Here is a 59,181-nt window from a genome sequence, read left to right as displayed (position 1 = left end):
ATATCTATCAAGATATTCAAAGTGGCCCCAGGTCAATTTCGATGTTTTCACATCAGTTGCATATTGAAACTGGTAGATATGTCAAAATCGTTGGCCTACATTTACCGAAATAAAGAGAGAGAGACATAGATTGCTGTAGACTGTAACTGTCAGTCTAGACACGGTTCGAGTCGATACCACGATCGTGGATGTGCATTTCATCGTTTTGTTCACTAGGATGGGTCGCAGCGAGCATATACATGAACGATCATGCAGTCAAACGCTGTGACAATTCTCAATGTGTGCTAAAACGCTTAGTTCACGATTAAAGGTCTAAATGATCAGAAAGAACGGTTCTGTATGTATTCCTGCTAGAGAAGTTACAGGGGTTCCCCCAGGAATGTGGAAGTAGTCCGTCAGTGTTTACGTCATTTCAAGAACACGGTCTCGTGAAAAACGTAAGAACGTCAAATTGTGTCGTTCATACAATTATAAATGTCAAATAAGCGGTCATGTGACCGGCCTCTCGTCCAATGGAAAAGCCGTATATCGTGTAAGCTTCACATTTAACACTTATATCAATATGAGCCCGTTGAATAAAATAGTATTGACAGCAGTGAGGAAAGCGAGAAAGATCTATCGAGCGAAGACGATCAATCAGATGTCAACACGGAAAGACTTGGGCACGCAATCTGTATTAAACGCTATCCTGACATTTCTAAATAAAATAGAAGTTTATCAATATAAAAATTATTTCGTGAGATAGTTATTCTTGTGTAAAACGTGCCAAGTGTAGATTGACGCTTACCATTGTCAAAACATAGATCAGTGTGTTGAACAAGTTAGATAGCTCTATGGATATACAACTTCATTCGCGGGCTGGATCTGCCACTGCTTTTTTACAATAATATCCATCTATTAACTTAGAACTTTTTCCCTTGTTCTTCTTAACTTTTAAATGCCACTCAACGAAGTTCATTTTGCTTTATGCCAAACAAATAAATTTGTTTTCTATACAAGTGAATGTTATGCATAAATTGTATTGTCTAATGATGGCTGGTTGAGTTTTAAACCCTGCCCTTTAAACAGTTGTAATGATATGTAATTCATTGATCAACAGAAGGATATTAATTGCTGGCATTTAGCTTACTACATGCACTCTATAAACTTTCCCCAAACAACACCCATCCTTATAACATGGACTACCACATATATACATGAGAGAGAGAGAGAGAGAGAGAGAGAGAGAGAGAGAGAGAGAGAGAGAGAGAGAGAGAGAGAGAGAGAGAGAGAGAGAGAGAGAGAGAGAGAGAGAGAGAGAGTGAAAAACACAGATTTTTTATTTAATAACAGATAATAACATAATAACATAAAACAATATCATTATATTTATAATTTCTCTAACAATGAACACATTCACACTTATCTAACCTATGACATACGATAACTTTTCCAGAGTAAGAAACAGAATATTACTGAAATAATCATCGGTGGTGGATCCAGAGGCGGAATTAAGAACGAACGGGAACCAGTCTAGTGAGGGTTTTAAGTATGCAAGACCATGAACTGAATATTTGAGTTTATGTACAAAACTGATTAATTTACATGGTCCATTGTAATTGTTGTGCGATGGGAGTCAGTCATTGATTTTTTTTAACAATGAATGCAAAATGTATTCTCTTGTGGATCTTTCTCATAGACAGATGCCTCAAAATGCACGAAACACAAAACTTCATGTCCAGTCGGACGTCTCGCCACTATGACGTCACAGCTTCAGCTCGGCAGCGAGCTGTAAATTCCCCATGCATGTGCGCCGAACTATTACATCCTCACTCAACACAATACCACTCGCGTCTTCAATACGCCAAAAGTAGCGGAAACTCACTTTATCGCCATATAGATTAATGCAGTGTAAACAAAACAAAATGGCGGACGTCTCTCCACTATGACGTCACAGCTACAGCTCGGCTTCCAGCTGGGATTTCAATATGCATGTGCGCTGATTGTGTGAAGTTGTTGTTGCTTTTTAGATAACAATGAAATCACATATGACTTGGTTTGGGGTGTAAATATGTACTTTGTATGACTATTTAACATATTTAAAAAAAGTTATTATTCTCCAATAGATCCCCTTTAAGGTGATTGTATCTCTATTATGTACTCTGGGGTCTGTAAGAGAGGCGAGTTTAAACTCTTGCGTGAAATCAACGCACTCGGGTATGGCAATCCAAGGATCATAATCAGTTATCAATCTGAGATCAGCGGATTCCGTTGCGAAAAGGGACGTAACTCTGCACCGCGAATCACATCAGGATACAAGTCCAATTCTCTCCGAGCGGACAGACGATATGACTGACGTCATTATCTGACTTCATTATCTGAGTAACAAATATGAAGTCCTCACGGATAAATACTGATATCTGAAGCCAACAACAGAATGTGCGATTCTTTCAACAGGAAGGCCATACCTTGTCTGCCCTCGGTACTTCTGTTGCTACTTTTGACAGAAATCGTGCTGAGTGCTTCAGGATTGGATTAAATACCCGTAGGAGCAACAACTTCCTCCATCTCCTCACCATCCTAATCCCATCCTCCACATTTTTGGCCTTTATAAACTTTATTTGTCTTGGCTTTAGATCACCGAAGTAGCACGTATTATGCATTGTAGCAACATTTAAACCCAAGATACTAAGAAAGTACAGTAAACACAATTTGTGGTACTGCAATAAATCGAAATTATCTGTATATTGCAGGTATCTTAAATCATCGATGGCGACATTAGCGTCGCGGGTTAAGCAGAAGCCATCTTTGTTTCCAAAATCTGAATCATCCGCTAACAATGTACAACTTTACTTTTTCGAAGTTTTCTGTTTTGTTTTAAATAATTTATTTTCACCTTAAGTACATCTTTCATGGCATTGGTCACAAAACAAGTGTGAAATAGTATGGAATACAATTGGATGTATATTGATGTTCCAATAATGACGATACATGACATTAAGAAAAATATTATACATGTAGATACATATTCATGATGATTCTGAAAGCGTTGTGTTTTTTAATTGAAAGTGAACATAATGGCGACAACAGCTGTGGATGCAGGCGGTGTAGTCCTGTGGTCAGATTGTGTTACAAACATGACTACAGTCAGTGGTACGTTATGTCTTGGCTTCTTTGTTTGTTGTTTAACGCCGCATATTCCAGCTATATGACGGCAGACTGCACATGGCCGAAAACCTGAAAAACCGCTGATTGGTATCTTGAGCAATGACACACGCAGTCGCGGTACGATGACCCGTCATCAAACAAGAAATGAAACCTGATCCATCGAGTCGTCTTTTACTCTAATCCAGAGGTCTCATTTTCCCCCTCGTCCATATTGGATTTCAAAATGGCCGCCATGAACTATTACCATCCAATATTAACGTCATTCTGTTTGAGTTATGCATCGGAATGGTTTAGGTGATGATTCAAGCATTAAAAGAGGTTTGAAATGATTAAAAAACACACTTTTATAGGCCGATAATACAAGTGTGCTTACATTTCTTAGTTTGTTGCAGTTAAGTTTTCACCGAAGTTGCAGATAAATACAACTCTCTGATTATTCCGCTTTCGGGCATAAAAGCCAGCAATCAAGAAGGTTTCAGGTTTTCCTTTTTTCAGATTTCTAAACAGTTGGCGATACGCCTCACTGATTAACTAATAAGCCTGAAGTACAGTAGCTTTCATACAGTGATAATCCCTGACCAATGAATCATAAATTGAATTGTCAGCTTTAGTCGCCTTACCATTAAACTTGCTCTGCGCCAATATATGCCTCATATGTGTAAGCCAGTTAAATCTAAAATCTATGTACTTCTGATTCATCAGAATTAGGAGTGAGTGAGTGAGTGAGTTTTACGCCGCTTTTAGCAATATTCCAGCAATATCACGGCGGGGGACACCAGAAATGGGCTTCACACATTGTACCCATGTCGGGAATCGAACCCGGGTCTTCGGCGTGACGAGCGAACGCTTTAACCACTAGGCTACCCGACCGCCCCATCAGAATTAGGAACCGACATACGGCAGGAGCGGCTGGGATTTTCAAAAAAGCAAATTGTCCCAGGAAATTCTTGAACAAAATAATTATTCTTCAGACTGTTGAAAAAAAAGAAATTGTCTATCCAAAACATTCCATTGTTGCAAGGGTTTTCCTTAAAAAAAGCTGTAGCTGACAAGAATATGTAATCGCCAGACCCCCTTTGATCTTGTCGTTAAAACTGGGATCCAGCTTGGGGAATCACCCAGAGGAAATACAGCGTAAGCCATATATAGGTCAATCGCGGACGTAGGAGTAGAAAACCTCCTATCGGGGAGCCAAGGCTCTTAAGATAAGATTTGCAGCTTAATTAACATGAGTAAAAAGACCATCTCGATACGTTGCAGTGTTTGCACTTTCAGTACATGTGTTATATACAATAAAAGACCAAATGTTTAATATTTAGTTACCCCTAAAAGGTATCTGACTTGCACAGCAGTTGAGGCATCTTGTGTGACATCGGTCGGTATGCTCCAATATTTCGGAATACCTCAGAGTCTCTCCCACAACACCTCTCCTCCTCAGTCCTTGTGAATGGATAGTAGCCAGTGTTTCATGAAGTAAATTCAGTAAGTCGTTCAGTAAGTTGTATGACACATATCTTGTGTTAAAAATCTCTCAGCATGTCCATTGAAATAACGTACGTATACGTCATCATATTTTCATCACGCCTGATATTGGTCTATGCAGAATACAGAATATATTTAAGGTTATTTTGTTCAATACACACTACACAGACATCGTAAAAAAAGAAATTAACGACGACCACGAGCCGTTTATTTCTTATATGAGATATCAACATACGTACAGCCTCTTTAGGATGTCATTAAAAAGTACAAGCTTTAAAAAGGTTATATCCCATTAGTTAGACGTCCCATTAGTTAGACGTCCCAATTGTTAGACAATTTTACCTAGGCAAAGAGGGATTATACCTACAGGTGTAATGGATCAGTCCGTATTAGATTAAAGTACTGAGTAGGGATAGGGGACTCACAGTTTAGGGAGTATATATGTTACAATTTCGTTTAATTAATCTAAAATACCTTACTCTCAGCACAGGTTCAATAGGCATGAGATTAACTATGTAAACTATGGAGTAGCTTAATTGTCTTACTGTATGATCAGTTGAAGGAGTTGAGTTTAGATTATCTATTCATCAAACAAATAAAAATGATCTTGGGGTACGTTTCATTATCAGTATGGATATGGCTTGTTTAAGGAAAGTAGAGTACATCACCTCTCGGCGTGGAAGTAAGCAGTTGATATCAGATGGATATATTTACAACAGAAACCGTGAGAGGCAAACCTGCACACATTGGAGATGTGTCGTCAAGACATGCAATGGGAAATGTACGACTGTCGGTGACTTTCTTCGCAATCAGTCGGAACATAACCATCCACCTGAAGATGAAACCAGAGTGACCTTTGTCAGCAATCGTCGTAAAAGAGCGCGAGAAGAAACCACACAGAGGCAGGCATTGTACGAGGAGCAAGTCACTCAAGTAGATGATTCATTGAAGTCATCCAGAAAGTCGAGTTTAGTGAAAGGACTAAGGTGATGCAATTGAACTTTGGTGCGGCACCATGCTGCCGAAAGAGAATCTACAGAGAGACAGAGAACCGCCTGGTACGCCTCAAAGATCAGCTGCAGCAGGGTGACAAGTCTGCTATTGAGTATTTAGATGCTTGTGGACACTTGCTTCGTTTGGGATAAAACTGTAAAAGTTATTAAATGTAACGTTTACATTATCAAAAACTGTCACAAAGTGTTGTTACAAACTGTATAAAATTTATCAAATGTAAAGTGTCATTAAATGTGAAGTATAATATTAAACTATCTATTTAAAGCTGCTTTGCTTTGTTTGTCAGATCTTATCTGGACTATTCCATTTTAAAGTCTGAGGTAACAAGCATAAGGATTAGTGTGCACTCAACCGTTTAAAGTGTTGTTATAAGCTGTCTAACTATTGGGACGTCTAACTAATGGGAGGACACCTTTAAAAATATTAACCCGTATTTAAGTAATAATGACTCCCTGAATAGAATCCGACCGCGGCAGTGTCGGACAAGTCCAATTTATGAACAGGTGTGTGTGTGTGCGTGCGTGCGTGCGTGCGTGCGTGCGTGCGTGCGTGCGTGCGTGCGTGCGTGTGCATTCCCACAATTTGTACGTGGATTTTCTATCCCTTTTCTCCCCAAACCAACCGATTGTCATATCTCCCTCACTTTTGGGTGCGATCGTTCGGTCATTACGTTCATCTGCGCTGTCTAGCTACATCCCATATAGATGTAATGGCCGGATCCTGGCTCTTTATTCTGGTGACCCGTGAAGATTCCGGGTTAGAATAGGTCTTCAGCAACCCATGCTTGCCATAAATGGCGACTAAGCTTGTCGTAAGAGGCTACTAACGGGATCGGGTAGTCAGGCTCGCTGACTTGGTTGAAGCATGTCATCGGCCCCGAATTCGTGGATCGATGCTCATGATATTAATCACTGGATTGTCTGGGCCAGACTCGATTATTTACAGACCGCCGTCATATAGCTGGAATATTGTTGAGTGCGGCGTTAAATAACAAACCAACCAACAATCACACTGCCACCACCGTGTGGTTCAATTTCCTGCACGAAACAACGTGCCGTCCGTTCCGCTGGCCAACGATAAATACGCATCCTGCCATCTGCTTTGAAGAGTTGGAACCTGCTCTCACCGCTAAACAGTTCTCTGACGACAATATTCACGCGTTAACGCCATGCCCTTGAATGATCGGTAGGCTCTCAGACCACAGTGAAAAAGTATTTCTGCTGATGGGATGGCCAAGAGCATGTCGTCCCAAAGACGTCACTGTGAGGTATCGGCTTCTAAGGTGACGCAGCCGTAAATGGCGCTCTTCTTAAGGCGACGCGGCCGTAAATGGCGGTCTTCCTAAGGGGTGGTAACTCTGGGTCTACCTCTCCTGGGCCTGTCTGCCGTTCCACCTGTCTGCCTGACCGGCTGACTAACCTGGGTATCGTCCTTCTCGAACAACCCATCATCCCATCAACATGGGCCTGAGTTGCCTAATTGCCCTTTCTCTCTGTTCCAATGTTAATAGGGTCATGACGATATGGCTGAAATACTGTCGATGTGACGTTAAATCTTAACTCACTAATAGGGTCATGGCCACTTTTGGCAACTGAATGTGCCAATGCCCGTTTTCGTGCCCGTTTTATACCAGATTTGCATACGGGTATTTATGCAAGGGTTATGCCCTTTTTCCGAGCACTTTGCGCATGTCTGTGATAGCATTGAATATGTTGCGTTAAGGCGATACGTTAAATAAAATATTAAAAGGTATTTTGACATTGGTTTAAAATTTACTGAAAAATATATTTGAGGTGACGTTTCTTATGTCCTTGATTTTATAAACATGGCCCATAGAGTGACAACTACGACATCCATTGGACGTATCCCGTCAAGGATCGCAGTGGTGGTTGTGGATACAGCGAAGCTGATTGTAAACCCCGAGAAGCGGCAGTAAAAATGGAATTAGGTCATTGTTCATAATAAAGTTTCATGTCATTATGTTCTGTCAACTTGTTGGTGTCAATCAAATACTTCGTTGTGTCAGATGACGGATTTAGCCACCATCAAACATGGATGAGTACTTTATTTTGCTCTGAAGTATATAATGGATAGTGTTATCGATGCGATTTATTAATTCGTAAACTTAGTATCACGACCCAATAAATATGCAAATAGGTCACCTAGCCAAATGCTCGAATCCTTTTTCATTTCTAATGTATGACAATTATGATACTGAAACACCTTCGACTAATAATCTCTAAACCATACTCTCACTCACCCAATAGACGTAGACAATTGAACAACAATGGGACACCGGTTTATTAGCACACAGACGGGTGTTAGTGATGACGTCAACATCCGGGCACTTTGTACGGGAAGTCGCAGGCCTGGGTGAGTTCGTTGAACGCCGTGTATGGAGGGCAGTCGAGTACGAAGCCAAGCTGCATGTTGCATTGGTAGTACTTCGAGCAAATGTAGGGGTCACGGTATAGGCCGTTGCCACGGCCTTGACAGAAGTCCCCAATGTTTATCGCAGTAGCTGTAGAAGAGAGGTTAGTATGGGTTAGTAGTGTTAGTTTGTGTTTGATACAAATATGATACGCGACAATATTCAACGCCTCATTTGGTTAGGGTGAGTAATAATAATATAATAAATGATCATCGATAATATGCTCACGGTGCATACACTGTTAGTTAAAAGACAGATTACAAAAGATAAGTGCTCAGTTGTGCTTTGAAAGCAGAATGAGTTGGCACTGTCCTAAGATAGTCTGGAAGATGGTTCTACTTGATGAATGAGTGAGTTAAGATTTAAAGTCACATCGGCAATATTTCAGGCATATCGTGACGAAATTCCATTAGGCAAGGAGAAATTGGGTTTGCCGTGGCATTCAAGATCATTTCACTTATGAAACGACGTGTATGCGTGTGTGTCTGTGTGTCTGTGTGTCTGTGTGGCTGGTTGTACTTGTCCACACTTGTGTCGGTTTTACCAGCGGGATATTATGTCGCAGTTCTAACATGGATACCCCTCTCAGACACAGTATACTGACTCCCAGCAGACATGTTCTCGTTTCAGCCCATTAATATCGGGCGCCATGCAGGATATCACCGAGCACCATCTTTTAACATCTGTTGGTATGACGCGGCCAGGCCATCGAACCATCGGAATTCCGCTGTCAAGGCAGACGCTCTGTCCACTGCACCAAGGAGGCGATCAGGGCATCGACCCATCGACCTTCCATTCTCCGGGCAGACGCTCTGTCCACTGCACCACGGAGGCGATCAGGGCATCGACCCATCGACCTTCCATTCTCCGGGCAGACGCTATGTCCACTGCACGGAGGCGATCAGGGCATCGACCCATCGAACTTCCGCTCTCTGGGCAGACGCTCTGTCCACTGCACCACGGAGGCGATCAGGGCATCGACCCATCGACCTTCCATTCTCCGGGCAGACGCTCTGTCCACTGCACCACGGAGGCGATCAGGGCATCGACACATCGAACTTCCGCTCTCTGGGCAGACGCTCTGTCCACTGCACCACGGCGGCGATCAGGGCATCGACCCATCGAACTTCCGCTCTCTGGGCAGACGCTATGTCCACTGCACCACGGAGGCGATCAGGGCATCGACACATCGACCTTCCATTCTCCGGGCAGACGCTATGTCCACTGCATCACGGAGGCGATCAGGGCATCGACCCATCGACCTTCCATTCTCCGGGCAGACGCTATGTCCACTGCACCACGGAGGCGATCAGGACATCGACCCATCGAACTTCCGCTCTCCGGGCAGACGCTCTGTCCACTGCACCACGGAGGCGATCAGGGCATCGACACATCGACCTTCCATCTCCGGGCAGACGCTCTGTCCACTGCACCACGGAGGCGATCAGGGCATCGACCCATAGACCTTCCGCTCTCTGGGCAGACGCTCTGTCCACTGCACCACGGAGGCGATCAGGGCATCGACCCATCGACCTTCCATTCTCCGGGCAGACGCTCTGTCCACTGCACCACGGAGGCGATCAGGGAATCGACATATCGACCTTCCATTCTCCGGGCAGACGCTATGTCCACTGTACCATGCAGGCGATCTGTCCAATGAGCCGGTTTCGCTATTTGGTGGTGGAATGGGGTTTAATGTCGCGTCCAAGATTATTGAACTTATATAGCGACGTGCAAGCGTGTGTGCGTGTCTGCTTCTACGAGTCCGGACTGATGCCGATTGATAGTGATAGCTCACTGAGATACCATGCCGCAGTTTAACTTGAGTACCCCACTCAGAGACAGTATACTAACCAGTCCTTGCTTTAGCCCCTTAATGCCGAGCGCTAGACAGGGTAACAACAAGTACCATCTTGTAACGTCTTTTTGTATGACGCGGCCTGGGATCGAACCCTTCGCATCTCCGGGCGGGCGCTCTACCACTAGACCACTGAGGTGATTTCGTTATTAGGCTTGAGCAAGGTGATCAAACCTTGCCTGTTGTAATGTAGGCCGAATTTTAATTCTTGTTTTTAGAATTTCTCGACCATAATTGCCAGATACAAGTGAACAAAATAAAGTTGGGTTGAAAAGCGATCAGTTAACCTAAGAACTAATAAAACGCTTTAAAATGGTTTGAAACTAAAAGGGGTAAAATCAGCTGAATAGAATGTTTAAGTGTTGCTGGCTGATGAAGGAAACAAAAAAATTACTTGCGAATGGCAGACCATCTCACCCAAGGACAAAAATATAGTTCCATACAGATGACGACATGTAGTTAGTATATTAATACATGGACACTAGCTTTATAGTACAACGTGGCTGAGGTGACTAAGCTTGTAATAGGCGACTAGCGGGTTCGGATGGTCAGTCTCGCTGACTTGGTAGATGCATATAATCGTATCCCAATTGCGTAGACCGATGCTCATGATGTCAATCACTGGATTGTCTGGTCCAGACTCGATTATTTACATACCAGTGTCATATAGCCGGAATGTTGCTGAGTGCGGAGTGAAACAACAAACAAACACTTAGTGGCTAGATAGAACACTGCGGTTAGATAATACACATTGTGTAGAAAGAACATTGTGACTAGATAGTCGCAAGAAGGTACGCGGTGGCTAGAGTGAGTGAGTGAGTTGGTTTTAACGCCGCTTTTAACGGTATTCCAGTTATATCACGGCGTGGCAGCTTAATGTGGGAGGAAAGCCCGAAGTGATGCAGGTCTCAGACGTTTACCACTTCGGTGAAACCAACGAGCACGGGTATGGTGCTGACAAACCTAGAAACATAATCGTGGCGAACCGGGATTCGAACCCACAAACATACTTAGGTTTCTGGCGTGCCAAATGGACGCAACTCTGCACAGAGAATCGACCACCCGTCACCCGTAGTATACAAGTAGTCGATAACACATGACGGAATTAGTACTCACTGTTCCAAGTGGTTTGTCTGGGTGTGTTTATCGATGTAAAGGAATTTCCTGTAGAGATGTACACATGCTGCACTACGGATACTTTAGTTTGGGTTTAAAGTTTACATTACTGCGAATTTATGAATTTATGAAAAATCAAATATAGTCGATTAAATTGGAAGGAAGTGGAACTCACGGTTTCTCGTGGTTTGTCTGGGTGTGTAAGGCCTCTGTGTGTAAGGCCTCTGTGTGTAAGGCCTCTGTGTTGAAGGCATCTGTGTAGAAGGCCTCTGTGTAGAAGGCCTCTGTGTTGAAGGCTCCTGTGTAGACGGCCTCTGTGTAGAAAAGACTGGTGTATATGGCTTCGGCGTTATCGGATGAACAGTTGACCTCGAAGTGCTGGTAGTCGTTGTGGTGGTTGTACTTATAGTTGGACTCTTGCTGGTGAAGGGTGTGTTGGGGGCAATGTTGCACGGGACGTTGGCCGCACGGTCGCAAAATTTGCCCTTAGGGTTGAAGCGTAACCCCGCGAGACAGGTGAACGGGTGGGCAATTCCATTGACACAGATGAAGTACACCGCACAGCTGTGGGGACTTGGGTAGAAGTCGCTGATTCGACCATAGCAGAAGTCTGTGACGGACGTAGCTGAAACAAAAATGATAGTGTGTACTATCTAAAGGTCATAAAGAGGATTGTCTTTGAGACAAGTTTGGGATCGACTGTTTGAAAAAATATATGCTTATAAAAAATTTACCTTCACCTTGAATATCAAAAGATCGATCCCAAAATAGACCTAAAGACGATTCTCAACTTTTACAAATATCAGTTGTTCGCTGGACATGTCCGATGGATAAAAACAAAATGTGTTCTGAATAAGAAGACCTCGGCTTATTTCTTCACAGAATAGAATTGCATATTTTGAAGCAGTGAACGACAAAATATCCAAAATATCCAAAATGTCTCTAGCAACATTCTCGGGGTCAACCTCCAGAATGTTAAATGGTGTGTCCCTTATGATGGAGTGAGTGGATGAGGCTTCTACTCCTCCGTATCAGCATCACAAGCTGAGAATATCTAAAGATGAGGGATGGGATGGAATGGGAATAGAGGATGTCTCCCGAGTGTCTTTTGATATCAATTATTAACATTCGACCTCGGCGTTTTAAACTTTCATTGCCAAATGTTGATGAATTTGACATAGAAAAACAGAAAAAAATAGGAGAAATTCTATTTATCATCCTGCATAATTCATTTTTCAAACTTTTTCAAGTTTTGTTTGTTTGTTGTTTAACGCCGCACTCGCCGATCCCGTTCGTCGCCTCTTACGACAAGCATAGTCGACTTTCACTGCAAGCATGGGTTGCTGAAAACCTATTCTAACCCGGATCGTCCGGGATCTTAAGTGTATACCAGCTTCACTGCCAGACTTTAAACATTGTATTGACTATGAACGGAGAAATTAGCATCTGGTATAAAACTACATCAAGTGTTGATAATGTACTGCGTGCTGAAATATCCGTTCACGAAGTCACTAGATATGTACAGACACTGAGGGCGAGCTTATCACCAGGCCCTGGCAATACTGATAATCAACATGTGATTTTCGTGGGTGAGCTTCTTGTAAGAAAGTTAGCACTAGTATTTTATGCTATTCTTAGACTTCAGTACACACCTATACACGCGGGGTAATTATATCTATTGATAAGGGAAAAAGAAAATCAAACCCTGTCAAGTACAGAGGTATTTCGCTGACATCTTGCCTTAGAAAGCTTTTTGAGAAAATTCTCCTAGAAAGATTAGAAACGTGGACATCCCGAAATGCCTGTAATTTTCCCGATATGTTGCAGTTTTGCTTTAGGAATGAGCACGCTGCTGTTATGTCGCTATTTACCCTCAGTGGATGTGTACAAAGTTATGTTAACAAGGGATCATGTTTTCACATCATTTCTAGATAACGCGAAAGATTTTGATCGAATATTGCATTTTGGTCTCTTCGTCAAACTCTATCATCTTGGTATTAGAGGTAAAATGTGGTCTCTGTTACATCACTGTTATACTTCCATGTATGCGTGTGTTCAGTATAAGGGCGAGCAATCTGATGTATTTGCTGTTAGACAAGGTATAGGTCAGGGTAGAGTTATCTCAGCTTGGCTTTTCTTAGGTACATAAATGACCTCATAACTGAGCTTCGGCAGTTAGATACAGGAATATGTATATTATAATGTTAGTTTAGCATGAGTGTTACTTGCTGATGATACTACACTTATCAGTTACAGCCCTAAAGGTCTACAAACAACTTTTGATACAGTTGTTAATTACGCATCCAAATGGCATATCATAATGCATAGAAAAGTAAAATTGTTGTGTTCCATAAAAAGAAGCAATTAATGTTTACGCATGCTTATCACTTTTGAGATTATGACATACCTTTGTTTGATAATGTAAGATGTGCAGGTGTTTTATAAAATAATCTTTCTTTTAGATTATATATTGAAGAGAGCTGTACAAAAAGCAAGGCGCACTATTAATTCTCCCCTCTCTGTTGGTTTGAATAGTAGTGATTTACATAAGTATGTAAGTATTAGGATATGGAAAAGAATGATCTTCCGGGATTCGAACCCACACTGTCAGAGTGAGGCACCTAATCGCCAGCACACAAAGTCAGCGATCTAACCCACTCAGCCACCGAGGCTTCCACAAAAAGGAAAATCCGACTACTGGTAGTCTAGATCATGTATTTTGTGTACCCCTCTGACAAGTGTAAACGTTCTCACACTGATGCCACTATTGCTAATCTAGGACTTTAGAGCATGGTTGGCTATGTGAGGTGAAATTGGGTTTAACATCGCGTCCAAGATTATTGCACTTATATAGCGACGTGCATGTACGTGTGTGTATTTGTGTGGCTGCTTGTACTAGTCCGGACTGATGGTGATTTATAGTGCTAGCTCACTGAGATACCATGCCGCAGTTTAACATGAATACCCCACTCAGACACAGTATACCGACTCCGAGCCGACCGGTCCTTGTTTTAGCCCCTTAATGTCGAGCGCCAGACAGGGTAACAACAAGTAACAACGTCTTTTAACGTCTTTTGGTATGACGCGGCCGGGGATCGAACCCCGGACCTTCCGCTCTCGGGGCGGACGCTCCCACTAGACCACGGAGGCGGTGGTTGGCTATGTAGATAAATGTAGACTACAGCTGCTGGGGCGTCTATGCAACAACTCATGTGTCTCAGTTTGTAAAATGTCTAACTTGATTTAGTCACGATATGGCTGAAATATTGCCGATATGACTTTAAATATTCACTCATTCACTCACTCAGTTTGTAAAACGCCACTCTATTATTTTCATAACAATAACTTACACAGTTTATGTGGAGTGTTGCCTCAACAAATGAGAAATATAAGCTACTTCATCATGTATTTCACTACGCTTGCACAGGGGAATTCCCCGCGACGAATAAGTGGAGAAAGACTTATTAAATGAAATAACTACCCACGAGGAAGAAGTATGGAAATATAAATTATCATGTAGAGCTGACCTGTTTCGATATTCTAAAATTCACAAAACGCTTACTCCTCATGTGTTGAGCAGCATTGTAATGTTATATCCAGAATTGAGCGAAGAAATACAGTATGTAATAAGGATTGGATCCAGTAGCAAAATATCTAAGGAATGTACAAAATGTTATACTTTTGCTCATGATTATTATCACCATGTATTTAATTATTAGTATTAGTTTGCAGCATGGATTTTAAGGATTGTAACGAAGAGGTGATACACCTTTAAGATTTTGAGTTGATATGTTTAGGTCATTCACTACACTACCAGTCCCATTGTTTGTGTTCCGGTTGAGTGGCTGACCCTATTTTTCTGCTTAGGTTTATCTTTGCGTGCTCTTTAACCCTCATGGTACCTTGCGCGTTCGGTTTCAAACTCAATGTATCAAGGTTAAATCTACCGGAACCTAGCTCTACATTGAACGCACTGTATGTTTCTCCTAAAATTGATCATCTCTGATTGACTAATGAAAAACAAGTGTTTTCCAAATTCATGGTAGCATGTACATTTAGTATCATTGGCATATTTCCATATTTGTAGGTAACTTGATGCCACTGGATAACTCTGGTCATGTAGCTGCTGAAGTTCAAATGTAATATACGCTAAGTGTGAGTGAGTGAGTTTGTGAATTTATGATTTTACGCCGTTTTTAGCAATATTCCAGGAATATCACGGCGGGGGACACCAGAAATGGGCTTCACACATTGTACCCATTTCGGGAATCGAACCCGGGTCTTCGGCGTGACGAGCGAACGCTTTAACCACTAGGCTACCCGACCGCCCTCATACGCTAAGAGGAATGTTTTGTTTATCATCATATGTAAAGATATAAAATTAGGTTTATCCAGAGACCATATAGTAGATTTATGGCCTCTGGTTTATCTGTTGACTACATTTTGACACTTGTCAGGGGGGTACTCAAAGTACGTGATCTAGACTACCAGTTGTTGGAATTTCATTTTTGTGGAAGCCTCGGTGGCTGAGTGGGTTAGATCGCGAACTTTGTGTGCTGGCGATTAGGTGCCTCACCCTGGTAGGTGTGGGTTCGAATCCCGGACGGGACTCAACCCCAAAAATTACAAGAATCTGTACTTTACTAAGAAAGAGTTATCCCAAATATAACATTTGTTACACGCAGTAAGAAGTGTAAATTTAGCATTTATATGTATATCCTATGTATCTGTAGTTTGTCTCTCTTGATTGCCATCATTTACATCTAATGTAAAGTATTGCCCGTCTTTTATTTACATGCAACAATGAATTAATTACTGATGCATATTTGTATGGTGTTGGTATCAAAGTAATGCTTATCAAACAATTTACCTATATCCTTATGATGGTTATAACTGTTCATATATACAGCTCTAAGTAAGTGTATGTTTGTTTGTTGTTTAACGCCGCACTCAGCAATATTACAGCAATATGACGGCGGTCTGTAAGTAATCGAATCTGGACCAGACAATCCAGTAATTGACAACATGAGCATCGATCCACGCAATTGTAATCGATGACATGCATGAACCAAGTCAGCGAGCCTGACCAACCGCCTCTTACGACAAGCAAAGTCGCCTTTTACGGCAAGCATGGATTGCTGAAGACCTATTCTACCCCGGATCTTCACGGGCCAAGTAAGTGTATGATGTATGTGGAATGCATAATCGGATTTGCATGTCAGATGAATTATTATGCTCTGTTTGTATTTGTTATATATTTTATACTGTGAGGAATGATATTCTCATTGGTTGTTATTATATGTTTCAGGGTTTCATGAATAAACAGAATTCACATCCGTTGCCGTGTTGACCTTTTTCAGCGAAGCATACACCTCTGCTGCAATTGCTACATACTGTAAACAGGGCCGTTGGTGATGGGTGGTGGGCTCGTCACGATGACCTGCGGGGGAGTGTTGGGTTTCCGAGTGGTGATCGCTGGACGCTGAGTGGTGGCGGGACCATGGTGAAAATCTATGTGCCTAGGGGTGAGGAAGTGTAACGGCATTAAACATAGCTAACGGAGATAAGGGCAGACGTTTTAGTTTTACTGATTTTAGTACTGGCAAAATGGTCTGTAATGCTTTAGACAGGAATTTAGAAGGGTTTTAAAGTTTAATTGGGACGATAGATTGAGATGAAAAAAAATCTGACCTCACTGGTTCGTTCCGGATACCGGATAACATGAGTTTTAAATTTCTGTCTTGTTTCAAGTTTCAAGAAATGCACTTAAGAGAGTTTGCATTTGAATATCATATCTCATTAAAATCAGATCTTGGTGCTCGCTATCGCTTCACACCGCTTTGACAGAATTAGACTTTAACTCCTTTAAACACATCCTAACAAATCCCCGATCACAGATCAATGACCATAAGCAGGGAGAATGGATTTCGAACCCAACATCATCGTATCCTGGCACGACTACGGGACGCAACCCTGCACAGCGAATTGCACGTGGCAACCCGTGTCCCCACCACCCTTACAATGACAGCAATAGCATCATTGTGAAAGAGAAAAGTCACCGCATTGCTTAAGTCTAAAAACATTCATATTGTTATTGAAGGCCTGTATTGGATATATACCACATGTATTGTTCATCAATACAAATCTAAAATCTTACGGTCCTGGTCCTACACAGTTAGTTCTGTCTGGGGTGGCGAGTTCGTCCACGATGGCGTGGAGTAGGGGATAGGGGCCTTGGCCACAGTCGGCCCCTGAGAAGTCATCCAAGTCCACGGCCCACACCATGACGCCTCCAAAGCCGGACGACTTGATGTAGCACACCTGTAGCAAGAAGAGAACAGGGAGATTAGTTCAGCGACCATAGGGATGTCCTAAGCTATGTCCTTGTACCATGTTTTGTCAGGTGAACAAGAGACTTGCCTTTGCATGACTGTGTTTGTGACGGGTGCCACCAGTGGGGCAGGATTCACTTTCCATTTCACTATTTGATAGTTATTCATAAACACATTCGGAATTTTAATGGACTATGATTCTTGCTTTTGTTTAGCGCCACTTTGAACAGTGTTTTCAGTTATATCATTCCAGTTTCGAACCTGATCGGTAAATGTTAGTCTTTTGAGTACAAGTGTTGCATATCTGAGTAGGTGAGTTTAGTTTATCGTTTCTTTGAACTGTATAACAGTATTCCATGTATATCACAGCGTGTCAGCTTGATGTGGGAGGAATCCCGAACTGATGCACGTCTTACGCGTTTGCCATGTTGGTAAAACCCACGAGCACGGCATGGTGCTGACAAACCTAAAAACATAATCAAGGATTCGAACCCACTACTAAATAGGCGCAACTCTGCACAGCGAATTACGATTCTTTAGACGCTAGGCCCGTGCCATTAACGTTGTTTGTCATTCAGACCCTGATTGCCGTCGTAAATCTGATTCAACATGCGCTTACCTTCACAAGGAGACTCAGTTTGTCGTCGTAGCCCACCTACTTACTACATCAGCTTACCTTCTGCCGGAGACTCAGTTTGTTGTCGTAGCCCACCCACTGGTTGCCTAGAGTCATATAGCGGACGCGCTGTTCGGGAATATCTACAATTTTGCCACCATTGTGCTCCATTTCACAAATCTGAAACCAGAACAATTCATATTCATGTCAGTCAGGGCTCGAGTCTTATGTGAAAAAAGATTGAATGGGATAAGCAAACAAAACAACATCAGTGCCATCACGACTTTCCACGGCACAAAAACGTCCCTATAATCTTCAGTGGAAGTACGAAATGACTTATTTTTGTGTAAAATTGTATTGTAAAATAATTTATATCCAAAGTGGTTATGGGACCATCATCACATTTCATTACACAATCGCCATGGCATCAAAAGGCATTTCTTTCTTTCTTAAATATTATCAAATAAAAGCACTTTCTAAAACATAACAATTATCTAAGAGTTTTGAAGGGAAGTCGCTATCCAATTTATGTACGCTTCACTCACCTCCTGGTAAGACAGGAAGCCCGCCTCACGTGTGTACGTTCCGTTTGCGCCGGGGCCACTGGCGGGTGCACCTAGGGTGTTGTCAGCAGTTGACAGGGTGAACGTGCGACCATATAGAGCCACGCCTATGTTTAGTTTCTCTCTAGGAGCGCCCATCTTCACCCAGTATTCAGCTGCCCAATGCTAAAACAAAATAAATTTAATATATTCAATTCGCAACTTCAAAAGTGAATAATTTACTGTGCCTTATTTAACGTGGGTACAAGCTTATATATTTTCCTGTTAAAAATATATTTTACAAAAAAAGGCAATGGTGGGGAAACAAGATTAAATTGCCCATTGCCTTATTAACTTAAGTCGATAACCACCTATGGTCAAGTGGACAGAGCGTCTGCCCGGAGAGCGAAAAGTCGGTGGCTCGATCACCGTTTGCGTCATACCTTAAAAAGATGGTACTTGTTGTTAATTTGCATGGCACTCGACATTATAGGAGATACAACAAGGACTGGTCGGCTCGGGGTCAGTATACTGTGTAGCTCACATGTCACAGATTTAGAGCTACAGTTTGAACGTATCAACTAAGCCAGATAGAAGACGGTTTTGAATAACATGAACAGACTGAAATTTGAGAGCTCTTCTTCCCTAACATGATACGTATTTTCAACATTTCGTCTCTTATTTGATTGTAAATTGAACATTCTAAATAGTAAATTGGAATTCATTTTCACATGAAAACAAAAACTAACTGCATAATTAAATTTTAGAACTCCCAAGGCTCAGAAAGTTGATCAATGGTTCCATAAGACGGTTCAGAATTTTGAAAAAGACATTTCATTCATTTTTCGACCGTTATAAAAAGGAACGCATTCGACTCTCCGGAACCATTCAACGTAATCAGCTGAGTTTAAATTGTAGGTATTACTGGCCATGATGCGTTAATGTTTATTTTAAAGAATTGAAAATTGAGTGACTTTCATGAATGTAAACATACCAATGCTTAAAGAGTGTTCAAAGTCTTTTTAAAAAAATGATCCTTCATTGGTCAGTGGGTATGATCCTTCATTGTTCAGTGGGTATGACCCTTCATTGGTCAGTGGGTATGATCCTTCATTGGTCAGTGGGTATGATCTTTCATTGTTCAGTGGGTATGATCATTCATTGGTCAGTGGGTATGATCCTTCATTGGTCAGTGGGTACGATACTCCATTGGTCAGTGGGCATGATCCTTCATTGATCACTTGGGTTGATCCTTCATTGTTCAGTGGGTATGATCCTTCATTGGTCAGTGGGTATGCTCTTTCATTGGTCAGTGGGTATGATCCTTCATTGGTCAGTGGGTATGATCATTCATTGGTCAGTGGGTATGATCCTTCATTGGTCAGTGGGCATGATCCTTCATTGGTCAGTGGGTACGATACTCCATTGGTCAGTGGGCATGATCCTTCATTGATCACTTGGGTTGATCCTTCATTGTTCAGTGGGTATGATCCTTCATTGGTCAGTGGGTATGCTCTTTCATTGGTCAGTGGGTATGATCATTCATTGGTCAGTGGGTATGATCCTTCATTGGTCAGTGGGTACGATACTCCATTGGTCAGTGGGCATGATCCTTCATCGATCACTTGGGTTGATCCTTTATTGTTCAGTGGGTATGATCCTTCATTGGTCAGTGGGTATGCTCTTTCATTGGTCAGTGGGTATGATCCTTCATTGGTCAGTGGGCATGATCCTTCATTGGTCAGTGGGAATGATCCTTCATTGGTCAGTGGGTACGATACTTCATTGGTCAGTGGGCATGATCCTTCATTGGTCAGTGGGGTTAATCCTTCAGTGTTCAGCGGATATGATCCTTCATTGTTCAGTGAGACTGATCCTTCATTGTTCAGTGAGACTGATCCTTCATTGTACAGTGGTTCTGATCCTTAATTGTTCAGTGGGTATGATCCTTCATTGGTCAGTGGGTATGATCCTTCATTGGTCAGTGGGTATGATCTTTCATTGTTCAGTGGGTATGATCATTCATTGGTCAGTGGGTATGATCCTTCATTGGTCAGTGGGTACGATACTCCATTGGTCAGTGGGCATGATCCTTCATTGATCACTTGGGTTGATCCTTCATTGTTCAGTGGGTATGATCCTTCATTGGTCAGTGGGTATGCTCTTTCATTGGTCAGTGGGTATGATCCTTCATTGGTCAGTGGGTATGATCATTCATTGGTCAGTGGGTATGATCCTTCATTGGTCAGTGGGCATGATCCTTCATTGGTCAGTGGGTACGATACTCCATTGGTCAGTGGGCATGATCCTTCATTGATCACTTGGGTTGATCCTTCATTGTTCAGTGGGTATGATCCTTCATTGGTCAGTGGGTATGCTCTTTCATTGGTCAGTGGGTATGATCATTCATTGGTCAGTGGGTATGATCCTTCATTGGTCAGTGGGTACGATACTCCATTGGTCAGTGGGCATGATCCTTCATCGATCACTTGGGTTGATCCTTTATTGTTCAGTGGGTATGATCCTTCATTGGTCAGTGGGTATGCTCTTTCATTGGTCAGTGGGTATGATCCTTCATTGGTCAGTGGGCATGATCCTTCATTGGTCAGTGGGCATGATCCTTCATTGGTCAGTGGGTACGATACTTCATTGGTCAGTGGGCATGATCCTTCATTGGTCAGTGGGGTTAATCCTTCAGTGTTCAGCAGATATGATCCTTCATTGTTCAGTGAGACTGATCCTTCATTGTTCAGTGAGACTGATCCTTCATTGTACAGTGGTTCTGATCCTTAATTGTTCAGTGGGTATGATCCTTCATTGGTCAGTGGGTTGATCCTTCATTGGTCAGTGGGTATGATCCTTGATTGTTCAGTGGGGTTGACCCTTCATTGTTCAGGGGGTATGATCCTTCATTGGTCAGTGGGTATGATCCTTCATTGTTCAGTGGGTATGACCCTTCATTGGTCAGTGGGTATGATCCTTCATTGCTCAGTGGGTATGATCTTTCATTGTTCAGTGGGTATGATCATTCATTGGTCAGTGGGTATGATCCTTCATTGGTCAGTGGGTACGATACTCCATTGGTCAGTGGGCATGATCCTTCATTGATCACTTGGGTTGATCCTTCATTGTTCAGTGGGTATGATCCTTCATTGGTCAGTGGGTATGCTCTTTCATTGGTCAGTGGGTATGATCCTTCATTGGTCAGTGGGTATGATCATTCATTGGTCAGTGGGTATGATCCTTCATTGGTCAGTGGGCATGATCCTTCATTGGTCAGTGGGTACGATACTCCATTGGTCAGTGGGCATGATCCTTCATTGATCACTTGGGTTGATCCTTCATTGTTCAGTGGGTATGATCCTTCATTGGTCAGTGGGTATGCTCTTTCATTGGTCAGTGAGTATGATCCTTCATTGGTCAGTGGGTATGATCATTCATTGGTCAGTGGGCATGATCCTTCATTGGTCAGTGGGTACGATACTCCATTGGTCAGTGGGCATGATCCTTCATTGATCACCTGGGTTGATCCTTCATTGTTCAGTGGGTATGATCCTTCATTGGTCAGTGGGTATGCTCTTTCATTGGTCAGTGGGTATGATCCTTCATTGGTCAGTGGGCATGATCCTTCATTGGTCAGTGGGCATGATCCTTCATTGGTCAGTGGGTACGATACTTCATTGGTCAGTGGGCATGATCCTTCATTGGTCAGTGGGGTTAATCCTTCAGTGTTCAGCGGATATGATCCTTCATTGTTCAGTGAGACTGATCCTTCATTGTTCAGTGAGACTGATCTTTCATTGTACAGTGGTTCTGATCCTTCATTGTTCAGTGGGTATGATCCTTCATTGGTCAGTGGGTTGATCCTTCATTGGTCAGTGGGTATGATCCTTGATTGTTCAGTGGGGTTGACCCTTCATTGTTCAGGGGGTATGATCCTTCATTGGTCAGTGGGCATGATCCTTCATTGGTCAGTGGGGTTAATCCTTCAGTGTTCAGCGGGTATGGTCCTTCATTGTTCAGTGAGACTGATCCTACATTGGTTGGTTGGTTGGGGTTGTTCCTTATTGGTCAGTTGGGATGGCCGTTCATTGGTCAGTGGGACTGGTCGTTCATTGGTCATTTGGTATGGACCTTCATTGGCCGGTGCCACTAGTTCTACATTGATGACAATTAGTGTATAATATCTGTTCATTTGAGACATACACAGCTGTCTGACCTGGAAACTCCGCCCACCCCATGTAGGTCTGATCTGATCTATGTTTACGACACGAGTGTCTAAATTCCGGTACAATTCCGAGTTGGAGCGAGGGATATACCGGAATTTAGCACGAGTGTCGTAAACATAGTATGGCATGAACACTCATGTGATGTTCTTTTTATTATCGAAGAAAATGTCTACATACAGAGACAACTTTTAGTATTTACCTATAAGGATAGCAAGTTGAAAAATAAGCGGAACTACAATTTGTCGAATGACGTCAACAATCTTCAGCTGTGACGTCGTTTCAAGTGTGACGTCACTCCTACCTCATGTCACTATAAGATTCGCATGACGTCAACAATGCCGTCCGGATGACGGAAACAATACACTGTTGTCTCGTGACGTGATATGACCCAAGGGCACATATGATTTTGATGAACCCCGATAAGTTTGTCCTCGTAGGTAATAAACAGGCTAATTTCCATTTCAACCTTATTAAAAAAGTAATTTCGACCTTTGGCCATTCATTTAGTCAGATAATTTGATCTCCCTTTGTTATCTGGACAGGATTTAATATGTTTCAACTGTAACAGCAAGCTTTCCTGGTAATTAGGTGGCTAACCGACTGTATGTTTCTTCCTTTCTCAGAATTCAGCGAGATCCAGATGAGCTTTAAAGCACAATGTACTTATCCACAGACCGTAATTCCTCTAACAGACGCCCTGTCGTGTATTTTGTCGGACATAGTAATCCCACAGGATTGATTCTTGATTTCTGGTGTGTGTTTAACCTTTATTGGAGAAAATACGGTATTTCTATTAAAATCTTCACACAATCTGAGAGATTGCATTAACATCTCGCGAGTTGACCTCGATTGCAAAGGCTTCTTGCATGCAAACATGACCAAGGCATGTGTCACACATGTTTAAATACATGCACATGTTCTGTGTGATGTTTTCTCCACTGGGACCATGATTTTGTAGCCTCACATCTCTCGTGGAAAGACTCTCACAAATCTCGAGCCAAGCAGATATATTTTCAATGGATAACATTGTGACATTATAATAAATCATACTGCACGAAGTCTTCATCCATTTGAACACAGAACACTTAACTGACAAAGATGTTGTTGTTTTTTTAAAAAAAGGTTCTCGTATAATATTTGCGACAGACATAGACAGATAGCTGGTTCACCAAGTAACGGAGACGAGGAAAAGAATTTTATTACTACTGTGTCAATGCCATTCAGTAAACAGAGAAATGTATAACTGTGACAGGTTTGGAGTGCGCCCCTCTACAAGCTATATAACTGTGATGCACTTCAGTATATAATGCAGTCACCTACATAATTATGTATAACTGTTAAACAGAACAGGGTAAGAGTGTACCCATCTACAAGGTGTAAATCGGCGATACATTACTGGGTAACAGTGTACCCCACTACCAGGTTTATAATTGTGATACAGTTCAGGGTAACAGTGCACCCATCTACCGGGTGTATAACTGTGATGCAGTACAGGGTTACAGTGCTCCCATCTACCAGGTGTATAACTGTGATGCAGTTCAGGGTGACAGTGCTCCCATCTACCAGGTGTATAACTGTGATGCAGTACAGGGTTACAGTGCTCCCATCTACCAGGTGTATAACTGTGATGCAGTACTGGGTTACAGTGTGCCCATCTACCAGGTGTATAACTGTGATGCAGTACAGGGTTACAGTGTGCCCATCTACCAGGTGTATAACTGTGATACAGTACTTGGTTACAGTGTACCGATCTACCAGGTGTATAACTGTGATGCAGTACAGGGTTACAGTGTACCCATCTACCGGGTGTAAAAATGTGATACAGTACTGGGTTACAGTGTACCGATCTACCAGGTGTATAACTGTGATGCAGTACAGGGTTTCAGTGTACCCATCTACCAGGTGTATTACTGTGATGCAGTTCAGGGTAACAGTGCACCCATCTACCAGGTGTATAAATGTGATGCAGTACAGGGTTACAGTGCTCCCATCTACCAGGTGTATAAATGTGATGCAGTACAGGGTTACAGTGCTCCCATCTACCAGGTGTATAACTGTGATACAGTACTGGGTTACAGTGTACCCATCTACCTGGTGTATAACTGTGATGCAGTACTGGGTTACAGTGTACCCATCTACCAGGTGTAAAAATGTCATACAGTACTGGGTTACAGTGTACCGATCTACCAGGTGTATAACTGTGATGCAGTACAGGGTTACAGTGTACCCATCTACCAGGTGTATAACTGTGATGCAGTACAGGGTTACAGTGCACCCATCTACCAGGTGTATAACTGTGATGCAGTACAGGGTAAAAGTGTACCCATCTACCTGGTGTAAATCGGCGATACATTACTTGGTTACAGTGTACCCATCTACCAGGTGTAAAAATGTGATACAGTACTGGGTTTCAGTGTACCGATCTACCAGGTGTATAACTGTGATGCAGTACAGGGTTACAGTGCTCCCATGTACCAGGTGTATAACTGTGATACAGTACTGGGTTACAGTGTACCCATCTACCAGGTGTTTAACTGTGAAACAGTTCAGGGTTACAAGTGCGCCCATCTACCAGGTGTAAATTGGCGATACATTACTTGGTTACAGTGTACCCATTTACCAGGTTTATAACTGTGATACAGTACTGGGGTACAGTGTACCCATCTACCAGGTGTATAAGTGTCGTACAGTACTGGGGTACAGTGTACCCATCTACCAGGTGTATAACTGTGATACAGTACTGGTTTACAATGTACCCATCTACCAGGTTTATAACTGTGATGCAGTACAAGGTTACAGTGTACCCATCTAACAGGTTTATAACTGTGATACAGTACTGGGTTACAGTGTACCCATCTAACAGGTTTATAACTGTGATACAGTACTGGGGTACAGTGTACCAATCTACCGGGTGTATAACTGTGATACAGTACAGGGTTACAGTGCATCCATCTACCAGGTTTTATAACTGTGATGCAGTGCAGGGTTACAGTGTACCCATCTACCAGGTGTATAACTGTGATACAGTACAGGGTTACAGTGTATCCAGCTTCGAGGTTTATAACTGTGATACAGTACAGGGTTACAGTGTACCCATCTACCAGGTTTATAACTGGGATACTGTACTGGGTTACAGTGTACTAATCTACCCGGTGTATAACTATGATACAGTACAGGGTTACAGTGCATCCATCTTCGAGGTTTATAACTGTGATACAGTACAGGGGTACAGTGCATCCATCTACCAGGTTTTATAACTGTGATGCAGTACTGGGGTTCAGTGCATCCATCTTCGAGGTTTATAACTTTGATACAGTACAGGGTTACAGTGTACCCATCTACCAGGTTTATAACTGGTATACTGTACTGGGTTACAGTGTACCAATCTACCAGGTGTATAACTGTGATACAGTACAGGGTTACAGTGCATCCATCTACCAGGTTTTATAACTGTGATGCAGTACAGGGTTACAGTGCATCCATCTTCGAGGTTTATAACTGGGATACTGTACTAGGTTACAGTGTACCAATCTACCAGGTGTATAACTATGATACACTACAGGGTTACAGTGTACCCATCTACCGGGTTTATAACTGTGATACAGTACTGGGGTACAGTGTACCCATCTACCAGGTGTATAACTGTGATACAGTACTGGATTACAGTGTACCCATCTACTAGGTTTATAACTGTGATGCAGTACAAGGTTACAGTGTACCCATCCTCCAGGTGTATAACTGTGATGCAGTACAGGGCTACAGTGCTCCCATCTGCCAGGTGTATAACTGTGATGCAGTACAGGGTTACAGTGTACCCATGTACCGGGTGTATAACTGTGATACAGTACTGGGTAAAAGTGTACCCATCTACCTGGTGTAAATCGGCGATACATTACTTGGTTACAGTGTACCCATCTACCAGGTTTATAACTGTGATACAGTACTGGGGTCCAGTGTACCCATCTACCAGGTGTATAACTGTGATACAGTACTGGGTTACAGTGTACCCATCTACCAGGTTTATAACTGTGATACAGTACTGAGGTACAGTGTACCCATCTACCAGGTGTATAACTGTGATACAGTACAGGGTTACAGTGCATCCATCTACCAGGTTGTATAACTGTGATGCAGTGCAGGGTTACAGTGTACCCATCTACCAGGTGTATAACTGTGATACAGTACAGGGTTACAGTGTATCCATCTTCGAGGTTTATAACTGTGATACAGTACAGGGTTACAGTGTACCCATCTACCAGGTTTATAACTGGGATACTGTACTGGGTTACAGTGTACTAATCTACCCGGTGTTTAACTATGATACAGTACAGGGTTACAGTAAATCCATCTTCGAGGTTTATAACTGTGATACAGTACTGGGGTACAGTGCATCCATCTACCAGGTTTTATAACTGTGATGCAGTACTGGGGTTCAGTGCATCCATCTTCGAGGTTTATAACTTTGATACAGTACAGGGTTACAGTGTACCCATCTACCAGGTTTATAACTGGGATACTGTACTGGGTTACAGTGTACCCATCTACCAGGTGTATAAATGTGATGCAGTACAGGGTTACAGTGTACCACTCCACCAGGTGTATTACTGTGATACAGTACAGGGTTACAGTGTACCCATCTAACAGGTGTATAACTGTGATGCAGTACAGGGTTACTGTGTACCCATCTACCAGGTGTTTAACTGGGATACAGTACTGGGTTACAGTATATCCATCTAACAGGTTTATAACTGTGATACAGTACTGGGGTACAGTGCGCCCATCTACCAGGTGTTTAACTGTGATGCAGTACAGGGTTACAATGCGCCCATCTACCAGGTGTATAACTGTGATGCAGTACAGGGTTACAATGCGCCCATCTGCCAGGTGTACAACTACTGAGTTACAGTGCCCCGATTTACCAGATTGAGGTACTTGTCATCGTTGGTCTCATCAATGCGTGGATACAGAGGGCTGTGAATACCGGTGTGATTCTCCCAACTGCCGTGCAGGTCATAGGTCATCACACTGATGAAGTCCAAGATCCTAGGCAGCATCAAAACACAACATGATGCAGGACCAGAATAAAGTTTGTTTGTTGATCGTATCGCACTCAGCAATATTCCAGCTATATGACGGGAGTCTGTAAATAATCGAGTTGGGACCAGAGAATCCAGTGATTGATATCATGAGCTTATATATCGACGTACGCAATTGGGATACGATGACATGCATCAACCAAGTCAGCGAGCCTTACAACCCAATCCCGTTAGTCGTCTCGTAAGACAAGCATAGTCACCTTTTACGGCAAGCATGGGTTGCTGAAGACCTATTCTAACCCGGTTCTTCACGGGTCACCAGAATATAGAGGAGCATGGATCCGGCGAGTACATCTACTTATAAATACTTGCCACATCTACTTAATATTGTGTTAGTGACAAGTCTGTAGGGTTGTTTGTTTGGTTAGAAACTGAATATTACTCGGGCAATGCCATTTTTTCAGTATATTTTCGAAAACAAATTTACCTGAAAATTAATCCTTTCACCTGATATGATGGTCACTCACTCACTTATAACCTCTTCCCGACCATGTGACTTACATTCCTTACCCTGAAATTTCCGGGATTTCGTATGCAGTGTCAATGTTGGGTTTTCCCGCCGCCACGGCCGCCGTCAACATTAGTCGGGGTCTACCAGATTGCTGCGCTTCCACCACAAAGGCATCGTACAGTGCCTGAAACCACGAACCCACAATCATAGGTTTCTGGCGTGCACAAGGGGTGCAACTCTGCACAGCGAATCGCCCTAGACAACTAGGCCCACCCGTGCCCCCCGTAAATAATCTAGTCTGACAAACCAGTGGTTGATATTGTAAGCACCACCCCACAACGTCTGGTTTTGGTGACAAGCAATCAACCAAATATCCGAGTCCGATCCATTTAGTCGTCGCTTACGACAAGCAATAGAGAGTTCGGGACATATCTGTTGAAATTGATAACGTCACCTACACGAAGACTCGACCCCCTGTCGATCAATGATAGGCGCGAAGACACCGCAAACCAACCAGGATGCGCATATAACTGTAAGTAATTTGGTCAAAGAAGCCTCCTTAATATTCTTTGTTGATAAAGTTTGCGTCAAACAATATACCAAAGTGACAATTATAATTGTTTTACCATATTAAATAACAAGTGGTTGTAAATGGCAACCGTGATATGTTTCGAAAATATCCTAAACTTACAAAACCAAGGTGAATGTGGTACAACAAGAGGGCTTTTTGCATGACCGTTTGCGCGAAGACGGAACAAAGTTGATAAAATGGTCACGCGGGGGGCACGAGTCGTTATTCGGCTTGTCCCGGAATAGCACAAGTAGTCACGCGTGGGATCTCTTCTAACCCGGCTCACGTGTTACCTGAAGCAATTCGGTAAAGTGATGTCTATCCTCTGGTGGACCGCCTCTGTTTGCAGGATACTCCCAGTCAACATCCACGCCATCGAAGTTGTTGTCTCGGACGAATTTGACAACGGAGTCCGCGAACTCCTTCCTCCCGGAGGGAGTGTGGGACATCTCATGGAACGGCATCGACTTAAGATTCCAGCCCCCAACAGCAAGCAGGGTCTTCATGCTAGGATTGATATTCTTCAACGCCATAAAACGCTCGAACCTGCATCGAAAATGTTAATCGAACAGGTAATTACTGCATTACTGTGAGTGAGTGAGTGAGTGAGTGAGTGAGTGAGTGAGTGAGTGAGTTGGGTTTAACACCACTTTTAACCGTATTCTAGTTATATCATGGCGTGTCAGCTTGAGGTGGGAGGAAAGCCCGAAGTGATGCAGGTCTCAGAAGTTTACCACTGTGGTAACACCCACTAGCACGGATATGGTGCCGAAACACGTAGAAACACAATCGCTGACGGGCATTATAGGAAATATAGAACCCTGAACAATAATATGTTCACCTGATTTTTAAAAAGTTTACATCACTTACATAACTTACTGTGGAAGTACATTGGGGCTAACCACCTAACGAGCACGGGTATGACGCTGAGAAACTCAGCTTCATAATCGGGGTGAATCTGGGATTCGAACCCACGATCAAAGTTGGTGGAATGAATATCCTGCTTTGAGCAAAATAAATTTATCATTCTGTAATTAATCGTTTACTGCTGAATGTTCGAGATGGTGGTCGATGTCAGTCATTTTTTGAGACTCAGTTACACTCACATTCCTCTTTTCCAGGCTGTGGACAGGTCATTCCATTCAAAAGCTTTGATCCTGTTGCCTAGCAACGTGGCAAAGGCGTACACGTAGTGTGTGCAGAGGTGAGCGTCAACATTCTCCGGCGTGTATTTCCCTTTATCGGGACGATACTGAGACCAGTTGGTGTAGTAACACACTCTCCTGAGGTCTGAACCTGTAACATGATGGATAACATGTATGACAGTTGATGTAGTAACACATTCTCCTGTGCCCTGAACATATAACATGATGGATGACATGTATGACAGTTGGTGTAGTAACACACTCTTCTGTGCCCTGAACCTGTACCATGATGGATGACATGTATGACAGTTGGTGTAGTAACACACTCTCCTGTGCCCTGAACCTGTACCATGATGGATGACATGTATGACAGTTGGTGTAGTAACACACTCTCCTGTGCCCTGAACCTGTAACATGATGGATGACATGTATGACAGTTGGTGTAGTAACACACTCTCCTGTGCCTTGTCAGAACATTGTTTTCTGCGAGGCTGATTATGGGTGTGTGAAGCTACAGTCACACAGACGATGCGACCGCGATGCAACCTCTTGGCGACTGATTCCTTTGCGACCGACTGGCGATCGCTGAGACCGGTGCAACTACTTCTGCCCCTATTTGGAATGAGGGTATGACCGCCGATCAATCAGCGATAGGCTTTGAAACTTGTCAGTGATCGATCGGCAACTGTTTACCGCAGATACGGCGAAATGTTTGCAACTGGTTGAGAACGATCGGTGACTAGTCAGCGAATGTTCGGTGACTTGTTGCAACTGAACGGGGACTGGTCGGTGACTAGTTGTCGATCGATCACCGATCAAAACATAATGCATATAAAAGGGACCCCGGTTCTTTTCTGAATGAAACAACTTCTTTGTTGTCAAGATGTTAACAGCAGAACAGTTGCAGTTGCCCCGCCTGTAAAGAATAAATCAAAATGCTGCAGTTGCTGCCATGATGATGTACAGAAGAATGAGAAGGACAAGGCGAAGGCAGTATGAGCTGAGACCTTGGATAGCAAGAAAGCCACAGCTAAGAGACTATTGGAATCTGAAGGTAGAGTTGGAGGGAGAAAGTCGTGGTGATTTCGAGGGTTTCCTCAGAATGGAGCCTGTCAACATCGGACATCTCTAGCTCTTACTCCTCATCAGGTATCCGCCTCTTCTTTTGTTGAGATGTTGTTGGGTGTGGCTCCATTGTAGCAGACCTGTGCACCACAGCAGTTGTCTCTATTGTATCTTCTACAATTTCTGGTTCTTTAAGTTTCCTCCCTTTACGGACCATAGTGAAGAATGGAAATAATTGACGTGAACTGTCTGAGTACTTATGACAAAACGATGCTGTAAGGCAAAGTCAGGTCTTTTTATAGATTGTGACATGTTGCAAACCCAACGGCGAATGATCGACGCACGCTTGGGAACCACTTTGCCACCGATCGACAACCAGTCACCGATGAAGCGCAGGTCGATCAACGCCTCATCACTGATCAAGCACCGATAGGTCGTCACTAGGTTGCAAAGTGTCAACACCTTTGTGTAGACGAAACCGATCGCCGCACAGTGGAAACCAATCTGCGATTAAAATAACACCACTTGGGGACCTCTAGGGGACCTTTAGGAGACCAATGAAACCTCAGTGCGACCAAATCGGTCGCAGCCAGTCTTTTGTGCATGTTTAAAAGACTGGTTGCGGCCGAATGGGTTTTGAAACCGCTCTGAAACCTTGTAGCGACCTCAGTGAAACCTTTCAGAGACCCCTGAAACCTCATTGCAATTGTCAAATATTTTGGTCGCCAGGAGGTTGCATCGCGGTCGCATTGTCTGTGTGACTGAGGCTTTAGCGACCGACCATTTGTCTTGAACAAATTATTCAAAAACACTTGCGGCCATGTTTAACTCATTTAAGCCAAATGTCTGTAATGATGACGCCATTTGTCTAAAACCTGCAAGTGATATATTGTGTCAACATAGTGTCAACATGTATGATAGGTTAATAACAACATTATTAAGTTCTCGATAAATAAAGATGTGTCGTTTCGAGTTGGCCCAAAATGGCCGCCATCACACCCCATCCTATATGTACACTGCCAAAGTTCTCTCTGGTGTCGTGTTTATATTATATACACCTGTGTTGTGGCCTCTGCAGTCCATATATTCATATATATCTATCCGAGTTCGAAATTAATTACCGAGTCATTTGTGCAATCTTAATAACGATCGAAAATGATACAATTGTTTCTTTTATCAATGATAAAAATTGGGCAAAATGATGTTTTCTAATAAGCTTGCTGTGATAAAACATGAAAGAATGTGGACATTATGAAAAGATGGTATAATCAAACGGATACACAGGAGTGTTTGTCAAGACACGGTTATCTTACCTTGGACAGCGTGCAGTGCCAGGAAGATGCCTCCCGCCACGGGGAGCAGCAACAGGGATACCCGGGGGATCATCTGGAAGACAAATGGAGATGGAAATATGGAATGATGTAGTGGCGTGGACTATATACCGGACTCAAGATAAAAACTAAACAACCCCAGATAACGTACATGTAGGTCATCGAGTGTTTCCTCACGTGGCCCTGTGCCTAGTGATTGTGTGGCGTAAGTAATGACAAAAACCCAGTCATGATCATAAGAAATCCGTTATACAATACCGACCATATCATGAGCATGTGTTTATGAATCACTATCAAATAGTGATCACACCAGGTTTTCGCGAATATGTAAGCGTATACTGTCCCATCGGTAGCAAACGTCACAAGCACATGCAAAGGCAAATCAATTGTTTACCGGCTAAAACACGGAAACATATGATACAAGATAAAATAGCGAATTGAATCGGACATACGTTTTGTCACTGTTGCGTCAAATTTGGAACTGTCCTCCACTTGACTACCACAAAACGTTTTAAAAGCTTTCCTAAAGACCCTGAATGTTGTAACCATGATGGCGCCTTTTAAAATCTTTGTTGAAAGAGCATGCTCAAACGTTGTGAAATGTTGACATCAAATTCTGAAGCTGTTGGAATAGTGCAAGACATAAAGGGAAGGTTGAATATTGGAAAGTTGAAGTCATCCTTGTCGGTCACCCCTCAGTTGTGAGACGTCTTATTCCGTTATTAGGTAAGAATGTGTGCAATAGTAATTGTTACCTGTCATGCTGTCATATGGATATTATACTGAATCTTTATGCCATGATCTAAATATGAAAAAGATGAGGCGGTTTCCTGGTCTCTTATATTTCTAGCTCAGGTGGGTAAATCAGTGGAAGGGATTTTTTTTGCTATTTGATGGTTAATGAAGGTTTTCAGGTCATCGATATAACTGAAGCTTAAGGTCAACGTTTGGGACAAATTCCCTTGTTTAGATTTTGCCAATCCGCGCAGAAATCCCGATTCATGTGTATAATGACACGGGTCAGCAGGGTGGGTATGCCTACTTCTTGCCTAGATATCCTGTCTCCAGCTTCCTCGCAGATGTTAGCTTTGAGAAAGTCCACCATTTCACGTATTGTTTCCTCAGTAAGCTTCGGATGACATTTGCTTCCATATTTGACAACCTGTCTTGAACCTTTTACGATAGAGATGTAACTATATCTATGGTCACCAAGTTTGTCGAGTGGTACTTCGCTCTAACATTCTTTCAAATCACATAATATTGGCATGCAAAAATATATTTACATATAAAACTTGCAAATGAACTGACTGGTTGATATATTTGAGCAAGAACAGTTCCCACTTCTGTGTAGATATATTTTCGCATTTAGTTAACGCGGTGGCAACTGTAGCCTGATGGTGTCGCCTTATGATGATGAGATATTGATATGTACACCTTACTGCCAACTATAATGTGCTATCTGTTGTATAGGTATGTAACATACACCTATAAATATAAGATTACATGTTATATGTCATTATGTATAAATATGTAACAACATCTACAGAATTGAATAAAAAAAGTTTCAAAAAAGTTGTCCAGTGAGGTTGTGGTGTACAAATAGAAAAATCAATTATTTTGACATAATGAGCTCGGCTATTTTCTGAGATTAAAAAACATTATGGTTAATCTTTGAGACATTAATTCAGTTGACCCAGCAGCATGTCACTCCAAGAACCTTAGTTGATCTACCAATCTTTATTCATGACACGAAGCAGCTCAACGTTATATTTAACAGATAGTGCACACTGAACTGAATAAAAGAAGTTATAACATCACGATTGCAAGATACTGTGTTCTTTTGTTGTTTAACGCCGCACTCAGCAACAACGACGACAATCTGTAAAAAAATGAAGTCTGGACCTGACAAACCAATGATTGATAGTGTGAGCAGCGATCGGGATTCGATGAAATTCAATCAACCAAATCGCCGACTCTTACAACAAACATGTTGCTAAGGAGCTATTCTAATCTGAAAAGCACATTGGCCTCACGAAAGAAGAACTTTGATATAAATCTAATCATATAATTTAAATTACTGAATTTTGTTTATAAATATGAGTATCAAGCAAGAAAGGAAAGCGTCAGTAGGAGAAATGTATATTGCTTATACGATGCCAGAAACATCCCGTTATCTCGAACTTCTCTTAATCAAAGATTCCGTTTGTCTCGAACAACGGATAATTCCATACATTTCCGAGTGAGTCAGTTGGGTTTAACGCCGCTTTGAACAGTACTCCAGTTACATAACGGCGTGACGACTGAACGTGGCAGGAAAGCCAGATTTGATGCAGTTGGTCCCAGACGTTTACCACTTTGGTGAAACCTACGAGCACGGGCATGGTGCTGACAAACCAAGAAACATAATCGGGGATTCGAACCCACAATCATAGGTTCCTGGCGCGCCTAAGAAACGCAACTCTGCACACCGAATTGCGGCGCCTTAGACGACTTGTCCACCTGTGTATACTATTCCGATGGTATTAAGGACTTTCTGTATAAACATATATTTGCATGCTAGCACTCATGATAATTCAGGCATGTTTAATTATTTTCTTTACATATAATTTATAATATTGGGAATTATTGCTCTATTTCGAATGGACTATGGATATAACATTATATACATACTGCACCAGGTACAAGTCCCGCCTCTATCCCACCAGTGCATCCCATTTGCATTATTGGCATTATTTCAAAACTTAAGACAAAAATAAATAATGATAAAAAATATGAAATTTTTCAAATGCCGTTTTACCTATTTTAATTACAAGTTTACTTAACTTGTGATGTACGTGTCATGTGAGTGACAGCCACCTTAGCAAAACACCTCCGCATTGTTCGATGAGCCCCTTTAACAAGTTTAAAGGAAGAGAAGCAGTGTCGTTTGCATTTGTCATAAAGCACCGACAGAGCTGAATAGGCTTATAATACATGACAAGGAAACATTTGAATACACGTGTGAGATGTAATCTCCTCTTTAAAATACGCATGGAGCCAAGCGGAATATAAGCAAATACCATCGGCGTGAATTAACAAGGATAAGCTTTATAACAGCGACACTGACAAGAATGCCTGTGCAGATGGCTACAGACAATCATCTAAATCATAGATGTCGCTGAATCCTGGTAACGGTGTGGTGTTCAGAGATGCTACTTCCTTATCTAATTTCATTGGTCTGTACTAGAGATATGGATATGTACCGGGATGTTTCATGTGGACTACAGAATGTTTCAGAAACTAAGGGCTCAGTCATCATGTCCTGGTGCTTAACATAACGTGGTTGTATAATATTGTATCTGCATGGTCAAAAAGTTTTCTTTCCCAGATCTTATCATAAGTGCGACAGTGCACATTTTGATGTTCGCATCAGGGCAAATAATGACAAGAAGAAATGACAGAAAAAGGATCTTTTCCTCTTTCTCTCGTGTGTGTGTATGTATGTTGAATAACGCCGCACTCAGCAATATTCAATCCCTATGATAGAGTCTGGAACAGACAATCTAATGATTTATATAATGAGTAACGCCCTCGGGGGTACTATGGCTCGCCAGTAATCAAGTCACTGAGCCTGACCACCCGATCCATTTAGTCGCTTCTTACGACAAACATTGGTTGCTGTGGACCAGTAATTCCAACTGGACCAGAGACTAAACTGTAAAAATATGTTTAGACAAGACATGTTTAGATCCAAACATGTTCAGGTGTGTGTTTAAATCCTAAACGTAAAACACATTTGGTGACTTCAATCAAAACACGTTAAGGGTCTAAACACATGAAATGAGCTATCTTCTCACAGCCTAGTTAACACTAGGTAAACACCATCTAACACAACAACCCCATAATCCAAACATGTTTAAATGAAGAGCATACCATTGGATATTAAGTCAAATATTGATAAGATATAAAAATGAAATTAAAATTAAATGTACAAATAACGTATATACCTCTAGGCCTTACATTGAACTTGGTACAATATTAACATAAAGATGAACAAAAAACACACAAAAAAAGCTAAGTTAATGGTGACGAGGAAAATTGAAATCTATGACAACCACCGAAGCACGGTGAAGTAAGGTGAATGAGTACTTATCAAAAGGTTAAAGTGTTTCATAAATGTATTGGAGCAATATGTTTAATATACTCAACCGCAAAATAAAATTCTACATACAATGCGGATGACGTTAAGACCATAAAAGATATGTAGATACTATTAACAAATGCTAACAGCGAAAAAATTGATGGGTGTTGATTGTCTGATAGCCATCTGTGTTTACTGAAAAAATCCCAGAAAAACAGAAAAATTAAACGTGTCAGTTGTGTCTATCAATAGCGTATGTGGCCACCGTCAGTTGCGACACAGGCCGCACATCGCCGTCTCATTCAGTCGACAGATCTTTGGAAGAAGGCTTCAGGAATCCCGTTCCATTCCCGAACCAAAAAGGCTTCCAGTTCCTGAAGTGTATGTGGCTGCCTTGAAGCCTGAAGACGTCCCCCAATCTCGTCCTAGACATGCTAAATTGGCGCCATGTCCGGCGACAAAGACTCCATAGAGTCCACAGAGACCCGTGCTGTATGGGGACAAGCGTTATCCTGCTGAAAGACCTGGGGTTGAGGGTGAACCAGGAAGAGAGGTCTGACGTGATTACGAAGAACATCATCCCTATACACCACAAAAGTCACACGCTGACGGAACACATTAAGATGGGTCCTGTGATGATAACTGAAGTCTCTCCACACCATGACGCTTGCTCCCCCCACCCCTGTCGGCCTGTAAGACTTAGCGGTTGGCGTAACGCTCATTGCGTCGTTTCACACTGATGTGGCCATCGGCGTGAGAAAGGATGAACCTTGATTCGTCTGAGAAGACAACTTGTTACCACTGTTGACGTCGCCAACGCTGTGTTGTTCAGCCCACTGACGTTGAGTTAGTGTGGGCCCGACGTAAGGACGACGACATCTGATTCCCGCCGCTGACGACGAACTTAGTCGGCTTACACGGTATGACGTGGACCTTGAATGACTGCAGCTGTCTGTGTTGGGTGTCAGCCGGGTGTAACGGTCCTGCGTTGGAGCAGTCCAGAGTCCCTCGCCTCTGCAGTTGCCACTGCAGTTGCCGCTGATCCGGCCTGAAGCATCCCAATAGCAACGCCTCTATGGAGTTCCTTTAAGCGAACCTTGTTTCCTGTCTTTTTTCAAAGTCGAGTGCGAAATGCTTGGTGTTTTATTATATGGTGGCTTATACAGGATGGACGAGTGGGAAAATGCACGAATTTTTGCTTGTGATTTGAGCTGCACGTGCAAAAAAAACCAACGTCAAACGAGACGAAATGATAGCGTTCCTGCAACGTGCTCAAAATGAATGATGTAAATAGTGAACCGTGTTTCTTCAATGCGTCTGTTTACGTTTGTATACATTTCTTTTCACAAGTTACCGTTTTGTGCATTTCACAAACATAAAAAATGACTTTCCTTTGAGCGTTTCTTTTGCGTTTGATTATAGTATTTCTGTCAAACAGGACATGGAGGCTGACATTGAAATCACAATGCATGTCTAACCACTACAGATAGTCCAGGCAATCTAGGCCATTTGTGCACTCAACTTGGAACAAATTGCAAAAGAATTTATTTCACCACGATGCATTTCTACAAGGTCCTGAAAACAACATACTAAAAGTCCCAAGCAATCCCAGTTTTGGAGTTGTCTAATTTGCATTTGCCAATATGGCCACCAATTATCAATATATCTTCCATATTTCAGATGAGGTTCAATGTTTTGATGAAAACAGCATGTGTTGTATTGCGAAATAGCCGTGTTATGTTTCTCAAAAGATATTCACAACTACAGAACGTTTTCGACTATTGACAAATCTACAAAAACTCAAGAAGGCAACCAATTTCAAGATGGCCGACAAGTTTCCTAAATGTGTGTTTACACTTTTGAATTACTTGATAGGGCACGTTGATCAAGTTCTTTGATCAGACAAGTAATGTCATGATGATTACATACGATGGTCAGTGGGAACAACTAAAACTTTTCACTTTGTACAGCCAGGCTTTGGATGACAGCTGGCTGGGACAGACTCCAATTCGGTTTCCTCTTTTTCAGTTTGTGCAGCCTACCAAGACAAACATCACGCACTGACGTAACCCACTCTAAAAGACTTTCAACATGTTCCTCTTCCCTTTTTTTCCCATGTTTTATGGCACGTGCTTCTATAACATCCATAATGGTGTTAATGTTGTGATCCCAACTTGTAGGAAGCAGCTAATGATATTTTGGTCCATATTTGAACAACTGACAAAGGTTGTCATTGTCAACTGTGATTTTATGGTTAGTAGCAGTATGACAAGTCTTGGAGTCTGATTCTGGTCTGGCCAAACATTTCAAAGCAGTATCTTGAACTATACACTCCAGTCGATACTGTGGCTCTTGCTGTTTGTAAACTGATCCATCAGCGAAAGTTTCTGGAGTCGTTTAATTTCTTTCAATGACACATGAGGCTGTTACAGGTCCCACATATTGACCCTAAACACGATAACCTCGTCATTATAGGACAAGAAACATGTTTATGTTTGTCATGTATTTAGGATCGATACATACTTTCAGTGTGTAAAATTTAAATGTCATGGAATATTAGCGGGAATATTTCTCACTGCAACAATATTCACGCATATATGTATATGGTTCGGCAATGCTTTGTGTTCTCTCCCAGTCTTGTTATGACTTGATATCATATCTGTATGTGGTACAATGCTTTGTGTTCTCTTCCAGTCTTGTATGACTTGATATCATATCTGTATGTGGCACGGCAATGCTTTTGTGTTCTCTCCCAGTCTTGTAATGACTTGATATCATATCTGTATGTGGTACAATGCTTTGTGTTCTCTTCCAGTCTTGTATGACTTGATATCATATCTGTATGTGGCACGGCAATGCTAAGTATTCTCCTCAAGTCTTGTAATGACTTAATACCATTTCCTTTAAATTCTATATATGCTATTTGTAAACATTAACATGAATTGATATGACAAATCGTGGCTCAATAGTTTTCTCTTGACCCAGAACGTGAGATCGACAGTAGACTTTGTTTTGACCCGGGTTAGAATTGGTCTTGAGCAACCCATACTTGTAGTACGGGATCGGGTGGTCAGTATATCTGTCTAGGTTGGTGCATGTCATCGGATCCCGTATGAAGTATGTAGGTCGATGCTCATGATGTCAATGACTGGATCATCTGATCCAGACTATTTACAAACTGCCGTCATAGAACTGGAATATTGATCCGTGCAGCGTTAAACAACAAATAAACAAACGAAATAAACAAACAAGAACAAATGTACTTTCAAAGCAGCAGTACCCTAGCACTAAGCAACCCTATCATTCCGAAAAAAATCAATTTGCGTTTTCCTTTTGCTAAACATGCATGGTAGCTTAGTTCCAAGTAACAAATCACGCCCACAGATAACCTCTGTATATGACTGCTTCGCAATATGTTCTGTTCACACTAACTCATATTTTGACAATGATCCAACAAAGTATTCTTTCATTGAGATGGATAATTCAAACCACTGAGTGTTCAAAACAATAAGAAATTCTTCCTCCTTCAAAACACACAAGTGTCATCATGGCCCCTCATATTATGTAAAAAAATTCTAATTCCGATGGAAGTGTGTACAAATATATAAACCATCACACTGTTCTACTTACGACTGATGTTCTTGCACTATCTGTCAGCCAAAATATGTTTCCGAATACTCCTTCTCTGGCATAATGACCATTGACCAAAGCCCACCCTCAAGGTTTTTTTTGGGAGAGCCATAGACTTGGCGAACACCTACCTTACTGTGAAGACCATCAACAATAAAGGTTTTCAGTGTGCAATCTGTCAACAATTGAAAGGCTGTTTAGACTTGCGTTGCGTACTGTTATGGTTTCCAGCGTCTAAGACTGCGGTCATAGATTATCTCCCAAAGATAAGAACTGGTGGTGCAGCCTCGGCAGTTATCTAATGTAATTGTTATGCTTTTATAAGCAACATTGGTGTCCGCCAAGGGAGTATTCAAGCCCCTTTCTATTATCCTTTTTCACAAATGAATTAGCGTATTAATTCAAAAATAATTGCACTAATGGTATACGAATAGATTCTGAACTATTAAATTATGTTTGCTTCTTTTCGATTATGATATTGTCATGTTCTAGAGCGCAATACCTAGCTTGCAAAAGGAAATAAATATATTAGAAAGTTATTGTGGGTGGAACTTACTGTTAATATAGATAAAACAAAAGTTGTAGTTTTTAAAAATGGTTGTAACTGATCTAGAAAAGAAACATTGCACTAAAGAGGGGAACCTGCAGTTGTTGTTTCATTTTATAAATACTAAGGTGTAGTAAGTGAATGAGTGAGTTTTTACGCCGCTTTTTGAAATATTCCAGCAATATCACGGCGGTAAACATCGGAAATCGGCTTCACACATTGTACCCTTATCGGGAATCTAACGCTTTAACCACTAGCCTACCCGACCGCACCACTTAGGTGTCTGTTTTACAAGTAGATTAACTAGGTCAAAGAATGCACATAAAAATTCATTAAAGCCAAAATATGCTTTGTAGGTATATTAGGAACTCGTAGAGTTTTGGACAATATTACATATGATGTTTCCTATAAACTAATTGATTAAAAGGTAAGCCGGATTCTGTATGAATAAGAGATTAGGCCCATGGGGGCTAGAACATTTGGATGTTATTGAAAAGGTAAATTTAAATGCATTTATTTAGAGGTTTATTAAATAAAGGGTAAGTTGCTAACATCTGCGCCCGTCTACAAGAAAGCTTAGAAATGTTATAATGTGATGGTTCTCTACGACAGCTATGGGAAAAGGAATTTTTGGTAAAACTTGAAAGGACAATATTTTTTCCAGAACATTTTCGGAACCGATGATTTTTTAACCTCACGCCAAACCCATCATGTTATCGAAAACTTGCTGTTTCTATTATATTACTTATAGGCTGGCGTACCAAAATATATGATAGTGAATTTCTAGGTTTGAACATACTCTTTGGTTTCATCAAAGTGGAAAACGTCTGAGACCTGCATCCCTTCGGGCCTTCCTCTCGCATCAAGCTGACACGCCGAGGTATAACTGGAATACTGTTCAGAGCTGCGTTAAACTCACTAACTCATGCTATTCAGCCTACTTGTGGCCTGATTCGATCGATCTTAGTGCTACATATGCACTTCAGCTAAGACTTACGATCATCGTTGCTCTAAGATTGGTCTAACTATAATGCTGATGACTTCGGTTTAATACAACATCCATTCACCCACTACCATATACCAGGTGATGCAATTCGGCGTGCGTTACTTATTTATTTATCTGATGATTGTGGGTTCAAATCCCTGATTCGCTCTGATTATGGTTTGTCGGCACCACACTTTTGATTGTGGGTTGCACCCAAGTGGTAACATTGTTAGACCCCCATCACTTCTTGCTTTCCTCCCACATTAAGCCGACACGAGATAACATAATTGTCCAGAGCGGCGTTACAACCCAACTCATTCATTCACTCACGCTCGTGGATTTCACCAAAGTGACCTGAGGTATTCAACACTAAACACTTCATATTATCCCTACAAAAACACTAAAAATACCCCTATTTAAACACTTAAAATTACCCCTATAAAAACAAATGAAATGATGAATTAGAATGGTAAGCTATAAACAAAATTCCATTTAGAGCTTTGCAAAATTCGAACTATAGATGTTTTAATATTTTATCTTACATTGAAACCTGCAAACTAAATCAGTACTTTTTAAGATTGGATATGAAGACAGTGATATGTGCTCTTTTTGTAACTCGGAAATTTTATGCCGTACTCATTCCTTTTATAAATGCAAGAAGATACTCGATACATGGAAACAGGTGTTCAATTAATAGGAATATAAACAGGAATATATATTGTAATTTACAACATTACGAAATGTTGCTTTGATTTTCCGAAAAAAAACCGAAATGAACATCTTAATCTTCTAATTACAGTTGTCAAACATAATCTTTTCATTTTAAGCACATTTACAGATAGTTCTGGATTTGAATTGTTACAAAGGGAAATTATTAAAGCATATGACGTTGGTAAAGTCTATTAGGCCGTGGGCTAGGTATGACCCACGAGCACCCCCCACACATCCAAACCCCACTTAATTTTTTTAAAGCCCATAAACATACTAAACATGATTTTGAATGTTAACAAGAAAAAAGTTGGGACGAACTTGTTGTTACAGCCTTTCAAAGTATGGTACCCTATATCGCGTTTTCGCCCGGTTTTGCCGTATATCACTTGGGGGTATGATTACGTTTTGGGTTGTCATCTCACTAGTGATCCACTGATCGTCAAGTGTGATATACCACTGGAATCCATATATAAATACCTCTCCAATGAGGTATCAATAATTGGTATTGAGTGAATATGGACCAACCCATGGCAAATCGAACGTCATACATCCCGACGAAACTAAATTCTTCTCGCAGAAACCTTTAATCCGGTATATGTTCTAGGTACGTGTGCCTGATTCCACTATAATTTTCTTACACATGTTCCAGTACATCTCTTGAAGTACTTACTTAACATGTGATGTTACCAGGTGAAAATCTTTTGCACAATTTGGAACAAATTTACTCTTATAATGTCAGAGTAGGATACCTAATATTGCATTCTCGGCTTAGCTACATCGGAACAACGCTTGGATGTATGCTCAGGATTTGGCTTGTCATCTTGTGTGTTATTCACCGACCTTGATGTGTTATATGCTATAGGAAACCTTATATAAACACCATAATTTGATGTAGGCTGATTATTGATCTACTTTTGGACAATCGTATAGAATACTTCTTGACAAATCTGATATCACTCACTTTTGTATGCATATAAGAGGTTCACAGCATAATGCTCGAGTCGATTTCAGAATTTTGAATGAAATGAACCTATTTGTAACATATTCAAGATGGCAACCATAAAGCTGTGCAAAAAAACTTATCATAATGTAAATGTTATTTATTTCAGCAAATATACAAATCAATTTCTTGGACGCAGGCTTGATATTTTGACAAATTTTGCCATTTCAAGTTGAGTTTCAGATGTTTTAGTACAGCTACTAGTTAAGGTGAATTTGCTGGGGGCACCCACAAAGGTAAAAGACGAATTCACTTACTAACATTTAATTCATACATCACTTAGCTACTTAAGTTTCCAGTTTACAGAAATTGTCAAAATGCAAATCGTCCGAATCGTATATGAATGGCTTGAACTGAACAGGGACCATGCATTCACAGAAATAAATTATATTCCAATTACATACTTAAGATTCTCTTACAGAATACCCAAGTTAATATGTAGGGAAATGTCCCACCTTATAAGAATGTCATCACCATGATTATGTGTCTTTTGAGGTTGAACTGTTGTGACTGAGACCAACATCTTATACAACCGGGAACAACTCGAAGACAGCTTTGACATCTCAACCAAAACGGAAACGTATCCCCAGTGATCCAGAGCCAGTGTGCATCATACATGTGCCTGGCTTGAAGTATGGCCCACTACAACATCTGAGCAAAGCCAAAAATCCTGATGAGAAGATGGAAAAGCTGAAGGAGCGATCAAAAAGCGCAGAAGGATGGCAGAACCTCCAGAAACGCCAAATCAAATGGAAGTGTCATGTACAAGCTTGCCGGCAGTTTTGGAAGAAACCCATGGCTATCACAGAGAATATTATCAGCGTTTTATAATGAACCTTGACAGTTTGTAACAACCTGAAATTGAATCTTAGGAACTAGCTTGCCGCCCAATTCAGCGTCCATCCTATGAGCCCATCATCTTCCAACCTGACTGCATCTTTTGTACTTCGTATTCATAAAAGAAATTCAAGTCAAAAGGAAGCTGGACAACAGAAGGGCTCACAAACTTCAGTCGGGATGGATAGCAGCATGTCATTGAAGTAGCTCAACGTCAAAACGATGAGCCTCTCCTGCTGCGGATCAGAGGGAAGGATCTATTTACCTGTGAAGCAAAATATCACAAGTCGTGCCGAACTGGTGACATACAGATTCCTGAGAAATGGCGGAGCTCTCAATCGTCGGAAGTTATCAACAGCAAGATACTGAAAGAGAAGAAGTTCTACTGAAGGTGCATACCGATAGTCTTCAGGACACTGCACACCCAAACCCAGACTACAGGAGTACCAAGTTAAAGAAGAAAATTGTCACATGGGACATTTCCAATCATTCATCGTGTACAACAGATTAATGTTGACTCAGCTGTGAGAAACGCCTACCAATTAGGTTCGACTGACACGCTTGTACTTTTCTTCTTTAACTTGGTTCTCCAGTAGTCTTCTCTTTCAGTTTCTTGCTGTTGATAACTTCCGACACTGATATCATTGCTTTCTTGTGTGCCTCTTCTATTTGATGCTGTCTAAGGTGTTCCTACAGTGAGAGCTCCGAAATTTCTCAGGAATCTGTAAGTAACCAGTTTGGCACGACGTTTTGACGTTGAGCTACTTCAATGACATGCTGCCATCCATCCCGACTGAAGTTTGTGAGCCCTTCTGTTGTCCAGCTTCCTTTTGACTTGAATGTTTTCATGAATACAAAGTACAAAAGATGCAGTTAGGTTGGAAGATGATGGGCTCATAGGATGGACGCTGAATTGGCCGGCAAGCTAGTTCCTAAGATTCAATTTCAGGTTGTTTTAAACGGACAAGGTTCATTGTAAAACGCTGATAATATTCTCTGTGATAGCCATGGGTTTCTCCCAAAACTGCCGGCAAGCTTGTACATGACACTTCACTTGATTTGGCGTTTCTGGAGGTTCTGCCATCCTTCTGCGCTTTTTGATCGCTCCTTCAGCTTTTCCATCTTCTCATCAGGATCTTTGGCTTTGCTCAGATGTTGTAGTGGGCCATACTTCAAGCCAGGTACACGTATGATGCACACTGGCTCTGGATCACTGGGAATACGTTTCCGTTTTGGTTGAGATGTCAAAGCTGTCTTCGAGTTGTTCCCGGTTGTATAAGATGTTGGTCTCAGTCACAACAGTTCAACCTCAAAAGACACATAATCATGGTGATGACATTGTTACAAGGTGGGACATTTCCCTATATATTAACTTGGGTATTCTGTAAGAGAATCTTAAGTTTGTAATTGGAATATAATTTATTTCTTTGAATGCATGGTCATGTTCATTTCAAGCCATTCATATACGATTTGGACGATTCGCATTTTGACATTTTCTGTAAACTGGAAACTTAAGAAGCTAAGTGATGTATGAATTAAATGTTAGTACGTGAATTCGTCTTTTACCTTCGTTGGTGCCCCCAGCATATTCACCTTAACTAGTAGCTGTACTAAAACATCTGAAACTCAACTTGAAATGGCAAAATTTGTCCAAATATCAAGCCTGCGTCCAAGAAATTGATTTGTTTATTTGCTGAAATAAATAACATTTACATTATGATCAGTTTTTTGCACAGCTTTATGGTTGCCACATCAAGGTCGGTGAATAACACACAAGATGACAAGCCAAATCCTGAGCATACATCCAAGCGTTGTTCCGATGTAGCTAAGCCGAGAATGCAATGTTAGGTATCCTACTCTGACATTATAAGAGTAAATTTGTTCCAAATTGTGCAAAGATTTTCACCTGGTAACATCACATGTTAAGTAAGTACTTCAAGAGATGTACTGGAACATGTGTTAGAAAATTATAGTGGAATCAGGCACACGTACCTAGAACATATACCGGATTAAAGGTTTCTGCGAGAAGAATTTAGTTTCGTCGGGATGTATGACGTTCGATTTGCCATGGGTTGGTCCATATTCACTCAATACCAATTATTGATACCTCATTGGAGAGGTATTTATATATGGATTCCAGTGGTATATCACACTTGACGATCAGTGGATCACTAGTGAGATGACAACCCAAAACGTAATCATACCCCCAAGTGATATACGGCAAAACCGGGCGAAAACGCGATATAGGGTACCATACTATGAAAGGCTGTAACAACAAGTTCGTCCCAACTTTTTTCTTGTTAACATTCAAAATCATGTTTAGTATGTTTATGGGCTTTAAAAAAATTAAGTGGGGTTTGGATGTGTGGGGGGTGCTCGTGGGTCATACCTAGCCCACGGCCTATATGCATTTTGTAACATTTTGTCTCTTTCATCCCAATTGCATAAGCATGTTCCAGGCCGTTTAATTTGTACATCACAATTAGTGTTCTTGGCTAAGTTTAACTTTCGCCCAAATGCAGCTTACACGGGATCATGTTCAGAGCTAGTGTGCACCGGCGCAGTTCGCGCTTGTGTATTGAAAAGATCCATGTCATATCTGGTAAAAAGAAGTGTGGAGTGTTGCCCGTCGGTTAAAAATGAAGGAACTTTGTCTACTTCCGCTCGGTTCGACAGTGGGACGGAGCGAGACCGAAGGACGCCAAAACCATTGGCGATTCAGGCAAGAGTTACCTCCCTTCGACAATTCACGGAAACGTAAACTTGCATTTGACACCAATCTGGTGACAGTCGAAATGGAAACAATTCAGGATCTGGAAGAGGAGAAGAGAAACATAAGTGACCAAGTCATGTTGATGAGAAACAGAACAAGGTCAGTTAAGTCAGACAAAGTGAAACTGACAGATCTTTGACACCATGAGGGAACCACTCAGATGGCGAGAGAACGACAGCATACCTTACTTGGTAACTTGCATTCTACATCAGAATCGTCAACGGAATTGTCGGACACTGAAGAGTGTTCTAGAAAAGAGGAAGAACACAAGAACCCATTGGACAAGTTGAGCATCCAATATGCAGTCAGTGTTTGACCAGAAGGAGAGTGACCGCAAACCATCCTGCCAAAGACTGTAATGAGGGGACACCATACACCCGACCCCTGTGACTGAATCGACGAAACAGTGACAATTCTCCTCGTCTGCAAACAAGTGTTAGTGACTTTACAAACATGATGTTGTACCTCTGTATCTGTATCTAAAAACATAATCTCATCTAGGATGTTTTCATCGTGTCTACCAAATCATAGAGGTTTACAGATTTCAACCCCCTTCATAAACATTATTTACCTGTGAATAATTTGAATCATTATTATGAGGCTAAGGAGATAATTTAGTACACTACACGGAATAGGATGGCCTATTGGTAATGTGAGTGACAAATTACCTGTATCTAAACCACGATAAACAAATAATCTTTCTGCATGCGTGCATATCTCTCGTGAAGAAGATTATATCGAAAAGGAGATCAAATATGGTGCCAAAGATCTAGAAATGATCTTCATAAACATATGCTTGTCGTTATAGGCCACTAACGGAATCGTATGGTCAGGTTCGCTGACTTGGTTGGTGCATGTCTTCGTTTACCAATTGCGTGGATCGATTCTCATGATGTCAATCACTGAATTGTCTGGTCCAGACTGCCGTCATATAGCCATACAGCCATTGTGGGTCCCTTTAATGGGTCTCTTTAATGAGGAGCCCTTGTTTTGTAAGCTTGAAGAGTTCACCTTTACTCTCGGTTCGGAAGGTTGCTATTGAACGTCAAACGGTGCTAGACGGCGTTCCATGTGGCACTTTCATGGGGGATCCCTTCAAACTTGAATACCCTTCCACGGGCAATTTAGTTCAGTTAATTCATAGGAAAGGTAAAGATTGTCAACTTTAAAAAGAGTACATTAACAGATGGATCTCGGTAGACCCCCATGATTATCATTTACTATTTTTTTCTTTGAAAAACAATCTGTACTTTGGTTTAGTTGTTCCCTTTGGAAATAGAACGGGCATTAGCCGCATAGCGGACGACTTATTCTATTGTGTACATTTACTTAAAGAAAGGTTTCTTTTGTGTGAACTATATAGATGACATTGCAGGAGGAGACTGACACAGCATACGAAGCTTACCAAACGCTGAGAGGTATTATCAGGTCGACAGGGATGATGGTGGCAGAAAACAAGTGTGAACAACCAACAGCAAATATGGTATTCTTAGGGAAGGTGTTTGATACAGAATCAATGGTGATAGAAATACCCGAGGGGAAGCTTTGGGAAATCAAGTCATTACTTCACAAATTTGTGAGGAAGTAAACTTGCGCAAAAATACAGATCAATTAAGCCTCTTGGACAAACCAAACTCTCTCAAGCTTTCCTCTCAATAATACAGAAGTGCAATCTTCCCACTGACTCTAACTCATTTCATAGCCTGCAAAGATGTGGCGACGTGCATCTCTAGCTTCATCCACTGGTTGCGGTGATCGTGAAAGTTGCTCAATTAAACGATTGAGCTCTGCTACATACAGAGAACACATTCAGGTGTCCTTAAAAGGGCTTCTCATGATCAAGCATGGCTTCAGCCTTCAGCCGCCAGTAGCACAGCTTGGCTGCAGTGTAATTCATTTACTCTTTTTAATCGTAATATCTCTATGAACAATCTCATTGTTTGTTCTGGTCAAATTATGTGATTAAGTTTGTTATGATCATGATATTTTTATATTTGAATTTAGTCTCCGGATTATTGTATAGTTCAAATTTTATACCCTTTGTTTTTGATTTAGTCAATAACAAAGTGACACTTGTTTATTAGCACGCATACTTGACATCCGGGCACTTTGTACGGGTAGTCGCAGGCCTTGATGAGTTCGTTGAACGCCGTGTACCGGGGGCAGTTCCACACGAAGCCAAGCTGTGCGAAGCATTGGCAAACATGGACGTATACTTTTAACTGCCCTGCAGTTTATAATGGATGGTGTTAACGATGCGATGAACTAATTCTAAACTTAGAATCACGACTCGATAAATATGCAAAGAGGTCACCTAGCCAAATGCTCGTATATTATTCAATCCTAATGTATGAAAATTATGATACGGAAACACCTTCGACTAACAATTACTAAACCATACTCTCACTCACTCACTAGACATAGACAATACAACACAACATGAAATGTGACGCTGGTTTATTAGTACGCAGACGAGTGTTAGTGATGACGTTAACATCCGGGCACTCTGTACGGGAAGTCGCAGGCCTGGGTAAGTTCGTTGAACGCCATGTATGGAGGGCAGTCGAGTACGAAGCCAAGCTGCATGTAGCATTGGTAGTACTTCGAGCAATTGTAGGGGTCACGGTATAGGCCGTTGCCACGGTTCTGACAGAAGTCGCCAATGTTTATCGCTGAAGTTGGAGAAGAAAGGTTAGTAAGGGTTAGTAGTGTTAGTTTGAGTTTGATACAAAGATCTGTCCACTGCACCACGGAGGCGATCAGGACATCGACCCATCGACCTTCCATTCTCCGGGCAGACGCTCTGTCCACTGCACCACGCAGGCTAACAGGGCATTGACCCATCGACCTTCCATTCTCCGGGCAGGCGCTCTAGATCTGTCCACTGCACAACGGAGGCGATCAGGGCATCGACCCATCGACCTTCCATTCTCTGGGCAGGCGCTCTAGATCTGTCCACTGCACCACGGAGGCGATCAGGACATCGACCCATCGACCTTCCATTCTCCGGGCAGACGCTCTGTCCACTGCACCACGCAGGCCATCAGGGCATCGACCCATCGACCTTCCATTCTCTGGGCAGGCGCTCTAGATCTGTCCACTGCACCACGGAGGCGATCAGGACATCGACCCATCGACCTTCCATTCTCCGGGCAGACGCTCTGTCCACTGCACCACGCAGGCTAACAGGGCATTGACCCATCGACCTTCCATTCTCCGGGCAGACGCTCTGTCCACTGCACCACGGAGGCGACCAGGCATCGACCCATCGAAATTCCTCCGTCCAGGCAGACGCTCTGTCCACTGTACCACGCAGGCCATCAGGGCGTCGACCCTCCGACCTTCCATTCTCCAGGCAGACGCTCTGTCCACTGCACCACGGAGGCGATCAGGGAATCGACCCATCGAAATTCCTCCGTCCAGGCAGACGCTCTGTCCACTGCACCACGCAGGCGGCCAGGGCATCGACCCATCGAGATTCCACCGTCCAGGCAGCACTCTGTCCACTGCACCACGGAGGCGATCAGGGCATCGACACATCGAACTTCCGCTCTCCGGGCACAATGATGTAAGTATTGGTCAGTAGTGTTAGTTTGAGTTTGATACAAATATGATACGCGACGTTAACCAGACAATTCAGTGATTGACATCATGAGCATCGATCCACGCAATTGGGATCGGTGACATGCATCAACCAAGTCGGCGAGTCTGACCACCCGATCCCGTTAGTCGCCTTTTACGACAAGCATAGTCGCCTTTTACGGCAAGCATGGGTTGCTGAAGACCTATTCGACCCCGGATCTTCACGGGTAATAACAATATAATAAATGCCCAATGCATTCATATGGCGCAAAACTCCAGATCAACACTATGCTCACGTCGAAAATAGTATCACAGAATATAAAAGATAAGTGTTAAGTGTGCTATAAAAGCAGAATGAGATGGCACTGTCCCAAGTCTGGAAGATTCCATTTCATGGCAGCGGTACTGAGGACCTCACTGAGGTGAGGTACTGAGGACCTCACTGAGGTGACATTGAGTCTAACGTGGCATTCCAGGTTTTTTCACTTTAATAGCGGCGAGCATGCACTAATTGTACTAATCCAGACTAATCCCGGTTTTCTTGTGCTAGCTCACTGTGCTAGCTAAAAAAGGTACCATGCCATAATTCGAACATGGGATCCCCACACATCATATTGACTCTGAACCGACCAGTACCATTCCTTGTTTTGTCCCCTTTATGAGGTGAGGTGAGGTGAAGTTGGGTTTAACGTCGCGTCCAAAAATATTTCACTTATATAGCGACGTGCATGCACGTGTGTGTGTGTGGCTGATTGTACTAGTACGGACTTATGCCGATTTATAGTGCTAGCTCACTGAGATACCATGCCGCAGATTAACATGAATACCTCACTCAAATATAGGGTCAATTGTGCACTTTATGATAAAAGCATAACACGTGGCATGGTGGTAAATACAGGTGTAACCATCATTTCTGGATATGGCCACCTTCAATAGGGCCACCATTTTCAACATGGCCGCCAGACACTAGTTTTAGGCCTTATTTTCTTGAAATATGTTTATCTTTCAAACTTATTGACTGAATAAATTACTTTGTAAATACCTTTAATATTTATTTAAATGTCCATTTTGGTTAACATTGTTATTTTTTAATCTAAAAAAAGTTAAAATAGTGTGAGACAAAATATTAAAATGATTTTTTGTGTGATGAATTGTGCACTTTGAGTTAAAAGCCTGAAACTTGGCACAGTCGTGGGTAATGACATTCATAATAAATAAACCTAAAAAGAAATCCAATTTGGCCGCCATTGTCGGCGTATAATTATGACTTACTGTCTATCAGGCCACGTTTCCAGCCGTTTCATGACATACATTGGGTCATTTGTACATTATGACTAAGAAAGCTGATGTGCCCTCTTTCTGAGCCATGGAAATGATGATGCGTTGTCCAGGTATTCTTGCTATATCAGGTATATATCAAGATTTCAGGTAAGAATCAGCTTTAATAAGTAATTTCTTTCTTATATGTGATATATTTCACTGAAAATACATGTTCGCACTTTTGTGATCATCATATACATGTACATACATGCATTTCATTTTCTGGTTACAGATGGCTTCAGCGTGTCCAGGCATCCCAGCGTGTCCCTGAAGAATCCTGTGGGGATTTACAATTCGACCTGTCAAAAACAGACATTAACAGTCCAGTGGATATTTTATTCTTTGATCTCTCTTTTTCCGAAAGGTTGAAGATTAGTGGATTTGATTAGACTTTCCTTAGATGTAATCTAACAAGCTCTATATCTTGTCAATCAAGAACAGATCCCTACTGTTGCATTTGATCCCATTGGACCAACCATGGACTGCAACATAGCAAAACAAGTACCATGGGACTGGCCTTATAGGTATGGTAAAGATCACTTTATGGTGATGTTTGGTGGCCTTCATATGGCAATGGCTGCACTGAACACAGTTGGGGACTGGCATTATGAAATCCGCATTCTGCGGAGCATAAATTGCTTTTCCAGGAACAGTTGATGCCTTTTAGAGAAATTTAAATGTTTCCATACCAAGACGCACGCGCATGATGTCACATCCTCTTGTTTCTTCATATTGATGTCAAAAGCTTACAAGTAAGACACATTAGGTTTGTCAATAGGACAACTTCCAAATTTTAGCACATGGTGATCATGTGATCAAACACAAAAAGAAGTCCTCAGTTCAAATTCTGGTCAGTAACTTTGGATTTATAAGTCACTATTTTGATGTTTGTACGCTCTCTCAGAGAAAGTGACTTTGACCCATATAAGTACTCACTCGCAAAGTGAATTCCATGGTCTTTTACTTGACATTTTAATCATGCCCAGCGCATTTGCATGACATGACTGCACATCCTTACATCGAAACATCCTACAGTGGAAGAAAATAGTTTAATATACATGTATTTAATTTTCAATATTCGTTTTCGATTAGGCATATTTAAAATGTAAATATTAACGCTCGGTGTGTCGAAGACCAGTAAATCGTCATTTAAAGATTCTGCACTCAGCAATATTCCCGCTATATGATGACGGCCTGTAAAATAATCGAGTGTGGACCAGACAATCCAGTGATTGACATCATGAGCATCGATCCACGCAATTAGGATCGATTACATGTATCAACCAAGTCAGCGAGCCTGACCACCTGATCCCGTTAGTCGCCTTTTACGACAAGCATGGGTTGCTGATGACCTATTCTACCCCGGATCTTTACGGGTCCCACGCAATTGGGATCGATGACATGTATCAACCAAGTCAGCGAGCCTGACCACCCGATCCCGTTAATCGCCTTTTACGACAAGCATAGTCGCCTTTTGCGGCAAGCATGGGTTGCTGTATCGCATTTAATGGCATACACCAATCAAAACATTAGCCATGTACGGTATATTTCTATAAATGCAAATTTTGTTCTTTAAATACTCTGTTGTTATTTTTATTGACCATGTGAGTTTAATATAGTGATATAGATAATTCACTTTCTGGATGAAAGTCATATGCCGAAGAAGAAATAAATGCATATAGTTTTTCTTTTTTTCATACTTTGCTGACATAAATCAAGATAAATAGTATATTGTGATATAGTTATGTACTTTACAGATGATGTGTTGGGTAAATACATTCCGAAATGTTAATTTTTCATAATATATTTATGTTGTGTGGGTCATGGATACTAGGATTTCATTCCTCCATGGCGGCCATGTTGGATTATTTTCGGTGGTCCCATATCTTAAACTATTTAGAACATCATAATCTACAACAGTACCAAGTTTCAGGCTTTTATAACAAAGGGCACATTTTTTCACGAAACGTCTGCACTAATATTCCAGCAATAGCACAGACCTGTTGTTGATATAATTAGCAAGGAACAATTTCACCTGTTTACTATGGAATCCTAAAAGGGACACTGTCGCGTTGTCGTGTTGAACAAAAACAAGCAAAATGTGTAAAAAAAATAACCAAGGAATGACAACGCGACGATGCAACGGCGCATCATTTAGACAATTTTCGCATTGTCGGCCTTTTGACACATTTTGCTTGTCTTTGTAAGGATCTCCCTTCTAGGATTCCATAGGTTACGGTGATACGCAATCAACCAAATATCTGAGACTGATCCATTGAGTCATCACTTACGACAAGCAATAGTGTCCGGATCTATTTATTCGTCACCTTCAAGAATACGACAAACCAATCACAATGCGCGCATGACTATATGCATTTTGGTCAAAGAATCCCCCCTTGATATTCTTTTTTAATATGCATAGCCTGAATCTAACAAAATACCAAAGTGACAGTGACAATTGTTACACCAAATTGAATGACCACTTGGCCACCGTGATATACATGTATTTAGAAAATATCCATGTGAACATACACGGCAAAGGCGGACGTAGTACAAGTAGACTATTTGTATGACCGTTTGCGCGAAGACAGAACCACGGCGATAAAGTGGCCACGAGGCCGGGCAGGAGTCGTCATTCACGTGTGGGACCTATTCTAACCGGCTCACGTGTTACCTTAAGCATCTCGGTATAGTGATGTCTATCCTCTGGTGGACCGCCTCTGTTTGCAGGATACTCCCAGTCTACATCCACGCCATCGAAATTGTTGTCTCGGAGGAATTTGACAACAGAGTCGGCGAACTCCTTCCTCCCCGAGGGAGTGTGGGGGCATCTGATGGAACGGCCCCGACCCAAGATCCCGGCCCCCAACAGCAAGCAGGGTCTTCATGCTGGGATTGAATTTCTTCAACGCCATAAAACGTTCGAACCTGCATGGTTAGTGTTAGTCTTGTGAGTCCAGGTACACGTAAGTGCTTCATGACTTTGTGTTCGTGAGTAAAGGTTGGTTGGTTGGTTGGTTTGTTGTTTAACGCCGCACTCAGCAATATTCCAGCTATATGACGGCGGTCTGTAAATAATCGAGTCTGGACCAGCCAATCCAGTGATTGATATCATGAGCATCGATCCACGCTATTGGGATCGATGACATGTATCAACCAAGTCAGCGAGCCTGACCACCCGATCTCGTTAGTCGCCTTTTACGACAAGCATTGTCACCTTTTACGGCAAGCATGGGTTGCTGATGACCTATTCTACCCCGGAATCTTCACGGGTGTGTTCGTGAGTAAAAGAGTGACTTAGGGATGGACATGAGGAAGGGAGGAAGGGATGGATGTTTGAATGCCGCTTTGAACATTATGTCAGTTGTATCTTTTGGTTTGGTTTGGTTTGTTGGTTAACGCTATTTGACAGCGGTCTGTAAATAATCGAGCCGGGCCAGACAATCAAGTGATTGAAAACATGAGCATCGATCCACGCAATTGGGACACGCTGACATGCATCAACCAAGTCAGCGAGCCTGACCACCCGATCCCGTTAGTCGCCTTTTACGACAAGCATAGTCCCCTTTTACGGCAAGCATGGGTTGATGAAGACCTATTCTTCCTCGGATCTTATCTCGATGCATGTGGGAGGAAGGCTCGAAGTAAAGTTAACACGGGTTTGGCGCTTGTTATAATGCGGTGCTCCCTTGTTATAATGCCACCTTTCGTCCTGCGGAAACACGGCAGTATAACCAGGGAGGTGAAAACCATACCTCACTGACTTTACTATATAACATGAACTGTAGGCTTATGAAAAAACACATACCGTATTCGACGTAATAAGCGTCCAGAACGCTCTCAAAATTAGAAATAGGGGGCTCTTATTAGAATATTATTTTGGTGGAAAAAACCAGGATTGAAAGATATATTTCGTGGTTTATAGTTTATATACGACAGATATATTTTTCCAGAATTTAATTGCCCATAATTAAGGGTGCATATAGCACACGAGTGCGTATTATACGCGAATAAATAAGTCTTGTGTACATTGATCGATCGGAAGGGGTGCTAATTGGGATTGTTCACTGGCCAATATATTAGCAAATATCGACGTGGGCGCTTATTACGTCGAATACGGTATTGATATATAAAAAATTTAATAAGAACCAAGTCACATCCATTAATCCAAGCTATTTTTTCATACTGAACCACATACGTTGCCAACTCTGGGGTTAAATGTGGACAATTTTTGTTGTTGCTATATTACAGGGAAACATTATCAGGGCGAACTGGAAATCGAACCGACGATCAAAGACGCACAGCGAAATGCGGCGCCTTAGACAACTGGGCAACCCTTATAAAATATGTCGGCACCGGTAAAATATATGTAATATGCATGATTCTACATAGGGATGGAATATTGCTGAGTGCGGCGTTAAACAACAAACAAACAAACATAGGGATGGGAACAGTGACACCATCATTTAAAACTGGTAAAGATTGGTAAATATTGATAGAACATAACAACCCATAACGCATTTTACAGAATTGTGTTACTCATGACCAGCACTATTTGATTTTTAGAATCTATCTTTAAAGGTAAACTAGCACCGTCTACTGCACATGACTAGTAGTGGTGATCGTGGGTGGATTTGGTGTCCACCGTGTACACTATTTCAGTTAGATCTTGGCGTGGTAATTTACTCTGTAACGGAGGAAGATCGTTGATGCTTTCTGCTTTGATGAAACTCACCATATAACCACGAGTATGATGCTGGTGAACTAAGTTTCATAATCCGGGTGAATTTAGGATTCGAACCCACGATCAAATTTGGAAGAATGAATATAATGCTTTGAACAAAATAAATCTCTCATTCTGTCGATCACGATTAATCGTTGAGGGCGGATGGTGGTTGATTTCAGTCTTTATTTGAGATTCAATTACACTCACATTCCTTTTGTCCAAGGTGTGGACAAGTCATTCCATTCAAAAGCTTTGATGCTGTTGCCCATCACCGTGGCATAGGCGTACACGTAGTGTGTTCAAAGGTTAGGGTCTACTTCCTCCGGCGTGTATTTCCCTTTCCCTGGGCGATACTGAGACCAGTTGATGTAGTAACACACTCTCCTAAGCCCTGAACCTGTAACATAACGGATGACATGTATGACAGTTGATGTAGTAACACACTCTCCTAAGCCCTGAACCTGTAACATAACGGATGACATGTATGACAGTTGATGTAGTAACACACTCTCCTAAGCCCTGAACCTGTAACATAACGGATGACATGTATGACAGTTGATGTAGTAACACACTCTCCTGTGCCCTGAACCTGTAACATAACGGATGACATGTATGACAGTTGGTGTAGTAACACACTCTCCTAAGCCCTGAACCTGTAACATAACGGATGACATGTATGACAGTTGATGTAGTAACACACTCTCCTAAGCCCTGAACCTGTAACATAACGGATGACATGTATGACAGTTGATGTAGTAACACACTCTCCTGTGCCCTGAACCTGTAACATAACGGATGACATGTATGACAGTTGATGTAGTAACACACTCTCCTGTGCCCTGAACCTGTAACATAACGGATGACATGTATGACAGTTAGTGTAGTAACACACTCTCCTGTGCCCTGAACCTGTAACATAACGGATGACATGTATGACAGTTGATGTAGTAACACACTCTCCTGTGCCCTGAACCTGTAACATAACGGATGACATGTATGACAGTTGGTGTAGTAACACACTCTCCTGTGCCCTGAACCTGTAACATAACGGATGACATGTATCACAGTTGATGTAGTAACACACTCTCCTGTGCCCTGAACCTGTAACATAACGGATGACATGTATGACAGTTGATGTAGTAACACACTCTCCTGTGCCCTGAACCTGTAACATAACGGATGACATGTATCACAGTTGATGTAGTAACACACTCTCCTGTGCCCTGAACCTGTAACATAACGGATGACATGTATGACAGTTAGTGTAGTAACACACTCTCCTGTGCCCTGAACCTGTAACATAACGGATGACATGTATGACAGTTGATGTAGTAACATACTCTCCTGTGCCCTGAACCTGTAACATAACGGATGACATGTATGACAGTTAGTGTAGTAACACACTCTCCTGTGCCCTGAACCTGTAACATAACGGATGACATGTATCACAGTTGATGTAGTAACACACTCTCCTGTGCCCTGAACCTGTAACATAACGGATGACATGTATGACAGTTGGTGTAGTAACACATTCTCCTGTGCCCTGAACCTGTAACATGATGGATGACATGTATCACAGTTGATGTAGTAACACACTCTCCTGTGTCCTGAACCTGTAACATAACGGATGACATGTATGACAGTTAGTGTAGTAACACACTCTCCTGTGCCCTGAACCTGTAACATGATAGATGACATGTATGACAGTTGGTGTAGTAACACACTCTCCTGTGCCCTGAACCTGTAACAGCGGATTCTTACAAAAAGTTTGCACATCTGTTTTACGATTCATACCTCAATGAACCGAAAAAAATATACAGTCAATGCTTATAATTAAATTCGACAACGTAAAGCATGTTTTATCTACAATAGTTTAACCAGAAACAGTTGCACGGTATGTCAAAACAGACAAAAATAACGACATAGATAAACATTCCAGGTGTAGGAATACATACAGTGGCGTGACATGAATCAGGTGATCATTTAATTTATGCACATAACTTGACACGTCAACACAGTCAGTAGCCAATCAACGGAGAGTGGGATTAAAACAATGTTCATTGGGCCTGTCAATTAAGGCAAGAGGCGAAAAGAACTGCAACAGTCAGACTGTAACGAACAGGAAGAAATATGTCCGAGAGAAGGCGGCTGTTTCAAATAACAGGGTCATTTACTGCGTGATTCAAACATTACTTCCCTGATTACGGTAAAACACAGTTGGAGAAATGCTAGTTAGAAATGAAACCCAAAGACATGAAAGTTGAACCGAGGCGAGCGGGAAAAAAACAGGCGAGCGAGCCTGCACATTTGCTGTTTCATTCATTTTCGGCCTTCGGTTTCAAAGGGTAGTTTGGACAATGAATATGCATGAAAGTCGCTAAATGTCCTGTGCATGACGATACACGTGAGCAGAAAGGGAATTCCCTCGACTTTAATATTGGGATTCCCCGACATTCCGCAGTAAAAAAAGTAGTGCGCCGCAGTGGGCGTGGCTTAATGTTTTACGTTCATTGGGAAATGAATG

The 59,181-nt window shown here is 41.9% G+C and overlaps 1 pseudogene; it reads right to left on the bottom strand.

Annotated features, from left to right (window-relative positions):
• Positions 1–7,926: 7,926 nt before the first annotated feature.
• Positions 7,927–57,142, bottom strand: LOC124134340 (annotated as a pseudogene).
• Between the last annotated feature and the right edge of the window lie 2,039 nt (positions 57,143–59,181).

Source organism: Haliotis rufescens, unplaced genomic scaffold (genome assembly GCF_023055435.1).
Source record: "Haliotis rufescens isolate VD_foot unplaced genomic scaffold, xgHalRufe1.0.p SCAF_11, whole genome shotgun sequence".
NCBI classification, from domain to species: domain Eukaryota; kingdom Metazoa; phylum Mollusca; class Gastropoda; order Lepetellida; family Haliotidae; genus Haliotis; species Haliotis rufescens.
Note: the sequence above shows the minus strand (reverse complement) of the source record. Positions and strands in the feature narration are given on the sequence as shown.